Source organism: Ambystoma mexicanum, chromosome 10 (assembly GCF_040938575.1).
Source record: "Ambystoma mexicanum isolate Mex_15411 chromosome 10, UKY_AmexF1_1, whole genome shotgun sequence".
In the NCBI taxonomy this organism is placed as follows: domain Eukaryota; kingdom Metazoa; phylum Chordata; class Amphibia; order Caudata; family Ambystomatidae; genus Ambystoma; species Ambystoma mexicanum.
The window spans coordinates 160,399,188-160,471,276 of record NC_090932.1 but is presented as its reverse complement, the minus strand read 5'-3'; positions in this window follow the sequence as shown (position 1 = coordinate 160,471,276).

Here is a 72,089-nt window from a genome sequence, read left to right as displayed (position 1 = left end):
GCGGTACAGTATGGGCCATGGCAGCCTCTGCTTGGGGAGCAGTACCGGCCCCGTGAACGACCATCTGTCGCAAGTTCACATTCTCTTGGCGTAGAGCGGTCATCTCCAATCTCAAGGCCCTCATTTCGTCTCGCAGTTCCCGAGCGTCGTCCATCTCGGAATCGGAACAAGTGGCTAGGCGTCTCAATCTGTCAAGATGTACGTCCCTGGGACGTTGCGTACCTGTGTTTCCAGGAGTTGTTCGTTGAGGAGAGGCCAGGCTGTCGGTTGGTGGGTAATCCGAAGAGAGGTAACGCCAGAAGTCAGCCCCACTCCCGCCCTAATGGCACAGGGCTGAAGGGGAGCCAACTCCTGACGCCACAAATGAGGCACTTTCCTGGATGTTAATGTGATGCCAGAACAGTGCAAGCACTGACAGGGAAGGCCGTTCCAACGAGGTACAGGGCTGGTAGATGTTCAGGTCCAGATGTTGAAACCAGGAAGGAAGGACGAGGATGCAGGAACCTTGGTAGACAGGACCCCAAGCCAGGGGCAACCAGGCAGTCAGGATCAGGCAGAGGAACAAGGGGTGAGCCCAAGACAGGACCACCAGGAGGTAGGAGTGGACAGGAAAATGGACCCAGGACAAGGAGGGGGCACAGGGAGCAGAACAGGGCCTGGACGGAAGGGATCTGGAGGGGACAGAACCAGGGCAGAACCAGGGCAGGAGCAACTGGAAGGGCAGGGAACAACCTCCCAACAAGGCAGGAGAAAAGGCAAGACAGGGGCCCTACCCAACAGGGCAGGGGAAATGCGAGGAGCTGAGCGGGTCAGGACTCACAAGGGGCGATGCGGCGGGTCGGGAACCAAGCAGCGTTGAGCCGCGACTTGTTCCCGACCCGACCGCATAATAAGGAAGTCTCCGCCAAAACGAGGCCAGGCACGCAACGCCCCCTCGCGCGCGCCCACAGCGCAAAAGTGAGGCTTGCCATGCAAGCTCCGCGCCGCTGACTGGCTGCGCATGCGCAGCGTTCAGGAGTAGGCGAGATGTGCTGACGCGAGGCGGTGCCCCATGCACCTGTGGGCCCCCCCAGCGGTAACGGGGATATAATCTCCAAGATCGCCCGAGACCTGGGGAACCCCTCAAGGACTGCCTGCAGGTAGGTGGTGTCCTAACACAGAGGAGGTGGTTGGCAGGATTTCCGGGAGGATTGCGTGTAGGGTTTTAATAAAGATGTGTAAAATACTGGGTGAATTTTCTTCCAGGAGTCTGGTAGTCTGGTCCGTTATGAAACTGAATTGATAATTTCTTTGATGGGAAATAGACCATAGTACCGAGGAGCCAACTTGTTTGGCCGTAGATGTCGGAGTAGTAATTTCGAGGACAACCAGACGTGATCACCAATTGCATAAGAACGGCCTGGTCTTCTTTTGGAATCCGCATACCTCTTAGTCTGTGTTCTGGCCTTCTCTAAATTTTCTTTGGCCTCCTGGTGTATGTAGAAGAGGGTTTCTATCCAGGAGTTGACAGTAGGTAATGGTGTAGAATGAGGGAGAACAGAGGGTAGAAACGATGGGTGGAAACCTTGGCTACAATAAAAGGGACTTGTTTTAAGTGCTGAATGATCGGAATTGTTGTATGCGAATTCAGCCACGGGTATCAGGAACGACCAGTCATCCTGAACCTTGGTGGCAAAACATTGAAGATACTGCTCCAGGGTCTAATTAGCACGTTCTGTGGCCCCGTTGGTTTGGGGATGATAACTAGATGAAGGGGGCGTTGGATTCCCAAAATGCGACAGAGATGTTTCCCAGAATTAAGAGACGTATTGAGGTCCTCTATCAGATATGATCTTGGAATGAAGTCCATGCAAACGGAATATGTGTTCCAGGAAGATTCCAGAAAGCTCGGACGAGGATGGTAGCTTACACAGGGGTGTAAAATGAGCCATATGAGTGAACAAGTCTATGGTAACCATGATGGTCGTGTATCCTCGGGAAGGTGCTAATTCCACAATGAAGTCTGTAGCAATGAATTCCCATGGCCTTGTTGGCAGTGTAGGTTGCAGTAGAAGGCCCGCCGGTCTCTTGTTATCATGTTTATTTTGACTACAGATAGTACAAGCTTTGATGTACTGCTGTACGTTAGTCTTCATTCCAGGCCACCGAAACTGTCTTTGTATGAGACGGAGGGTGTTGGTTATGCCACGATGTCTGGAGTGAAGGGTATCATGACAGAGGTTTATTATTCTTTGTTGTAGTTTCTGTGTAGGAATGACCAGTGCATTGTCCTTGAATAAATATCCTTCCTTAACTCTAAGGTTCCATTGATTTTTCCTTGAAATATCCTTCCAGAGATCAGAGGATTGGGTTTGCACTCGAATTTGTTCCAGGAGATTGACTGCTTGACCTACAAAGATCGTGTGGGGAAACATCTTAAGATAGGCCCTATCTTCAGTAGCTACATAGTCAGGACGTCGAGATAAGGCGTCAGCAATCAGGTTTTGTGATCCGGGAACATGAGTGATATGGAACTGGTACTGGGCAAAGAAGTAGGCCCAACGTGCCTGACGGCTGTTCCTACACTCCAATGACTGTAGAATTTGAAGATTGCGATGGTCCGTGCGGACCTGAACTGGATATCTAGCACCCGGAAGTAGATGTCGCCATTCAGTGAAGGCTTGGCGGATGGCTAACAGTTCCTTTTCCAGGACGGAGTAATGTGTCTCACTGGGAGTCAGGGTTCGTGAAAGGTAAGCAATGGGGTGTTCCAGTTTATCCTCAAGTTCCTGCTTCAAGACCACTCCTATGGCGTAGTTAGAGGCATCCGTTTCACTAGGAATGGTCGATTTATGTCGGGTTGGGCCAAGATGGGGGCTTGCGTGAACTCTGTCTTTAAACGTTGGAATGCCTTATCTTGCAGTGTAGACCAGATAAAGGGGGTGTCTTTCTTCAAGAAAGCAACGATCGGCTGAACGATCTCGGAAAAGGTAGATATGAACTTCCGGTAAAAGTTGGCAAGCCCCAGGAAGGATTGAACTTGTTTCACGGACGTGGGAGCGGGCCATGACAGTATGGCCTTTACCTTTGAAGGGTCCATACCAATTCCTTCTGGGGTAAGGATGAATCCTAGGTAGTGAACAGAAGTAACGTGAAACATGCATTTTTCGGGTTTGGCTAAAAGTTTGTGTTCACAGAGTTGTTGTAATACTGCTTTTACATGTTCTTCATGCTTTAGAGGATCCTTGGAAAAGATCAATATGTCGTCCAGATAAACAATGACGAAGAGGAATAGCATGTCAGAAAACACCCTATCCATAAAACGTTGAAAAACTGCAGGGGCATTAGCTAGTCAAAAGGGCATGACTAGATATTCATAGTGACCAAAGGGTGTTCTAAAGGCTGTTTTCCATTTATCTCCTTCCCAGACACGGATCAAATGATAGGCACCCCGGAGATCCAACTTCGTGAATATTACGGCGCCTCTCACAGCTTCCAGGAAATCCAAGATCAGGGGCGGTGGGTACCGATCTTTGAGGGTGCATTGATTGAAGCCACAATAGTCGAGGCAAGGTCTGAGTTCCTTGGTATCCTTCTTGGGAACAAAGAACAACAAAGCACCTGCTGGAGATTTTGAGGGTCTTATGGTGCCGTTTTCTCAGGTTCGGAAAGATATGAACATTCTGCCAAAGGGAATCACTGCTGAGGGATCTGTATATATGGCGCAGTCTTCAGGTCTGTGAGGGGGTAAGGCTTGAACTATGGCAGTTGAAAATACATCAGCATATCCCTGATAGACCTCTGGGACTTGTATGATATTGGTGGTTTTTGCTGGTCTCTTGGTGGTTCTTTAGGGGGTGTCGAGGAGGGATCCAGGAATAGACAGTGGGAAAAACTCAGAGCCTAGGAATAGTGATCCTGCTGTCCAATTGATAAACGGATTGTGCTTCTGTAACCAGGGCATACCCAATACCATGGGGTAATGAGCTGACTTAATGATGTCGAATGTAATCCACTCTTGGTGATGGTTTATAGAAAGCTGGATCTCTTTTGTCTGCAGGCTTATGGGTCCTGAAGTGAGGGGTCTTCAGTCGATTGCTTCCACCGGCTGCATGGTGCTTCGTGTCTCGTATGGAATATGATGACTAACAACCCAATCTTGATCAATGAAAATTCCCATAGCTCCGCAGTCTACCAAGGCCAGAATGGGATAGGTCTTATTCTTGGAGGGCGATAGGAAGGCCTGTAGTATCACCAAATTGTTTTGTCCAGGAGAGCTCAAGGATGGAATTGATGTGGAGCAAACATCTCTCTCCCGAAGCTCTACTCCATCTAGGATCGGGAGCTGGTGTTTCCCGAACGCCGAGGAGGGGCTAGAGGACACTCCCTAACCAAGTGTTTGTCTGAGGCACAATACATGCACAACCCCGTATGAATCCTTCTCATCTTTTCTTGCGGGGATATAGGTCCACGGGAAGGCTCCTACCTGCATGGGTTCTGGTTCAGAGACTGAGCCTGGGTTTGTGTCCGTCTTGGTGGTACTCTCAAAGGACACTTTCGGAGGATTACCTCTGGATTTCTTCTTCTCTGCCTTCCTTTCCTGTATACGGATATCTATTTGCATGGCAAGGTCCATTAGTGCCTGGAATGAGTTTGGGCGAGCCACTCTGGCCAACTCATCCTAAATCTCCTCATTCAGTCCTCTCCTGAAAAGGGTAAAACTCGCCTCAGGGGACCAATCAGCTTCCTTGACTAATTGCTTGAATCGGGTTACATAGGTGAGCATATCCTGGGATCCTTGCTGAAAGTCTAACAGGTGTTCCTGGGCACTATAGACCTGCTCTGGACGGTCAAACATGGTCTTAAGGGCTTGTATGAACCCATCATAGTCATCTAGGAGAGTATCGCCGGAATTGACGAGGGGCGTAGCCCAGGTTAAGGCGGTTCCTGAAAGGTGGGAAATTATGAACCCCACCTTAGCCCTGGGAGTCGAAAAGTAGTAGGGCTTAAAAGTAAAGTGGACCAAACATGAATCCAGGAATCCGCGAAGGGTTTTTGCGACCCATCGTATTTGTCCACTATGCCGCCCAGCAACACACTTTCTTTTGTGGCAGAATCACGGGATAGAACTAATTGTTTGAGAGCGGCGTTTTCCGCTTTTAGATTCTGCACCTCGGCTCTTGCATGCCACGCATCAGGTCCTGGACGGCCACTTCCATGTCCATATCGAGTTCGGTCGGGTGGCGTCTCAAACTGTCAAGGAGTTCCCCCCTTCTCACCTGAGTTTGATCCTTGCTGGATTTCTTGGTCGATGCCTTCTTGCGGACGGATCGGGTCTTGAATAAGGTTGCACGAGTCTCTTCCGACTCCAGCGTGCGTTCAAAGTTCCAGGATGCAAAGATCCAGGAATCCAGGAAATTTACAGAGTGCGCTACTCAGCACACGAGTCCAGGAATCAAGAAAGGAAGGAAAGGGACTAGGAATGGGGTTGGCTGGGAAAGAATCAAGGTAAACAATACCGCAAGCTACGGAGCACATGTCTGGTCGCTACTTCGCAATAGCATTGAGATGCGGGCAGCCGCGGGAGGCGTGGTCAATAAATAGAATACGCTACGTCCAACGTGTAGAGTGAGGAAGGTGTTTCACAGTGGACGGCCATGTTGGGAGTACCAGAGAGTGTAAGCCCCGTTGAGACAAGGACCAGGAAGTCCAAAAGGGGCGTGCTCTGTAGGTCATGACAACTTCTCAAACTACCCAACAACCAGTGGGGGTCGTACAGACCCCTGTCACTCATGAATGTGGACACCAAAATCTTTGCAAAGATCATAGCGAAAAATCTGCTACCTTTGATGCCTCATCTGATCCATAGTGACCAGGCAGGCTTCATACCTGGTAGATCAATGGCGCTTAATATCTGCCGCCTGTTCAACATCATGGCACGATTGCCCCCTGAGGCTTCTGCTGCAGCGGTAACACTGGATGCACAGAAAACGTTTGACATGGTTTTGGGGGAGTATTTATCCACAGTGTTGCGGAAGATGGGATTTGGCTCCACCGTGATTAGTTACATCAAACTCCTATATGCCCACCCAGTGGCAAAGGCCCTGGTTAACTCGCAAGTCTCTGAGCAGTTCTCCCTCGGCAGAGGCACCCGGCAGAGCTGCCCTCTGTCGCCAATACTATTTGCACTCACCATCAAACCAATGACAGACTTGATTAGGGAACGTCATGAGAAGCGGGGACTATGGTTGTCGGGACCACCAGAAATAATCTCCCTCTATGCAGATGATGGACTTCTGTATGTCAAAGACCCACAAATGAATCTAGATCTGATAATGCGGGATATTACACACTTTGGAGACTATGGAGACTCAGGCTTTGTGGTGAACTACACCAAATCTGAAATGTTCCCGTTAACAGCCAGCATGGGGAAGCTGAATGGGAACTTCCCTCTGCAGTGGCCACATGACTGTATCAAATACTTGGGGGTCATTGTATCTAGGGAAAAGACTTCAATACTTCATAACTATACCGCCTTGGAAAAGTATGTGGGGGGAAAAATAAGTAGGTGGAAGCCTGCATCCATTTCGCTGGAAGGTAGATTAGCCTTGGTCAAAATGATACTCCTTCCCAAATTACTATACACATTTACTAATGTCCCCCTCTGGCCGGGCAAAGCCTATTTCACCAGGCTTCACAGGTCCCTCTCCCAATTCCTGTGGCATGTGGGCGCGGTCTGGTAAAAAAATGCAAGGAAATGACACTGGCCTTTGATAGGAGAGGATGTGCAGCACCACATCTCGAGATATACTGGTTTGCAATTCACCTCATATTGGTATGGGAGGGACTACATCCCACCACATGTGATACCCGAGCGGATGGTAGCAGACAAGACACATATCAGAACACCGTTGTCAGACATAGACACAGTACACAGGCAAGATAAATGCCCCTACAGCCCGTGCTCTATACAGTTGCAGTATTGCACGTCATTCTTTTGCAAAAACAGCGGTAACGCACCCATACTACAAGTGGCTGCCACTGTGGAGGAACCCCAGCCTCTCCCCCACCTGGGATAGGTCACTCAGCACCCATTGGGAGCAGATAGGATAAAGGGCTCTGGCGGACTTGTTCTCCGATGGGAAATTCCTCACACTACAAACATGGAAACATGAACACAGAGGTGCAACGACAGAAATCGTACAGTTAAATAGGCTGAGGGGCTGCGGTCCCTGCATCATGGTGGGAGGGTTACCCCCTTGAGCCCCTGGAAAATGAACCCCTCAAATACACTCCTAATTCAAGCGGGGGCGCAGACTAGTGGCCACACTGTATAAAATTATTATGTAGATATGCTTAACTTCAAGGTAAGGCTTCAGTGGGATGAAGGTATGGGTGTAGACCTTACAGACAAGCAATGGTATAGGATGTGCTCGCTCGCCAAAACATTATTGTTCAACTCTATGTTCAAACTGATGCAATACAAGATTCTTAATAGATTTTTATTACACGCCCGATATGATCAACAAGATATACCCGCCCGCACACAACAGATGCCAATCCAGAAACACAGATCACTTGCTTATGCTGTGGGGCTGTAGTAAGTTATGTGAATTCTGGACATATACGTGCTGGATACACTGGGCCTCATTACGAGGTATGCGGTAGAGGGATAAAGGGGCCGGTAGAGATGCCGGCCCCGTTATCCCTCTACCGCCCCATTACGAGGTCTTATCGCGGGACCCGCTAAGGACGCCTGGTTTTACCAGGCGTCCTTAGCGGGTCCCGCGAGCAGACCAGGATGCAAACAACGGGCCTGTCATTAACTGGCCCATTGTTTGCATCGTCCTCATTCCCATTGAGCCCTATGGGGGCTCAAATGGGAATGGGGATGTACTAGGTCCGGGTTCCTGGGAAGGGGAATTAGCGGGCCCTCCAAGGTCGGAATGGCCCGGTACTTCCCCATTCCGGGAACCCGGACCCGGTATGGGGGTAGCCATGCCGCTAACAGTGGCATGGCTACCTCCATACTTGTAATGAGGCCCACTGTCTGCAGTGTTGGGTCTGCATGTTCCATTCTCACCCATGTGTGCACTATTTGGGCTGTGGACAGACATGCTGTCGAGATGGGAGAAATCTTTTCTCAATGTTGGTTGTATAGTTGCTAAACGGTGTATACTTCAGAAGTGGAAGGACAGAGCCCCACCCCCATTTACGCAGGGTAGGTACTGGTTGACTGACCTGACGTGGGCCAAAAACTGTGAGGGATCTTATATAGTAAGGTTACCAAGCATCTCGAGGCCCAAAGATATATTGGATTAATTGCCGGGGTACTTGGCCTAATGCCTTCTGGTGTGAGGCCTACTGCGAACATGACACTTGTACTTTGATTATACACTAAGGGACTGGGAGCAAATATATGCTGTTTACTCCTGACAATGTTCATGGCTGATATATATATATATATACTGATCCGTTGTTAATGTATCTATGTTGGAAAGCGGGACATGTTGATCTATCCGTACTACCATGATGTACTATGTGAATGCCAACCATAAATAAAGGTCTTTAAAAAAAAATCAATATAGTTCCTTAATATCTGAGTATACTGATTGTTTCATGATGATGGGGTTGGTACGTGATATTATCAAATGGTGTGATTGTCTAGTTTTCCCACTGAGTAAATCTTAGAACTTTGGGTAGTTCATTTTAAGAGGAATATTGTATACATATGTAGGTTTACAAAATAATTTTATAATTGTTACCTTTTTTTGTGATATATGTTCCAATTGATTAATGAGGCACCCCTTCGGTTTATAGCTGCAATATAATCCTGCAGTGTCTATATCTCCATATGATTTGTGAAATTATTGTACTCCTGATAGATTTTACTGTTTGTATTTCTATGTTTTTTGGGTATTTTACCCAAAATAAATGGCATTATTAGGGCTCCTGTATCAGATAGGCAGCTGTATGAAACCACTTCCCAGGTTTTGCATATGAGTTGAGGAGCAGACAACTCAGTCTATCACATTCCACCACCACTCCCACAATATTGCGGGGAGGAATACGCTCACGCCAAAACTGCCAAGTAGATTATCTGGGAACAGCCGCTAGGGCATTTGGATCTAGAGGTGGTCTGGATGTAGATCAAGGGATGTGTGGCAGATGCCAGGATGACAGGCTGACATATTACTTGGGCAGTGAGGAGAGAATCTGCATTTGTCACAGAGGATTCTGGCACCTACCATCGTCCCTTATTACCACAGTCATGCACCAAGGAAACAAAAGAGGAAGATCTGAGAGGTCTTTTACGTGGATGGCTAGGCTGGCAGGTGGTGCTACTATATAGAATCCTGTGGAATAGAAGGGATCCCATAGAATCAGAATAAACCCAGTTAGTTGTAGAGCTGGGCAGTAAGTTAGCTAGGGATCAGTACAGAGGAAACACAGCAGTCCCAGGACTGTTGTGTTTCCTCTTTGGTTGAGGGTAAGGTCCCATTGGGACAACTTTAGAAGGGAGTGCCAATAGGAAAAGAAGAATGCCACAATCCTCACAACAAGGAAATGCAGCACTGAGATTAGAGTAGGAATGGAGTTGGTGGAGACTAGACGATGATGCTGGGAAGCAATGAAGTGGCTAGATAAAGAGAGGCTTTGGGAGAAGGCAAGAGATCTCTGGAACAGGAGAGCGAGAAAGAAAAAGAGAGGGAAAGAGAGAAAATGAGAGAGAAGAAGCCATTACCTATATCTGGTAATGTGCATTTTGACTGATGTTCTACCCATAGATTCATCATCTTAGATATATTCTCGAGCTTGAGCTGATATCGGGAATCTTTTCGACAGTCAGGTTTGTCAAGGAACGTCGGAGTCCCTCAATACTCGGCTTCCCCAGGGCTGGATGGGACATTGGCATCGATATATATATAACACGCTGTGCCTCATGACTTTAGTTTCTGTCATTTTTCCCCACGCTCTGCAGAGTTGGGGAATGAATCATTATGATAAGAGAGTAAGCTATCAGAGGAGTAGGGTGGGAGGGCTATTAGGAAACTGTGGGAGGAACATCCATCAGAAAGAACATTGCTGGAGTTAAGTAATTTGTCCTTCTAATGGATTGAGTCTTGCCACAAATTAGATTACTCATCTTAAATAGGCTCCATAGCAGATGGTATATTCAAGAGGAGGGAAGCACAAACCCAGAGGCCAAGATCAAATGAAGACATTTTGGAGAACCGCCCTGCCAAATCGGGCTTTCTGGATAGACAGAAAATCAAGGCAGTAGTGTTTTGAAAAGGGTTGCAACGAAAACCATGTTGCAGCCTGACAGATGTATCTCATTGGAACCCCTCAATGGAGAGCTGAAGTGGCAGCCATCCTCTGTTTGAGTGTTCTCTGAGGCCCCCAGGCACTTTCTCTGTGATGGAGTAACATTCAGAGGTGCATAAAACTATCCAATTGGATAATGCCTGCTTTGGCACAGCAGAGGCATAGCCAGGATTGTCTAACAAGTAGGGCCTGAAGCTGATGTAGTTGGACCCACTGCAGTGACATTAGCATCTGTAAATGGCCGCACAGCGATGTTGAGTGGGCATTTACAGATTTTGAGTGGGTCTTGCCCGCTCAGGCCATACCCTTTCTATGCCTCTGTGTCACAGCTTTATCCAGTCTACGGCCAGTGTCTCCTATGAAAAGCTAGTCCTCTAGACTCAAATCTCTTTTTCTAGAGAAGTAAAATCTTAAAGTCCTACTAGGTCCCAGTCTGTGCAAACTCTCCCCATTTTTTGAGGGTGAGAAGATGGGTATAATACTGGAATGTGAATCCTCTGGGAGAGGTGAAATTCAGAGACCACCTTTGGTAGAGAGGTTGACCATACCCTAAGTATCAGGATATGGCTTGTAGTTCACTAACTCTTCATGCAGAAGTGATTGCCACCAAAAGTAATGCTTTCCATGTTGGCAGTCTGAGTGGGTAAGAATGCAAAGGCTCAAAGGTAGCCCCCAATAAGAAAGTCAGTGCGAGATTCAAATCAAAGACTGGCCCAATGAAAGAGACAGGGGAAACCTGTTTGTTAGTCCTTTGAGGACGTGGCCTATCGTAGGTTTAGAAACGTATGATCCATTCTCAGGTGTGTGCTTGATAATTGTCTTTGCAGTCAAATAGCTTTTCCCAGTGGTCACATGAACTACTTGTTAAGTGAAGTGCAAGAGAAAAGACAGCACAGCAGACATGCTACACAGATAAGGCTATATTTGCTTAGCTCTGCATCAGATGAACAAGTTACTCACCAAACTGGTAACGTTCTTTCGATGGGATGTTCCTCCGGCGTATTCCTTATCTTTGATAAATCCACTTCCAGCTTGCTGGCCGTGTCGACGTCCCTTGAGTCGGTGTCCCTCGAAGGCCTCCGTATCGGTGGCGACGGCACCATGGGTATAAATAGTCTTGTGCAGCGTCTGTTGCTCAGTTCCCTTTTCAGGTGCTGTTTTGCTTTGCATGAATTGGTTAATAACCTTGAAGGAGCGTAGGCTGCAAATACAAGGGAAGTTTTACTGCGGGGAAGGATGGGAGGGGCGATAAGGAATACGTCGGAGGAACATCCCATCGAAAGAACGTTGCCAGTTTGGTAAGTAACTTGTTCTTCGAAGGGATTGTGTCCTCCGAGGTATTCCTTATCTTTGATAGACTCTCATAGCAGTAGTATATAGAGGAGGCGGGAGTAAAATGAAATGTTTCCCTTTAAAGATGCACAGAGTGCAACACAGCTTTTCCAAATTTCGTCTCCTGGCTAGAGGAGGAATCAAGACTGTAAAATTTGGTGAAAGTGTGTGCGGACGACCATGTGGCAGCCGCACATATGTCCTTAATTGGAACTCCTCTTTGGAGAACTGAAGAGGCTGCGATACCCCTGGTTGAATGAGCTCTGAGATGTTGAGGGGGCTCCTTTCCTTCCAATGTATAGCATTCTATAATGGTTAAAATAATCCATCTTGAAATGGTATATTTTGTAACGGGCAAACCTAATTTGTGCTCTGCATACCCCACAAACAATTGGTCTGCTTGCCTGATCTTTGCAAGTCTGCTAATGTAAAAGCTTAAGGCATGCCTTGGATCCAGCCTGTGTAATCTCTCTTCCTCTTTCCCTCGATGGGGAGGAGGATAGACCGAGGGTAAGGTTATCTTTTGTGTGATGTGGAATTCTGAGACCACGTTTGGGAGAAAATTTGGCTTCACTTGTAGAACAACCTTATCTTTGTGAAAGATTGTAAGTGGAGGTTTGCAAGATAAGGCTTGTAATTCGCTCACTCTCCTGGCAGAAGTTAAGGCCACTAGAAAGACTGTTTTAAGAGTAAGAAATCTTAATGAACAGGAATGTAGGGGCTCAAATGGAGTACCCATTAGAAATGTCAAGACTATGTTTACGTTCCACATTGGAACTTGAAAAGGAGTTGGGGGAAGAACATTAGTTAACCATTTCAGAAATGGAATCACTAAGGGCAATTTGAAGTATGAAGGCTCCTCTGCAGTGCGCTTGAAGATTGACAGCGCTCGAAGGTAGCCCTTGATTGTGCCAACTTGAAGACCTGAATTTGCTAAATAAAGCAAAAAAGATAACACCATCAGTGTATTACATGGAAAGGATTCAAAATTCTTTTCTCTACACCAGCTGCAAAATGTGTTCCAACGGCAGCGGTATAAAGATTTTGTTGCTGGCCTTCTGGCTGAAATCAACACCTCCATTACGTCATCGGGGAGATCCCAATCCTTGTATGTCAGCCTTTCAGAAACCAGGCGTGAAGGTTGAGGATTTTGATATCCGGATGGAGAACCTGACCTCCCTCCTGTGAGAGAAGATCCTCTCTTTGCAGAAGACGAATCGGAGGACAGATGGACATGTCTAGAAGATCTGGGTACCACGTTCTCCTGGCCCAATTCGGGGCAATTAGGATCATGGGTTTCCGGAATCTTCTCAACCTCCCGATCATTTGAGGAATGACGGGGACTGGAGGAAACGCGTACAGAAGTGGAAACTCCTAGTCCACTACGAACGTGTCCCCTAGAGCTCCTCTCGGGGGAAATTCCGTTGAGCATTACTGATCGCACTTCCAGTTGATACTGGTGGCGAACAGATCCACTTGAGGGGTTCCCCAAAGGGCGAAGATCTGTTGAAGTACTTCCTGAGCTAGTTCCCACTCATGGGAGACTGTGTTCTGCCAGCTCAGAGCGTCTGCCGTCAAGTTCTTCTCCCCGGCTAGGTGAACTGCTGAAAGGGAGATTCCTTCTTGAATTGCCCAAAACCAGAGCTGCATTGTCTCTCTGCACAGTGGCAGTGACCCTACGCCTCCTCTTTTGTTGAGGTAGTGCATGGCCACTGTGTTGTCCGTCATTATCAGGACATTCTTTCCCTGTACTGATGGCAGGAAAGCCTTCAGCGCTAGTCTGATCGCTCCCAGCTCTAATAGGTTGATGTGTAGTCTGGACTCCGATGGAGACCAACGACCACTGATGGTGAAGTTGTTGGCAAGGGTCCCCACCCAGTGAGAGAGGCATCCGTGACTACTGTTATCTCCGGCCATGGTTGCCAAAACTGTTCTCCTTTCAAGATGTTCTCCCGACAGGCCCATCACTGAAGGTCTCGGGCCACTCTGTCCGGGATTAGTAGGAGATCTGACATCCTCCCTGAGAATTGTGACCACTGGGTCCTTAGCACCCACTGGAGAGATCTCATCCTCAGGCGAGCCTCTGGCACTAGGAAGATACAGGATGCCATGAGGCCGAGCAACCTCAAAAAGTCCAAGGCTGGTAGACGTTGGGCATTTTGAAACCTGGTGACCATCTGTAGAATATCTTGAGCCCTCACCTTTGGTGGCGAGGCTTTTCCCAGGATTGTGTCCAGGACTGCTCCAATGAACTGGAGTCTCTGTGATGGTATCATCTGTGACTTCTTTAAGGTGAGGGAGAAGCCCAGCTTGTGGAGGAAGTGGCAAACATAATCTAGATAGATCTGAGCTTGTTCCGGGGATACTGCTCTGATCAACCAGTCGTCCAGGTAGGGGTAGACGTGAATCCCTTCCCTCCTTAGACTTGCAGCCACAACCGCCATTAGCTTGGTAAAGACCCTTGGGCGGAGGTCAGCCCAAATGGCAGAGCTCGAAATTGATAATGAGAGTTGCCACTTGTGAACCTCAGGTATTTCCTGTGTTTGGGATGGATTGGCACATAGAAATAAGCATCCTGAAGGTCTAGAGATACCAACCAATCCTGGAGCTGGAGAGCCTGAAGGATCTGAGAAAGGGTTACCATCTTGAACTTGTCTTTCCTGAGGAATTTGTTAAATTCTCACAAGTCCAAGATGGGTCTCAATCCTCCGTCCTTCTTTGGTACTAGAAAGTAGGGGGAATACCAACCATTGTTCCTCTCCGCTACAGGTACCAGTTCTATGGCACCTTTCTCTAGCAGGTCTAAAATCTCCTGCATAAGCAGCGGGTCTGGAACTTCAAAGAGTTGTTCCCTGATGGATGGCTCTGAGGAGTTTGAAGGAAAGGCAGGCAGTAACCTTGGGCAACTGTCTCCAATGCCCAAGCATCTGACGTAATAGCCTGCCATTCTGACAGATGTTGAGTTAACCTGCCTCCTGCTGGTGTCTTGTGAGGGGAGACCTCAGAGGGGTTTAGAAGCAGCTGACGCAGATGCTGAGGGTAAAGTAGCACCTGCTGGTGTGGATTTCTCGTCCACAACGGGTCTCTGGCCCCTTTGAGCTGGCTGTCCTCTGCCTTTTCCGAATGCGGAGTAAAAACAAAAGGACTTACCCCTCCAGGGTGTACCTGCGGGGCGATTTGGAGTTTGCCAGATTGCAGCCCCAAGTGATTTTGCTGCTTCTTTGGATGTCTGCAATTTCTCTAGGCTGTCATCAGCCTTTTTTCCAAATAGTGAAGTGCCGTCAAAGCGCATATTTAGAAGTCTGGCTTGTACATCAGGAGCAAAACCAGACTTCCGCAACCACGCAAATCTGCGGATTGTGGTACTCGCAGCCATGGCTCTGCTGATGCTGTCAGCAGAGTCACTGCCTGTTTGGAGGGACTCACACATTGCATCCTTACCATCCTTGATGATGTTCAAGAATGCCTCTCGTTCTTCCCCTACTGGAAGACAGTCAGCCGCTGATGAAGCACACTACCAAAGGGTGTGGCTGAATCTTGCTAGCGTGCAAGTGGCGTTGATAGATTTAAGCGCCATACTGCATGCCGAAAAGACTTTTTTTGACATGGCGTCAAATCTTTTATCATCCCTGTCTTGTGGTATAGTCGGGTATGCCGACTTACTGCTTGATGACGTCGCTGCCTGCACAACTAGACTCTCTGGAGTTGGATGCTTGCTTAGATATTCAGGGTCTGAAGCTGACACTCTGTATTTAGCAGAGCATTTCTTATTTACTGCAGGGATAACTTCAGGAGTCTCCCAATTTGCAGATATTTTCCTTTGCAGTGCAGCATGAAAAGGGACAATGGGATCATCTTGGGGTCCTTTATCTAATATATCAGTAAGATCATCTTGCTAGAAAGAGGGTGCAGGTGTCGTCCACCCCATAAATTGCATTATTCTAGCCATAAGGGCCCTGTAAGGTATTTCTGCATGTTCTCCGGGGTCTGGTCTAACAAATTCTGCCTCTGGAGAGGTATCTGTACCACTGGCCTCCTGTAAAGACTCTTGTACATCTTTCAATCGGTTTTCTTCAGAAATGATTTCCTCTGGAATGGGTACTGTTGTTCTTTGTAGTCCAAAAGGTCTCTCATTGTCAGAGTCCTCCCCTTGCTCATATATAGAGGATAAAGCTCTGAAGTAATCAAATCTTGGATAGGGAGTAAAACCCATTTCCAGAGCAGAAGGTGCCAAATATGTCGTTGCTGCTTGTGAAAACGCTGTGATTGTCGACGTAGACATTGTAGGTTTTCGACAAATCCGTAAAAGGCGTCGAAAACCTCGAAAAAGGCCTCGATGAACTCGAGAGGACCGGAATCCTACTCAGCGTCGTCGAAATTGTCGACGCAACCCTCGATGTCTTGGTCGGGGCTTTCGACACCTCTGGTACCCGTGGCGTAGTAGAGGCTTTAGGCGTATCTCTCACCAGAGTCGACGACGGCGTCAAAGATGGCGTCGATGATACAGATTTGTGCATCAAAGGTACCTTCGACAATGGCGTCGATGACGCAGTCTTATCCGATGATGTTTTGCCTTTACTCCAGGGTTCATGACGCTCTCAAGTATTTTTGCTTGCGGGTTCAACGACTCGCAGCGTTTTTGTTTTTCGGGTCTTTCACCTCTAGGCATCTCCGAGGGGGTCGAGGCCGCTTTCTCGAATACCCTAATCATTTTTTTACAAAATTCTTCCCACTTAGCCGCAGAGCTGTGTTATGTGGGGCAACTTGAGGAAGAGGAAGAGGGAGATCTATGGTGCCTCTTCTTAGAGTGTCTCGATCTCGAAGAGTGATGGGAACCACTTCTCGATCTCGATCGGGAATGTTTCTTTTGATGGCGAGGAGACAAATGTCTCGACTCAGCCGAGGATACTTTTGAATGGGTGGAAGTTTTAACAGCCTTACCTCTTTCTAACTTCCCCTTAAGCTCCTTCAAGGCTTTCTCCTTCATGGAAATGCAGTCCTCACACTCTGAACACTAATGCTCTGATCCCATGTACCACAAAAAGATCCTGTGAGGATCTGTTAGAGACATCTTCTTTCCACAATCGCGCCATTTTTTAAAACCGGATCGTGGAGTCGATGGTTCAGATGAAGATGCCATTGTTAGAAACTTAGATTTCTTATGAATTTTGAAGATTTTTTCGAAGAATGTAACCGAGCGTTGCGTCTCCGAGGCTCACGAAGTGCGGAAAAACAGAACTGAGCAACGGGCGCAGCGCAAGACTATTTACCCATGGTGACGTTGGCGCCGATACGGAGGCCTTTGAGGGACACCGACTCGAGGGACATCAACGCGCAGCGCCCTCTACTGTTGACATTTTTTTTCCGAGGCCAGCAAGCTGGAAGTGGATTTATCAAAGATGAGGAATACGTCGGTGGACACAATCCCTTCAAAGTAGAATCTTTTCCAACAGCAGCAGTGCATAGACTTGGATGCTGGTCTTCTAGCCGAAAGCAACACATCTATGACTTCTTCTGGATGGTCCCAATCCCTATATCTCGTCTTCTCTGAAGCCAGGCATGGAGGTTGAGAGGCCAGTCTTTCTGACTGCCAGTGTCCTCTAAAGAAGAGGGCACGGGGAACAGATGGCCATGTCCAAAATATCCAGATAAAACGTCCCCCTGGTCCAATCTTGGGCAATCAGGACAATGATCATGCCGAACCTCCTCAACCTCCTGAGAACATGAGGGATGACAGGGATCAATCGGAATACGAATAGAAGTGGGAAGTTACAGTCCACCACAAACGCATCACCCAGTGCTACTCTCGAGGGAAATTCCCTTGAGAAGAGCAGCTCGCACTTCCAGGTGGAACTGAAAGCTAACAGATCCACTAGAGGGCTACACAAAGGGCGAAAATCTTCAAATGAACTTAATGGAACAGCTCTCACTCGTGGGAGACTGAGCCCTCGCTGCTCAGGGTGACCACCGTTATGTTCTCTGTTCCAGCTAGATGAACTGCCTACAAGGAGATCCAGTTCTGTACAGCCCAAAACCAGGGCTGTATTGCCTCCCAGCACAGGGGTAGTGACCCCACACCTCCTCTGTTTGAGGTAGTGCATGACCACTCTGTTGTTGTCATGATGCCTACCTCCAAGGAGCCAGACCAGGCCCAGCTACCCCAGAGGCAGACATCATGTCCCCGAGGGAAGTCTCAGCAGCCCCAAGTAGGGGCCCTTTGGACTCAGTCCTGCCGCCTTTGGCGCCAGGCTCGTATTGGACAACAGTCCTGGCGCCATAGGCGCCAGGTTCATAAAAGATGACTTTGTGTTTAAAGGTGCTTGGTGTAAACTTACCTGATGCAGACCATGCTGCAACATCCGGGCCATCTAGAGGCCTGAATGGGACTACTTTCTCTTTGGGGACTATTTAACCACACGGGTGTGGCCGGAGGAAGAATACATACCTGAGAGGAAGGATACATACCTGGAACTACTTTGAAGGCTATTTAAGCCACGCCCAAGCAGCAACTCACGCTTCGCGTTGTTCTGAATCTAGCAGCTGGACGCTGACCGTGTCTGCTCCTGCATCCTGACTTCTGCCACGCCCGCCAGCATCCTGGAACACCTGCAAAGGGAGAAGAGAAGAGAATAGGAGAAAGAAGCGTTCTTACCTGCTAAATCCGCATTCTGGAGACATTTCGCCGACGATCCTGAAAAGGAAGACATTCATTTTAAAAGCACATCGCATCGATCGCTGCAGCGCCGCATTCCACTCACCTTTACTAGGCGCCTCCATGTTCATCAGCGACCATCTGGATCCCAACCACATTTCAGCGCCTAGAGAGAAAAAGACAAAAACAAAGGTGAGCTAGGGAAGAGAATAAGAAAACCTTAATTTGCCATCATAAGACTTACCTGTTGGGTCATTCCCACTTCATTTCGGGTCGGTGCCGCATCCTGGCATTTCCGGACCCCGGCCCCTAAGGGGAAAAAGAGACATCAGCGTTAGTGAGCGAATGCTAAGACATTACCTGAACGCTCATTAAAGACTTACCTGATATCTACTGGAACTGCACCTTTCACTTCGGGTCGGTGCCATATCTCCGGCATTTCCGAACCCCGGCCCCTATTGGGAAAAAAGACAGAAGCATTAGTGCATTAATGCAAGGACACTAAAGGAACCTCTCATCAAACAACTCACCTGAGTTTCCTTCGTCGGTTCCATTGCTCATCTCGGAATCTTTGTTCTGCACCTGAAATAGAGACAACGAACAATTATTATTTCGGGTTCATACTTATAAACAGAATTCTCACAGTACTTTACCGGGAAGGTCAAGCAAACTTGAACTCTCTACGATCCATGATCCAGTGAAGTAACTGGATTACAACGCACCCCTGCATCAGAAGCAGGATGGAGAGCTCGTCCTTTCAGACCCTAAGGTGAGACTTCACGGGGAATCGCAGGAGGGTTTCGTGGAGGGTGAGAAGGGAGTGGGAGGCTTACACATTATCCCGCAGATTGTTAATACTCCCTTTTCACACACAGAAGGATATTTCTGCGAGTCAGACAAGCCAGATTTGAGGGTCCGGTCCTGTCCATATTCCGAGTCCTGCGCTTCACCATAGAAGAGGCAACAGCACTCCAAACCTGGCCTGCACCTCCGTGGGAGTCAGGTGAGCGTAACAGTTGTCTGTCATGATTAGGAGTGGTTCCCCTGTATGAAAGGAGAACGGGCACCAGCACCACTTTGATAGCCATCAGGTCCAACAGGTTTATGTAAAGTTTTGTCTCTGCTGGGGACCATACCCTGCTCACCTTCAGTTCATTGAGGTGCAAATCCCAGTCCTTCCGGGAGGCGTCAATAACCACAGTTATCTCTGGCCATGGCTGCCAAAGAGGTTCTACTGCCATCAAGTTCTCTCTACGGGCCCAACACAGGAGGTATAGTGAGAGCCTGTTCGGGACCTGAACAAATTCCATGATGGTGCTTCAGAACTCCTGGAGCAGGCTCTGATTAGCCAAACGTAAAGGTCAGGGAAGGCATGAATCCCCACTCTTCTTAGGCTGGCTCCAACACCAACAACCACTTGGTAAAGACTATCAGGCCGTAGACAAGACCGAAAGGTAGGACACAAAACTGACAATGGGGGTCATTGCGAGCATGTAGGTAAGGTAAAAACCATGCCGGTAATGATTTACCGGCATGGTTTACCGCTCCATGCTATTCTGACCCCTCAGACCGCTAATTACGGCACCGTAAACTACAATGCCGTAATTATCGGTCTTGGGTCTTGCGTGTGCCCGACCATGCCGAAATTAGCGGCATGGAGTAAACGGGAGCTGATCGCAAGTGAGGAGCACACGTAAATAACGGCCTCCCCAATGCTGTAAAGTACCTTACCGGCATGGAGTACATACAGGCATCTCAGAGAAGGAGTAAAAACCCTGAGCAGTGGTTCTCAGAGCCACAGGTGCACACATTCATCACAGATGGAGGCTATGGAATCTGCCACAGCAGAAAAGGAACACACCCACACACCACCCCCCCTCCCACACCAAGATGACACAAATAGAACCAGCAAGGCCACAACCACAAAAACTTCTGCAACAACACCAGCCCACCCCCTCTGAGGAGACACAGGGGTAGAAGGAGGGGGAGAAAGGCCCTGCATGCAGCACCAGTGCAGCCTCCGTCACCACCCCAGCAGCCCCCATGCACACGCAGCATGTCTGGCCACTCAAGGAAAACCCTTAGCAGATAGACACCCCTGACCACCTTGACTGTGACACTGTCACCACCATATTTCGCCAGAGACACAAAGAGATAAGCGAGCAGCATACAAATATACAGTGCTAACCTGGCACAAGTGACGGTGTTGCCTGTGCCCCACACCCATGCCACAGGCACCTACCAGCACACAGTGGCATCCATGCATGGCATGTCACAACCATCCATTAGACGGCCACATAAACAAGTGCTGTTACACCTCCCCTAGCACACAAGGGCCTACCAATCCCCAACATGGACCACCCAGGAGATACACAACAGTAAAGCTGGACCTCATGCAAATGGAGGCATGCCAAATGACAATGGTGCCCCTGACAGCACCCACGGGTCATATGTGGACCAGCATGCCATGCAGGCGGGGCAGATAGCAACTGCAAACAATACCACTCCCGCTACGTGCAGATGGAATGCAACGCAACCAAGAACCGCACACATGGGTGGGCCCGACACCAAAGAACTACACATGACTCAAAGGGCCAGCAGTTCACCACGCTACCGTGCCACATGGTCCAACATGCAGGATGACGTGCCTGGCTGGCTGTTGAGTCGTCTGACTGTGTCATGCAAGTGCATTGGTGCCATGAGGTGGGTGCCTGCATGAACCAACTGGGTCGAAATGATGAAGCCATCGTACAGTGTTCACCCCAACAACAAACCTGCCACAGAACCAGTGCAACGGCACATACAAACAGATTCCCACTTTGATGGAATAAGGCACTCACAATACACTACATCTCCACCATCTGACAAGGGCTGATCACACTACACTTGCATCACTCATTAGCGGCCACCACAACCGTAAGCGCATATCGGAAGACACACTGCATATGCACAATGTGGCAGCCCCCAGCATGGCACCACATCGGAGACCCATCCCTGGGAGTGGATTGAACAGAGGGCAGCAGGGATACCACACCAGGTCACCGGTATGGCACGCCCATAGGAGTGTTGGGATTCACCATAGTATGTATTTGAGCAGGATGATGACCATGAGCCACGGACTACAGCCATCACACCCAAATACGAATCTACACAGTACACAGCACCACATGGATCTAACATCAGGACAGCAGCATGCAACAACAAAACATTTACCACGAGATGTCCATGCCATCGTTCACGGACCACCTTGAAGACGCAACCCCCCACAGAATTCCATTGTATTGGACACATATTGTGTCCATGATCGTGCGGAATGCATCCATGGACATGTGCATATGGCCATCAATGAAACCCTGCCATGACAGCCAAGTACTGTTCTCCACCATGACAGTCCAAACACTCACCTTATTTGGCTAGACATGCAGCTGTTGGTGGCTGTCCCTTGACAACATGGTATATGACCCCTGTCAGTAACCCCCTGAACAGGCCCAGGGAGCACTCAAACAATGGCCATACCCGTGCATGCGTGTAGATGAAGCAGTCACCTGGCTTGCGTAAAGCACATATGAGTTGGCGAAGCAGGACTGGTGGGTGACCCATCCACTGATATCTGGTGTCCAATAAGCCCATGTCATATGTGTAGCTGAACAAAAAGTGCATCCCTAGATTAGCGTCTATCACCCCTGACATGGTACTGCTACGACCACATGACGATGCGGTGAAGGTGGAGGGGGAAGTGGCAAGAAAGCATCATGGAGGCAGTGCACTTGAGGGACATGTAATGCGCCAAACTAACAGTGGACAAGATGTCCAGGACACAAGTCAGCAGAGGGTAGCATGACATGGGCACAAGGGGCACTGGACGTGTGTATACCATGCACTGGCAGACGTCAATAAACACATGCTCAATGATGAATGTCCACAACGGTTGAACTTTGCGACACCAATAGTGTATTGTGAAAAAAAAGATTTAGTGAAAACATCATCAGCAGGCTCCCCCTCCCCCCAAACTCAACAACAAACCATCACCCCCCTAAACCCCAAATCCACAACAAACCCACACCTCCCACCCGCCTCCCCCCCAACTCCACAGCAGTGGTCCCATGTAGGACGTGAAGCCCACATGTGGCAGAAATGCCTATTGTTTCTTGCTCCCCTTGCCCGGGGGAGGCATATCCCTGCGACGCATGGAACGCCGAGTGCGTCTCTCTGGGCTGCCTTGTGTGGCCTCACTGGATGCGGCTGTGTCTGCCTGCTCTGGCTGGGTATTGGAAGGGCCTGCCTCAAGGGCATTCGCTATGCGGCCAAGAATATGACAGAGACGGGTTGTGCTGTCTGTCAGAGTGTCACACAACCGGTTGGTGCAGTCGGTGAGGGACTGCCGCATTTCTCTAACTCCATTATGCCATTGAACCCTGGCCTGGCGGTTGTCCTTCATGAATTCTGCAATGAGGTCTGCCAACTGATTCACTCGGCGCGTGCCAAATGATGAGAAACCATCGGCGAAACCACTTGCCCCAGCATGCTCGGGAGAGGGCTGTACAGGTGGACTCGGGAGATCATCCTCATGCCCCTGCGGGTCGAGTTGAGGACTGTAGACAGGTGTAGGTGCATCCCCACAGTCACTGCATGAGGCCAGGGGTACAATGCAGGGCTCCGGGGTGTGCACTGTGTTTTGGCCCTCCTCCTCGGACGCCCCACAGATGGGTGACGGGCTGTCCACACACTCATCAGGGCCGGTAGCAGCAGCCTCCCAAGAGATGCTCGACTGTGCCGAGTTAGGGGTTGGCATAGTGGCTGGCGCCGATGTTGGGATGGATTGTGGTTCGGCAGCATCCAGTGGCCTTTCCGGAGCCGGGGGGGGCAGTTCTTTTAGGTGCTGGCATTTGCCTGACCCTGCCACTACCCGTGGAGGTGCTTGGCCGGCTTGATTGGGGCTCTGCGCTGTCATGGTCAGTGCCTGTGGGGGTAGAAGAGAGGGACATCATGAGTGAATGTGCGATATCCTATTTGCATACATGGCTGCATACACATTTCGGTCAATTAAGGTTTGTGGCATTTTGGGGGTAGCTATGGCAAATTCAACGACGATAGGAAGTCGCCTTCCTCCAGCTGTCCCAGCACGTGCTGGAGGATGACCATCCGGAACTTCTGTGCCTTGATGTACTTGTTCAGTCGACACAGGTCCAGGATGGGGCGCCATCCGCCCGTCTTCTTTCTGACGAGGAAGTACCTTGAGTAAACTCCGGAGCCCCGAAGCCTCTTTGGGACGAGCTCAATGGCACCTTTTTTGAGCATCGCCTTTACTTCCAACAGTAGTTGAGGGACGTGGTTTTCCTTGCTGGCCACGGGTGGAATGCGGGGACACTTCTTCAGGAATTCGAGTGTGTGCCCCTGGGCCAGGGCATCGAGCACTCAACGGTCGGTGGAGATGGATTTCCACACGCTGACAAACCTGGTCAGCCGGCCTCCCACCGGGGTGCTTCGGTGGGGGCCCGACACCACGGCAGGTTCAGTCTTGGTTGGCCGCCGCCTTGGCCTCCTTGGCGACGATGGCAAGGTCCTCCTGACTTGCCTCGTCCCCTGTAGGCTTCTTGCGACGAGGAGCGGGCCGCTTGACGGTACGTTGAGGAGCCGCCGCCGAATCCCTTGGAGGACCTTGCTTGCCTCCGGAGTTCCGAAAGGGCGGACGTCGTTGTTGTAGAACTCCCAAGACCCGAGCCTTCTCTGTGTCGGTCTTGATGGCCTGAAGGGACTCATCTACTGTCTTCCCAAACAGGTTGTTCCCGTCAAAGGGCATGTCTAAAACCTTGGCCTGTACATCCTTGCGGAAATCCGTCGCCTTGAGCCACCCCCGCCGTAGAAGGCAAACACCGTTGCCCAATTGGCAGAAACCAGTGTCGGCAATGTCCGTGGCCACCGTTATGGCGTGGTCAGAGGCCACCTCACCCTCCGGCAGGATTGCCAGGCCCTCTGCCCTCTTATCGTCCCGGAGGAAGTCCAACAGGGGAGCAATCTTGTACCACAACTCCCTGTTGTAGCGGGCCACGTTCGCTTGTCGCTGCCGACAAGATGACTCGTCGTCCGATGGTATCCAGCTTCTTTCCCTCGCCGTCCGGCGGGGAAGTAGAGGTCGAGGCCGATGCCCCTCAGCTTTCTTCTTGGCCGCTGCTGAAACGACCATATCCGGGGTCGGTTGCGCTCTAAGGCACAAAGGGGTGGCTTCGGGGACCCGTTACTTCTTCTCGTACCGGTCCCTCTTAGCAGGAGTCGTGGACGGGTTCTTGAGGAGGGCAAGTCCCTCGTCCCAGATGTCATCCAACAACGGCACTGCAAGGACGGTTTTCCTTTTGGCCTCACGCCGTTGGTAAAGGAAGCCTTCCTTCTTCTTCTATTCAGGGCAGAGCTGAAAAAGTTCAGATGCCCTGGCGATCATGGCGTGAAACGAGCCAATTTCGTCGGAAGGAGACGCCCAGGGAATCGGCGACGGGAGATCAGTCCCGTCGTCACCACCGTCGTCATCCGTCCCCGTCGTGGTCGTATCCATCCCTGTGTCCTCCCTCGGGGTTGGGGAAGGGGACAAAGGATGAGAGGGCCATGAGGGCTGAGAAGGCGGGGTTGGATGGATCCTTCTCCTCTTGTTAGGGGGCTTCCCGACGGACTCGGCTCTGTCGGGTCATCCGTAGGAGGCAAGGGCAACCTGGTCCTTATCTCCGTGCATAAGGCCTGGATTGCTGTCAAAATGGCCGCCGAGTTGTCTTGTGGCCCGGGCTGCGACGGTTGCTTCTTCTCCACCAGAGCCTCGTCGTTGTCAACCTCGCTCTCGTCGTCCCCCTCGTCGGGATCCCTCCCGTGGGGACGGTCCTCCTCTATGACTTCGACCAGTTCCACCTCGGAGGTCATGTCCATGTCCGTTAAGGCCACCGCCCCCCCCTCTTTTTCCACCGGGGTCTTCACAGGGGTCATCTCGATGGGCTTAAAAGAGGCTTCCCTCCGTGGGGGCAGGGAGACTCTGGTCGCCTCCACTGGGGGAGCCTCCACAGGCTTCCCCAGGGCTGTAGCGATACCCTCAATAGAGGCTTTGGCCGGGTGAATCAAGGCCTTCACCACCTTGGGCGCGCTTGAGGCCTTCATTTTAGGGGGAGGGTCACCACCTTGTACCCCTTCGGCCGGTTCCTTCGAGATCGACCGGGGCCTCTCCAGAAGCTTAGCCAGGTTCTCAGACTTTCTCTTCCCCGAGCCAGAGCGTTGGCTCGCGGTTGATGGTGTCGGTGAAGGTGCGCCCTGCCTGGCGGCCGAGGAGCCCGACCGTTCGGCGCTCCTGGTGCCCGCGGACTCGCAGTGCTTTGCCTTCTGTTGGACCCCCGTCGCCAGGGCGCCCTCACAGGACTTAGAAGACCGCTCGGGTTTCTTCTTCTTCTCACCTGCTGGGCTCTTGCTTTTCAACCAGTTGGCGAGACGGGTCCGACGGTCCCTCATGGTCCGTTCCGACATGTTCATGCAAAACGCACAGTCCTTCTCCACGTGCGATTTGTCTTCATGAAGACAGTAGAGGCCCTTGGAATGCTCGTCCTCCTTGAACAGGTTCTGTAGCTTGCATCCAGGGCAGGTCTTGAACTGCTTGCCCGGCGTCGAGCTTCCTTTCTCCTGGGCCATGTCCACGAGGTAGGCCTCAGAAACTTCTAGAACACTCCAAGAAGCGTAGCTCGATGAAAACATCACGCTTGAGGGGCATAGAAGATTCCGAAACGGGTCCCCGTTGATCGGAAGTAGAAGCGGTGGAGTTTGAGGCTCTATTTAACCGAAAAATGAGATAAATCTCTTTGAAAAAGCGCGAAACACAGAAAAAGCTCGAAAGCTATAGCATGAGGACTCCCAACACTTGAACATGCGGTAAAAATCTGAGGATGGCTGCCAGAGGCGGGGCTTAGGGAGAGGGCAGTCATTGGCTGGGGGCAGTATGACCCAGAGACCAGTGATTGGTTACTACTAAGAAAGACAGATCAGAAACGAAACTGATACTGATTTTTTCTTTACCGAGGATTCCCAGCCTGACGACGGGGAATATTCATGAGCATGTGAATCCATGCCAGACCCCATGCTGGAGAACCAGTGTTACGAACAAAAAACGATACCGCGGATACGGTTGCGATCACTGTTTGACAGTTCGGTCTACTAAATAAACGCATATGCGTTACATGAAATTCTACCGGGGCAACAACACACTTAGCACCTGAGTTACCCAGAGGGAGTTGGAGGCAAACATCACAGGCAATATTTAGGTTAGGCAAACAGTATCGAGAAACACTCAGAAACAGGAGTTCAAAAGTCAAAGGGTCGGAGCCAGGTTTAGGTGACACTGAAGGCCTGTGCCCAAGATCACACCGTTAGACAGTTCACGATTCCGTAGAGCCAAAGAGTACTTGAATATTGTCAATGTTCGGAAGCAAAAGTTATAAGAAGGAGGCAAGACAAGGACGAGCCTTGGAGATGAAGAAAAAGGGATTCACCCAGATTCCTCAAGTACAACACAGTACCTTATTTCCACGATGCAGCTGGTGCCCTGGCAGTTGTTCCTGTTGGTGTCCCGCAGGCCCACGATTACTGGAGCTTTGTTGTGAAGGAGGACGTCTGAAGGTGGTCTGCACCACACAGGGATGAAGCCGGCAGCAGTGCCAACGAAAAGGTGTGCTCTTTAGAAACAGGAGAGGCTCAGCAGGTGGCTATCCAGAGCACTACAGCAGTGTGCAGCAATTTCGACCACGGCAGAGACCTCTGGCTGAAGAAGATGAGCTGGTTATCCCCACCAGACTCAGAGGAAGAAGACTCCAGACTGGATCTGCTCTTAGTCGTCGAAGGATAGATAGCTCAGGACTGCAGCAGGGATTCACCGGGACGCGGGGTAGTTGCAGCAGCCATCGTTCTCTCCGCTTCTCTTCGGTTCCTTGTAGTTCCAGAGGCGACTCTGACTTCTAGCCCAAGAGACCTGCATTTTATGCGCAAAACCCCCATTCACACAGCCTGGCTGTCAATCACGCAGCAGGGGGGGTTGTCCAGCCGGGACAACCACTTCAGCCAATCATGACAAAGTGCGACTTGGGTTTCCTAGGATACCCTGTGCAGGGGGTGACTACACCCCTTCTCCACATTCAGTCTACCTAGACACCCAGGCGCCAAGAGGAGGGCTTCTCTGCAGAAGCCCGCCAAAAGACGGTGAACAAAGAAGGCGAACCTAGTTTGCCGCGCAAAGTAAAACACAAGAAGGACTTTAACAAAAAGAAATGGCGAATAAACCCAACCGGAGCCAAAAGAAAGACGATTTGGTCGAGCGGGTTTATGCTTAAGGCTGCAAAAATAGCCAAAAGTATTACCACGTTTATCTAATAGAATCGCAGTAGAAAAGTAGGGTAGATACCACTGCCACCAGCCAAGTCTAAATGTTAAAAGAGCAAAACAATGCTCAGGGAGGCACAGACAGAAAAGGGGTACAGATTAGCCCTTTCCAGTACTCCATGTAAGATGGTGTGTGCTGGGTCTGTGGTTAAAGTTACTATGTAAAGTAAATGGCAACTTTACCTTTCTCTGGGAGACAGTAGTCAGCCCCAGGGAAATGGAGTCAGAGAGAAGTCTGAAAGACAACCCAGGGTTACTACACTAAAGGTGCTGTGTAACCCATACAAGAACAGGGGCACCTGGAGTGGTGTGCTCCAGTGCCCAAGATCACACAATGAGTAAAAACACATAGGCCAAAACACATGTAAGAGTGAAAAAAAGATGTACACTCTTACCAGGTGGAAAAAATAAACTCCAGAAATCCAGCAAAGCTGCTGGGGGACTCACTAGGTGAGGGAAATTAGCCCTAGAAGGAGAATTCTCCCTAACAGGTGACTGGGAGGTAGGGCTGTTCCAGGACACCCGGAAGTCTGGAAGTGTCTGGGGGTGAGATCTAAAGCAAATCAAGCAAGGGTCTTGTCTCTGATGCCTAGGAGAGATAGTGTTGAGAGAAGGTCAGAATGGTTGATGGTTCAAAGGCAGCAGAGAGGTTGAGAAGAATAAGAATAGATTGTGGGTTAGCAAGACGAGCAGAAGAGATGCAGTTGCTGACATTATGGAGGGCTTACTCAGAAGAGTGCAGAAGCCAGATGCCAGATTTAAGAGGATCCTGGAAGTTGTGTGTGCTAAGGAACCCAGTAAGTCAGTTAAAAACTACACCACTAAGATTTTGGAACAGTGAGGTAGAAGAGAGAGAGGACAAAGGTTAGCAGGATATTTAGGATCTAGACCAGGGTTTTTAGGGATATGGATATTAGCCGATTTGTTGGATGATGGAAAAGTTGCACTGCAAAGAGAAGAGTCAAAGAAGGAAGTCAGATATGGAGCAACACTGTGAGCTATGAGTTTCACTATGTGTGTGGACAGAGGGTCGATGGGGGCACATGAAGCTTTATCACTGAGGATAAGGTCAAGAATCTCACCAGGGTAGTGGGGTAAAGGAAGACATTGTTGCAGGAGAGGATGGTGCAGGTGGTGGAGTAAAGTGAGCAGGTGGGGGATAGAAGGTAATTTGCAAGGGTATTTTGAATGTTGGAATAATGTTTAAGCAAATTAGAGAGCTAGATCATTAGCAGAAAGTGTAGAGGAGATTGGAGGAGGGGTCAGGAGGTGAGAAAATTGAGTTGAGAGATTTTGGAGGTGCTTAGATTTAGAGGATTGAGACAAAATGAGCGATAGTCTCATATAGAAGAATTCAGGGCAGAGGAGTAGTTTTGAAGAACAGTCAGGTAGAGTAGGAGATCCAAGGAGGTTCTAGATCTTTGCCAAGTGCGAAGATTCATCCCCATTGTTGTTTTCAGGGTGCCAATGGTGGGTAAGTGAGAGGAGAAGGAAACATTAAATGCTGTGTTACAATAAATGAAGGCTTTACCATTGAGTGGAACAGTGCATTTTGCATTGGAGGCGCGAGATTGGTGTAGGACCGATAAGTAGATAGGGAATTGAGAGGAGAGAAACTAGAAAGTGAGGTGGAAGTAAGAGTGGAGATTGAGGCAAAGACAATGGAATGATCAGAGGGAGAAGGAGCAGTGGAGATGTTAGAGGCAGAGAGTTGAGAGGAGATGAGAATAAGGCTAAGGGAGATACCATTTGAATGGATGGGCAGTGGTTAAGGAGAAGATAGCTTAAATCAGTGGATAGAGGAGTGGAGAGAGATGGGAGGTTAACCTCACCAGTGACAATGCAGTGATGATGGGGAGGAAGGGAGTCAATTAGTTGGTAGAGGTGGTCCATAAATTGACCAGCGGGACCAGGTGGCCAATAGAGAGGTACAATATGAATGCCATAGGGAACAGTGATTGTGGAGATAGTGTATTCGAAAGAGGGAGAACTAGTAGGTGACAGGGGAGTAGGAGAGATAGGTAGTTTGAAAAATGCAAACAGTCCTACACCGCCACACCTACCAGTGGGTGGGGAGGGTGGGTAAAGGTGTAGGCAGGGTTGCAGAGTCTGTGGAAGGAATCCAGGTTTCTGCAAGGGTAATAAGGTAAAGAGAGGGTGAATGGGTAAGAAGGAAGGTGGAGGTAAATGAAATCTTTTTACAGACAGATTGTGTATTCCAAAGAGCAATATAAAAAGAGAGAGGATAGAAGCATACTGATGGTGAGCCTGCGAAGTAGAGAGGCTGTGGAGGAAGATGTTAGAAGAGAAATTGTGATGAAAGTTAGGGTTGGAGGTATTGTGAATAGAGAGAGTAGGTGAGCAAGAAGATGGGTGGCGTTGAGGAAAAGAGATGAAAGGGATAGGAAGACTGTTGAAATGGTGTCAAGTAAAGAATAATGAAGAGAGAAGTATAAGAGAAAGGAAATCATAGTAAGAGTAGTGCATGGTGAGGGCTGAGCTGAGCAACGAAGTAGTTGGTACTATAAAGCAAGTAGCTGGAGGAAATTCTGGAGGTTGGCCTTTAGCTGTTTGCCCTTTGCTGGGTCGCCCGGGGCTGAGTCATCTCAAGACAAGGAGTCAAGTACTGGAAGTGGTGAGGAGCATCCAATGGCGGGAAGGGGAGGTGGGACCACCAGCCTGCAGCTACAGAGGAGGGCAGGACAGTAGATGAAGCCCTGGCCCTGCCACCCTGTTTGTCCATTGATGGGGTGCATATGGCTGAGGGAAGCGGGCTAGATGGAGGATGCCATGCTTGGGTTAGCAGGATGTTTCTTGTAGGTCCTCTGAACTCTGCAGGCAGCCTCTGGCAGATGGAATGGGTGCCTCTGGTGCTGTTGTTATGAGCTGCATGTTGCTTCCAGGCCAGTTGAAGCCCTTGGAGGTGGAAGGAACTTTCAAAGATGGTGGCTTTGGGGTCAGAGGTCATGCAAGCAGGCTGTAGATCGATCCTGGATGTCGAGAACATCCATTAGGTCATACTCTATGACCGGTCTCATTGGTAGATCCCAACCCAAGGCTTCTCACACCTCTGACATACCCGATCTGTATGAGGCATTAAATTGGGCATGAGGATTTGCCTACATTAAGTTGAGCTCCGGTGATATGTCGAGCATGCTAGCATCCCTTAGATCACTGGCCACGTCTGCTATCTTAGACTCCTCTGATAAAAACTCTTCATGAGAGTCTGAATGGATTCTTTGAAATGGTTTGAATCTGGTCCCCATCCTCATCAAAGACCAACTGGAAGGATTTTATAAAGTCAGACCTCGACTCCAAGCCGTGTCATGACATCAAGGTGTAACTCAATAATATAGTAGACGCTGTCACGTTCTTTCGAGAGATGATGAGAAACCATTGGCCATCGACAGTTTCAAAGCTGCTCACAACTTTTTTCAGGTTCCCTGTTGGCTTTTGAGGGTGTGGTGGAGTCTGGAATTTTCTTAGGTTCCATTGCTGAAGCCACCAGTGCCGGCTTGTTAAAGACATCAATTGTTTTTAATCAGAATTCTTCCCACTGTTCCAGCCAAGCAGACTTAGATGGGAAATATACCTGTTCGCTGCCGGGAAAGAAAGCGGACAGTGAAAAATGTCAGTGAAGCCTCTTCTTCTTAGAGGAATATGTAGATGAAGGACGAGAGTAACTCCTTGAATGCAATCTTTAAGTGTTTACTCACTCTCTTTTTGGGTCCCTCTGGTTATTTCTCAGGTGCTTCAGGGCTTCTGCTTTCTGTGGATTTTCTCTTTGAAGGAGTGGTGCTTGGCGATTTGTAGGTCGGCGTCTCAGGGCCAGCATGGCTGATCATTGAGAGCATTCAGGTTCGTCGACTGACATGAGCCACAGTCTGCAACTTTGTGTTGAGTTACAAGTCACCAAAGACAAACACAGTCTGGATCAGTGAGGGATATGTTGGTTTCGCAGTCTTCACATGTTTTGAAACTCAACATTTTAAATTAAAATCGTTGAAGATTTGGTAATAGGTCAGATGATTCCTGAGGTGTTGTCAAGCATCCCATGAAGTGTGCTGAGCATGCAAAAAAAAAGAAATTGAGGTCAACCAACCGTGGTACGTATGATACATCTCAAAACTGACATCACATCCAGCACCGAGAAAGGAGCATGTCAAGGAACCCCAATGCGGCCATCGCATTGCACTCACATCTGTTGGTAAAGTTTCAGTGATCAGGTAAAGCTGGAGACTATAACTAAGATGAGAAATCTGTGAGAAGACACAATCCTTTAGAAGGAAATGCTGAGACAGTGTCCAGGTCAGCGGAGAGCCATGTGGACTTAAGAGAGAAAAGAGGCAGGCAAGTATGGAGAAGGGATTTGTCAAGCACAGAGGCCACCAGGCATCAACAAGCTCATATTTGCAACTATTCTGTCAATATCCTGGGATAAATGTATTTTGGGGGAAGGTTCACAACATCAAAGACAGGATACACAATAGACCATTAGAGCTGGTTACCAGGTTGGCACTTCTAGGAATAAGGGGGAGGCACCCTGCCAATTACATTGATGAGGAACCCGACTGTTGCAATGTGGAAAGAGGAAATAGATAGTTGCATGTACTTGGAGGTTAGGATTTGTCGATCTGGGAGTTGCATGCAAAAAGTACCTGCCGGGTCATTGCAGGTCAATGTAGGCTGGTGCCAAGATTCCCCCATTAAAGTAAGTAGCCTGGGTAAAGGCTATTTTCAGTTGATCAAGATGATTTTTTTGATTTTTCTTTTGTTTTGCTGTTGTAATTTTCTCTTGTGTATCCTTTTTTTTAAATGTATTTATTTTTATTCTGTTTATTAGTTTCCAAAACAAATTTTACAACAAAAACGTCACTCTCCAATATCATATAACGTATCAAGAATATTTGCGTTCTCCAATAACATGTCATATACCCCACTCCCGTTTCCCTCTCTCCGTTACTCCCCCTCCCTCCCAAATCCTACCCCCCGGTCTGCTTGCATTCCTTACATCTTATAACCCTTCTACATTCTGTCCGGTAGGAGAACCAATCTCTTTCACTTAGGTCTATCCATTACAACTTCTTCAGTGGATGCATTGGTAAACAGAGTGATTCCCCCAGACGCCTCCCCAGAGTTACGGTGCATCGCCCCTCTCCATGCTACAGTCTCCGATCCTCCCATCCTATGCACGTCCATCCATCAGTCCTCCACTGCAGGGCCTTTAACCGATTTCCATGACATTGCAATTCTACGTTTAGCCAGAATACATGCCAAGTCCTTCAGATTGACAACATGTTTCTGGCTTTTGGGGCGTGGGAAGCATCCCAGCAAACATGCACCCGGAGAAAGCACATCTAACTCTACTCCTCCTTTCTTTAGTCTACTTGCTACCGCTCTCCAATAAAGTCCCACTACTGGGCACGCCCAAAACATATGCAACATTCCTGCTTCCGTAGCATTGCAGCTTGGGCCTCTCTGGTCAGCCTCCCACGGTAATCTGTAGATCAGCTGAGGTGTCATGTATGCTCTGGCTGTAACTAACAGTTGTATGGGCTGGAGCCTCACATTTCGTGAAACCTTCTTGTGGTATCCCAGTACCCTCCCCCATTGTGCTTCAGCAAAGGTGTTACCCAAACCCAATTCCCATTTACCCCTTATTGCAAAGGGGAGGCCGGTCCATTAGACAGTAAAAGGTCATATATTCTCGATATGGAATGCCCTCCCTCTGCTACATCATGAAGGATGTCCACTATAGAATGTTTCTCCATTAGCTCACTGTATGCTGGCCACCGGCACAATATATCTCCCTCTTGATTGCATTATGTAGCATGTATTGGCCTATATGTACTCTAGTCTGGCCTGCGAACTCCAAGAATGGTATAAAAACAGTGCCCTGCAATATCGCCTATGGTGGCCACCCCACAGGTTTCCCAATGTTTGTGTATACCTTATCTCACCTGCGACGAAGAGGACATCACTAAAATCAGGGGAGGGGGGGGTTTGCACTGATACCGGGTCTGTCAGCGCCATCACCGCTAAGGCTCTATCCCATACTCTTACCCCCAGAGACACCAGGTGTGACTGTCAGGTCCCCTGGGTTTCTCCATCCACAATATTACTTTCAAGTAATGACGCGGCTCAGTTATTTGCAACATTCGTGTGTCTGGGCTGGGGTCTTCAGCGAGCCAATCCACCACAAATTGCTTTTGCCCTGCTATTTAGTACAATTCAAAATGCGGGACTCTGATGCCCCCTTCTTCGTGCGGTCTACAAAGCAATGTCAATGCTATCCTGCTTCGTCCATTCTGCCACAAGAAGCTTCTAATGATACTTTCTAATTCTTTAAAAAAGGCCTTAGGTATACAGAATGGGACATTCATAAAAAAGTGTAATAGTCTAGGCAACATAACCATCTTTAACATGGCCGCCCCTCCCATCATTGACAGTGACAACCTGGTCCAAAATGTCAGAGTTCTTCATACCCTCCAGCGCCTGCCGCGTATTATGTAAGTGCTCCTCCTCCGGGTCATGATATACCTTCACCCCCAAATACTTGAACGAGCGCTCTTTCCATTGCAGCGCCAGCACTGGCAGATCATCTGCTTTTATTTTACTCAGTCCTGCTAACGGAAATAACGCTGATTTATCCACGCTTATGGTGATCCCAGAAAGTTTACCAAAGAGAGCCATAGCCTTCAGCAATAGTTCCAAATTATCCTCTGGATTCTGTATCTATAATAAAGTATCATCTACATATATAGATATGAAGTGTCTGGCCCCATCTATCTCAATACCAGCATCTTTATATTCTCTCCTAATATATTGTGCAATCGGCTCAATAGCCAGGACATAGAGCAATTGTAATAAAGGGCAGTCCTGCCTTGTTCCCTTTTCCAGTTCCCATGCCCCTGAAATGCATTTATCTGTCTTAACTCTAGCCATCGGTCTAGTGTGCACCAGTTGTACCCTCCTGAAATACACCGGTCCAAATCCAAATCTACGCAACATTGCATAAAGCCTATCCCAGCTCACTGAATCAAAGGCTTTTACTGCATCCAATGTGGCTATTGCGCACAGGGCATCCCAGGTTGCCGTCCTGTCTATCACATGGTGTAACCTCTGCAAGTTCCAAGCCATGCTCCGGCCTGGGACATAGCCCGTCTGATCTGGCTGCACTAACTTATGCAACACTCTTTCCATTTTGGTCGCCAGTATGGACGGCAGGATCTTGTTATCTTGGTTAAGCATTGAAAGAGGCCTATAGGAGCTACATTCCGTCAGTATTTTGTGGAGGCACGATCTCATTCAACACATTTGTCAGATGTGTGCTCGGGACCCAGAGGCCCCTCTTGATACAATTGCTGATAAAATTCCCAAAACACATCTTTGATCACATTCTGGGCATAGCATAGGATCCCTTGACCAAAGTTTATCGAGTGTATAGGGGCCCTACATTCTTCATTCCTATACAACCATGTTAATAGTCGGCCTGGTTTGTCCCTCAATCTATGCTGTCTCTGTATATTTGGCGAAACTGTGCTTGCCCAAACTCTCCCAGCATTCCATGCATTTCGACCGCACTTCCCTAGTCTTTGCATTACAGTCTGGATAATGCTCTGGAGACGGCTCAACCACCTTCAGTCGTTCCTCTACCAAGGTTAGTTCCTTATTTACGGTTGCCTGGACCCATCTAGACCCCACTATAGCAGCCCCTCTGACCACCACCTTCAATGTCTCCCAGAAGGTACCAGCGCCCGGTACATTGCCTAGATTATGCGCTACATAGTCTGTAATGCTATCTCTAAGGCCATCCCGGAATGGGGGTCGCCTAGCGATTCGCTCCTAAGCCTCCATGTGGGTATAGGGGCTCTGGGTGCCGCGTATTGCCATTGCAGTGTAAATGGAGCATGGTCTGACAATACTCTACCTTCGTGTTGGGCGTGCGTGATTTGGTGTACCAATTCCCTTCCTCCAAAAAAATGTTCTTTTCTTGTATACACCACATGTGGCTCAGAAAATGTGAATAGTGTCTATCATCTGAGTGGAGGACTCTCCAGGCGTCTTCCAAGGCATAAGAATCCAGGAGCGCCTGTAGAGTCCTGGCAGGTGGAGTGGGTTTAGTATATTTGGCAACTGACCTATCTAGGTTTGGAAAACAAATTTGTTCCCAGGAGATGCGCTGCCCAAATTATTGAGTATGTGAGACAATGAGAAGATTCCAAAGATTCTTTGCCAAAGATTGGGCCAAATAGTTGAAATTGAGACAAATAAACCATAACTGTGATTCATGTATTAGTTTATATTTGGAATCTTATAACTGTCTCACATACTCAATAATTTGGGCAGTGCATCTCCTGGGAACACATTTGTTTTGTTTCTTCATCAGTAGGTGGGGGTGGTCTACAGTCCCTCAGGATTGTGGCAGTCCGTGTGTTTCATTTAAATATGGTACCTCTTTTTTAATTATTAACCAGAGAGCTCAATTACCTGGTAACCCACTTTTCTGTTCTATCTAGGGTTGGGTCCAGCATACAGTTGAAGTCTCCCCCTATATCACATTGCTTTCTCGATAGCGGCCTAAACGTGGGTACAAGGTTTGGAAAAACTTGGCAGCGCTATCGTTAGGGGCATATGTATTTACTAAACATGTGTCTGTGTCATCCTGTTCCAAGAGGCCTTGCACAGCACCATCCTCTCCTCATCGTCCGTTTTAATATGAATAAAAGGGTACTGAGGGCGCTATCCATATTAGTACTCCGCGAGCATAGGCAGAGTACGTGGAACCAAAAGTTTGTCCTTTCCATTTTCGCATTAACAAAGGCTGTTTTGCAGTGGTGAGATATGTTTCTTGCAGGAAGGCTAAATCACCTTCCTTCTCGCGAGATATTTAAATACTCTAATCCTTTCCACGCAAGCATTCAGACCTCTTACGTTCCACGTAAGTACATTCAATGTTCCTGCCATCTGCTTCTATTCCTGTCTAATCAACCCCCCTTCTTTAACAGACAGGGACGCCATTTGGGGGTTGCCAGTGGTAGCAGTTGCAACCCCTGAGGTCTCCCTTGCTACCCCTGAGGTTGCCTTTCTACCCCTAAATAAAAAATAAAAACTTTTTTTTAAAATGTAAGCACTTGAGCTGTGGCCAGTGCTATGTCGCTTTTTATTTTTGGAGTGGATGGCTTTCTTGTTCAGGCCTCTTAAAAAAGCAGGGGGTTCCACAAGTGTAACACTTTGAGCAGTGATTCTAAATAAGAAAGAATAGGAATAACAAACAATTTGTCTTTCCGAAATTCTATACAATAATTGCTGGACTCATTAAAGGTTTATTTCAGGCACACTACAGGGGGTGAGTAACTGATTTAGTCTGTTCTTAAACACCTCAACTCAGACTGTCATCCATCTGAGGTTGATAAATGAGTACCAACACAGGTTGGGTGATATTGTATGTATATTTGTTCTATATAAAGCGTGTATGCGTAAGTGCTTTATAATAACACATCATTCTCTCTTGGCCTTGGAAGTCTGCTTGCATTCACAGTAATTTGGTAATATGGGCCCATACACTTATATTAACGATACATATGGTGATCCATTCTTGTATGAAATGTATGGGATACATTACTCACCGTAAACTATTTCTGATGCTTGAATCTGCTTAGATTCACATGCTGTGCATAGGCCGACATCTAGTGGAAGCTGCAGAGTATTACAGTTTGTTTTTCGAAATTCGAAAATGGGCGTCGACACAGGGCGTGCCAGTAATACTATCCCTAGTGTGACGCTCACTGTACCCATGATCCCTCACGTGTCTAGGACCCTCAGATTGTATTTTTTCTGACATGAGGTAGCATGAGGAGTAGCGTGAGTACAGATAATCCAAGCAGATAGATAGAAAGATAAGACTACAAGCATGTCATGATGCCCACCCCAGGGCATCAGGACTAAGGCCCTCAGCTCCGGGAGCAGGCATCCAGACATTTGTTTAAACCTCAGCAGCCCCGGCTAGGGGCTGTCTGGGTTCAGTCCTGGCGCCTTAGGCGCCGGGCTCATCATAGAAATCAGTCGTGGCGCCATAGGCTCCAGGCTCATAGACTTTACTTACCTGATGCAGACCATGCTGCAAAAGAGTCCAAGCCTACATGAGGCCTGGATGGGACTATTTTGTTACAGGGACTATTTTTTGCTCGGGCGTGGCTCTAGGGAACTTCTTACCTGGAACTACTTTGGAGGCTATTTAAACCTCACCCGAACAGCAGCACATGCTTCGTGTTATTCTGCATCCAGCAGCGTGACGCTCACTGTGCCTGCAGCCAGCATCCAGTCTTCTGCCACGCCCGCGTGCCTGCAGCCAGCATCCAGTCTTCTGCCACGCCCGCCTCGAATCCAGAGCTCCTAGAATAAAGAAGAGGAAAAGGACAAGGTTAAAAAACAAACTTATTTCAAATTCTTCACCTAATTCCGGAACCATTTCATCTCTGGACCTGGAAAGTACATCAGTCCTGCACGCGTCGCTTTGCCAGCTCCAGCACGGCGCCATACTTACCAGTTCTCACTGCATCTTTCGATCCGGCACTGTCTCCATCATTTCTTCGCCTTAATCCGGCACCTAGGGGACACAAGAAAAAACAAGGTGAGCCAAGGGAATCAACAAATACAACCTCTTACCACCATAGACTTACCTGATTTACCACCGGCAGTATTATTCCATAACGCTCCACATTTTCATATGCCGCATCTGTAAAGAGGGAGAAAAACAACACGTTAACGCATGCAATAGTTACTGGACAGCGGTGGGTAACACAGACTCTTACCTGAACGCCAGCAGCAGCTACGAGACCTTCTTCTCACAAACTCAGTTGCAATTTAAGGAAGGAAGGGGACAAGAGTGAACATCAGGCACATTGAACTCTTTGAACTTGATACTTACCAATCCCGCCAGGGACTTCAGAGTCAATACTTACTGGAACTCTCCCAACACCTTCAAACCAGTGAAGTAACTGGTATCTATGCGCCCCTGCAAGACACGCAGGAAGGAGAGCTCATCTTTTACGAACATAAGGAAAATACTTCTTCGGGTCCAGCAGACAAGACTAGGCGGGCCAGTCCAGACAGTCATCTATGCACTACGCATCACGTTGAAGGAGACCGCAGCTGTCCGGGTCCGATCGACACCCCTGTGGGGTCCAGGTGAGCATAACAAAGCATCCATGCGCCTTCTCTCAGAGAGGAGGAAGGGTGGGTCGCATGTGAATCTAAGCAGATACAAGCATCAGAAATACGATTACGGTGAGTAATGTATCCCATCTGAGGCGTGTGGAATCTGCTTAGATCACATGCTGTGCATAGATTAGCGAGCAGTGTTAGAAGGAGGTGGGATGTGAGAAGGGTCATGAGCAAATAAATGTCTTAGAACCGCTTGTCCCATTTGAGGATCTGTCTTGGAATGGGTGTCAATGCAGTAGTGCTGAGTAAAAGTGTGAATAGAGCTCCAAGTAGCTGCTTTGCAAATAGTGTCAAGGGGTACATTTGCAATGAAAGCCAGAGTGGTGCCAATGCCTCTTGTAGAGTGGGCTCTTGGCGTGAAAGGCAGAGTTTTTGCAGAAAGGGAGTAACACAGCTGGATACAGTTAACAATCCACTTAGAGATGGCATCTTTAGAGACGCGGTCTCCCTCTCTGCCTGTAGCTACGGAGACAAATAGCTGGTCTGTTTTCCTTAGCGGTCTGGTCTTGTTTACATAGTAGAGGACCGCCCTAGGCACATCTAGGGTGTGTAGTTTTACCTCCGCCGAGTTTTGTGGGTCTTGGAAGAAAGCCGGAAGCTCGATGGACTGGTTCACGTGGAATTTAGAAATAAACTTAGGTGAGAACCTAGGGTGTGTACGTAAAACCAGTTTATCTTTATGAACTGTAAAGAATGGATCCTGCACTGACAGAGCCCGAATTTCACTGACCCTTCTTATAGATGTAATTGCTACTAAGAAGACCGTTTTATAAGTCAGGTGTTTGAGACTGCTTTTATGCATGGGCTCGAATGGGGGGCCCATGAGTTTAGATAGCACCACGTTAAGGTCCCATCCTGGTGGTGGGTTTGAAATAGGAGGGTGAAGTCTTTTTACTCCTTCCATGAAAGCTTTAACCACTGGTATTTTCCACCACAACACTTTGTTATGGGAGGTGGTGTATGCTGACAGTGCTGCCAGGTGCACCTTCAGTGAGTTAAATACCAGTCCTGCATCCAGCAGGTGGAGCACGTATGTGACTATTGTGGAAGAAGTGCAATCAACTGGGTTGATTTGCTTATTCTGGCACCAGATAACGAATCTTCTCCATTTGTCAAAGTAGCAGTGCCTCGTGTTTGGCTTCCTAGATTCTTTTAGGATGACCATATATCTCTGTGGTAATTTGAGATGTCCGAACTCTATGACCTCAGGAGCATTGCTGCCAGGTTCATTGAGTTGGGTTGAGGATGCACTGTTTGACCTTGGTGCTGGGACGGTAGGTTGTACCAGCCCGGGAGTTTGATGGGTTTGCACACCGCTAGTCTGCGTAAGTGTGGGAACCACGGTTGTCTCGCCCACATGGGAGCAACTAGGACGAGCGTCATCGATTCTCTGTTCATCTTGTTGACCACCTTCCTGGTGAGAGGTGTTGGTGGAAAAGCATACGCAAACATCCCTGACCATTTCATCCACAGGGCGTTCCCCTGGGAGTCTGGCTGGGGGAACCTGGATGCAAATCCTGGGCACTGTCTGTTTTCGCTTGTGGCGAATAGGTCTATAGTGGGGAAACCCCACTGAGAGAAGCTATTTTCTACGATTTCTCTGTGTAGACACCATTCGTGTTCCTCTGGGAGGGGATTTCTGCTCAAAGCGTCCGCCAGAGAATTGGGATCCCCTGGAACATGTTGAGATGACAGGAAGATGTTCCGTCTGAGTGCCCATTTCCAAATTTTCTGGGCAAGCTTGGACAGATTTGGGGAACAAGTCCATCCTTGCTTGTTCAGGTAAAACATGGCTGTAGTGCTGTCCGTTCGGATCTGCACTGATAGATTCAACAGGTAGGGCTCGAACGGTTGAAGCACTCTGAATACTGCCAGAAGCTCTAGCAGGTTGATATGATTCTTAGCCACTGAGTGAGACCAGAGACCCTGAGCTGTGTGGTGGAGATGGTGAGCTCCCCACCCTGTAAGGCATGCATCGGTTGTGACTACCGCCTGTATCTCGGGATCATAAAAGGGTTTCCCCTTGGACAGATTTTCTCTTGTCCACCAGTTAAGGCTTTGTACAAGTGTTGGCGAAACAACCACTAGATGGTCCCACTGACAACTTGCCTGAGACCACTGTTTCGCCAACCATTCCTGCATGGGACGCATGCGCAGGCGCGCGTGGGGGACCAGGTAAATACATGACGCCATCATGCCCAGCAAACGCATTGCTTTGCGTACCGTTATCTGGCGACTGGTCTGATATTGTGTAATTGCAGCAGTATATTCCGAATTCTTTCCTCTGATGGAAAGGTCAACCCCTCTTGCGTGTCTAGGATAGCTCCTAGGAACTGTTTGGAGGTGCTTGGCACCAGACTTGACTTTTTCTCGTTTATTGAGAAACCTAATTCGAAGAGGAGGTTGATCGTTCTTTGAATGTTTGTTCTGCAAATTACTGGGGTTTCCCCCCTGATGAGCCAGTCGTCCAGGTAAGGGTACACCGGGATTGCCTCCCTGCGTAGGTGTACTGCCGCCTCCGCCAGTACCTTGGTGAATACCCTTGGAGCCGAAGCTATCCCGAAGGGCAGTACCTTGAACTGGTAGTGCCGACTGTTCACCTTGAAGCGCAAGTACTTTTTGTGTGCTGGGAACAGGGAAATATGAAAATAGGCATCTTTCATGTCCAATGTTGCCATGTAATCCCCCTTTTTTAGGAGGGGTATTACCTCTTGGAGAGTAGTAATGCGAAATTTTTGGGGCTTGACATACTTGTTTGCAGGGCTTAAGTCCAATACTGGGCGCATTGTCAAATCTTTTTTTGGCACAAGGAAGTAAGTTGAATTGATACCCTTGTTTACCTGGTGTCCCGGGACGAGTTCTATCTCGTCCTTTGCTAGAAGATTGACGATCTCCTCGAGGAGCATCTTCTGGTGGTCCAAAGAATGTATTTTTTGTCGTGGAGGGTGGTTTCGGGACGCTCTAACAGTTCGATGCAGTATCCTGCGGACACTATGGACAGCACCCATCTGTCTGATGTGATCCCTTCCCAAGCTTCGGTGAAGTTGGAAATGCGTCCCCCTACTGGGGATGCGTGAGAAGGGACCCTGAATGGAGCGTCACTGTTTCGGTGGAGGTGTGCCGCCGCCTCTACTAGGGCTGCCTCTACCTTTACCACGTCCTCTTTTATAACCCCTGCCATAACCCTGGGTAGACTGCTGGTTGTTATTGTTCCATGCTGTACCCTGCCCCTGGGAATAGTTTTCATCCTCTCTGGGAATTTTGTCCGCGTGGGCGACGGAAATTGCCATTCCCTCTTTGGTTTTGGGGTTTATGGTTAGTTGGCCTAGGGATTTGAGTGTCTCATACTCGTCCTTGGCATTTTTCAGCGCGTCCTCGACCGCCTTTCCAAACAATAGATCCGGCTCCACCGGTTTATCTATTAATGATGCTTGGGTTTCGGGTTTTAACCCAGATTGCCGCAACCAAGCATGCCTTTTGATAACAGTACTTTCTACTCTCAATCTGCCGGCGTTATCCGCGGCATCAAAGGTTGCTTTTAAAATGCAACCAGACACGGCTCTTCCCTCCGCCGAAACTCGTGCCAATTGGCTTTTTAAGGGTTCTGTGGCGGGATCTATGAGTGCCGCAACTTCTTCCCACTGGTGGCAGTTGTAACTCGGCAGCAGGGTGGTGGAGTTGGCAATCCTTGCCTGGTAGGCGGAAGTGGAGGCTACCTTCCTGCCCAAGCCATAAATCTTCTTGCTCTCCTTGTCGGGAGGAGCTTCGGACGATGACAAGGGTGTTCCCGCCCTCTTACGGGTGTTTGTAATTACCAGGGAGTCCAGTTTCAGATGCCCCCTTATGTACACTGGGTCTGATTGGGCTGCCCTGAAAAGCTTCTCAATTCTGGAGTTTACTGCCCTAGTGAGATTGGGATTAACAAGGGAAGGGTCTATTCTTCTTTGTATAGACTTAAGGATAGGGATGGCCTAGGCAACAGGTCTCCTTTCTCCCATTAACTCCTCGGCAAAGTCCCTCTCTTCTTTAGCACCTTGGGTGTCAATGTGGAAGTGTTCTGCCGCTCTGGACAGAACTTCATTCAAGAGAGGCTGGTTGTCGACAGGGGAGTCGGTAACCGGGTGTTCTTTATCTACCGGGGAATCTACCCTGTAGGTTTCTGGGTCGTCCTCCTCCTCCTTTTGGTCCTCATCATCCCCATAGTAGCCTGTCCCAGTTTGTTCTTCCAACATGCCCAAATCTGGATCCTCACAAAAGGATGGATCTCCCTGGTATTGAGAATAGGGCTGTATACAGAAGGGGTCTGAAGACTGTGTTGGTGCTTCAACACGGGACTTCTTACTTGGGGGTATTGGATCCTTAGAGCCTGAGGGTGCTGACCCGTCGGGGGTATAAGAGAGGCTGGTTGTGGACTGGGGAGTCGGTAACAGGGTGTTCTTTATCTACCGGGGAATCTACCCTGTAGGTTTCTGGGTCGTCCTCCTCCTCCTCTTGGTCCTCATCATCCCCATAGTAGCGTGTCCCAGTTTGTTCTTCCAACATGCCCAAATCTGGATCCTCACAAAAGGATCGATCTCCCTGGTATTGAGAATAGGGCTGTATACAGAAGGGGTCTGAAGACTGTGTTGGTGCTTCAGCCCGGGACTTCTTACTTGGGGGTATTGGATCCTTAGAGCCTGAGGGTGCTGACCCGTCGGGGGTATAAGAGAGAAAGTGTTCAGGGTTCTTGGCGTAGAAATCTGCCAATGATGACATCCTTCACATGACTCTGCCTATGTCACCACTAGACCATTCTCTTGAACTGGGAACAACTCTTCCTTGGAGGGATTTCCCTGTTTTATCTTGACTAGACCTACTGGTTTGAGCAGGGGTCTTTGGGATAACAGAAGACTGAGACGTGTCCGTGTGTATATGTGGAGTAGAATGTTTTTGAGGTGTGGAAGGAGGCTGAGACTGCTTCCTCTGTTGTTTTTCCCCTTCCCCGTGGGTGGAAGAGTGTTTAGCTGTTTTTTCGCCCCTTCAGAGCCTTCCCACGCCTGGCGTCGAGCTTCGGGGGTAGTGTCCCTATCTCTCGAGCGTGGAGGTTGGAACTCGGGAACAGCTGCTACGTGGCGTGCTGACGCCGACTCCAGGAGTGCGGTCTGGGGATAGAGGTCAGCTTCGTCTTCCGACGATCAAACCTCCATTACCTTGGGGAGCGAGGCACTCTTGGCAACAGTGGATGGTTGCCTGGAGTCATGCGGCGATCTAGATCGAGAACGCCCAGAGGACACCGATTCGGACCGTTCTCTATGTGCCTCTTTCCGAGTACTCGATGTGCGCGTCGAATCTCGGTTGGACTTCATGTGTTTTGTGGAAGTGCTGTGGGTAGCGCTTGTGTCGCTGGGGGTTTTCCCCAAAGCCGCCTTGCCGGACGAGCTTCCGAGGACGGGGACTTGCGCTTGGCTGTCTCTTGACGCCATGTTGCCCTCGCCGTCCGAAAGCACGGCGTCGCTGCCATCACTGAAGGCGCCCTCCACTGCCATGGCCTCTTGACGCCTGGCGTGGTGGGCCCAACGCTTGACTGAACGGTCCTTTAGTGTTTTCGGTTTGAACCTACTACACGCTCTGCAGTTCGCCTCGGGGTGGTCCCTCGGCAAGCAGAGATTGCATGTGGCGTGTCTGTCAACCCAAGGGTACTTGCGGTTGCACTTGGGGCAAAATTGGAAAGGGGTACCTTCCATACGCACCTTGTGGCAGCGGGCTAATAAGTGTAGGAATATATAAGAATGTACCTATATACCAAAGAGTGTAGAGTATGTCCACCCCCCACTCTCTCTACTTGCAGGGCCGAGGCCAGAGGCCTTCCAAGGCCCGGGCCGAGGCCAGAGGCCTTCCGAGGCCCAAATCCGTCGTGCAGCTCTCGACGGTCGATTCTTTCTCCGGGCCAGCGTCGAGTGTTTGGAAGTTCAGTGACTCGACGTTGGGGTGGAGACATGGGGAAATATAACAATATTTTTGCAAAAGTATGGCTAAGGCCAGGGAACTCCGCAGAATGCTTCCGACCAGTATGGCGGAAAAAAACAATCTGAGGGTCCTAGACGCGTGAGGGATCATGGGGTACAGTGGGCGCCACACTAAGGATAGTATTACTGGCACGCCCTGTGTCGACGCCCATTTTCGAGTTTCGAAAAACAAACTGTAATACTCCGCAGCTTCCACTAGATGTCGGCCTATGCACAGCATGTGATCTAAGCAGATTCCACAAGCCTCAGAAATCACATTATAGTGATTTTGTAACCATATTTTTCATAGTGTACTTAGAAACAATGCTATGCGACGCTACTTCCTGTTTTGTCAAGGGGTGAAAGTTTGTGTTCCTTCGCATCCCGTGATGTCACTTCGAGGTGGTGATCAAATGTGATGTCATCAGAGGTCAAAGTATGTGTGCTGTCACTTTCGCTACCCCTAGCATTTTGGTGAAATGACGTCCCTGTTAACAGACCCGACTTCCACCTCTGCTTTCTCAGCACTGTTCCTCTCTACTTGCAAACCACCCATTCCTCCCCTTAATTTCCCAAACATCCCCAACTAGAAACAATTGCCCAGCTTTGTTGCCCTTGCTTAGGCTTGTCCGCTTCTCGAATCCCCCCCTGCCCCCAACGGGCCCGGGACTGGTGCACAACGGATGCCCTCAAAATAACAATAAATAACTTGAAGGGTGCGGCGAGCACAGCTATGGATGCCGGCTCCTCAACGCTGTTGGAAAACTTATCTGCCAATCAATCCCGCTCTATACATAAACCATGCTCAAGAGTTTAGAACCCCTGCTCCGGGTCACCGGCCTTTGATAAGAGCCCACCAGGCTTGCATGCCAGTCTTATACGTTTCCGCTGGCGCTTCCCACTATGCATCGCATACATTCCAAAGTACCTTAGCCCCCTCTCGCCTAAGGGTGAGTGGCACTCTCTTTGCATCTCTCTCTGTCGCCATCTCCATCCTCTCCCCCGGCCTTATCCTCTCACTCTCCATCCATGTTTGTGCGTCCTGAGGGAGATCAAAAAACCACGACTTGCTTTTATGAATAATCTTGAGGCGCGCTGGGTATATCAACACGTATTTCATCCCCGCCTCCCAGAGTCTTGCCTTGACTGATGCAAATTGTGCTCTGCTCTTCTGCACTTGAAACATGTAGTCAGGGTAGATCGCCAGGTCCGCAGAAGCTCTCTTCAGTTCACCCCCTTTTATGGAAAAAGGCAACATTTTTTCCCTATCCTTATAATTCAGGACCTTGGCAATAATCGGCCCCGGGAGCGCTCCTGGGGGACCACCTAGTCAATGCTCTACGCGCTCTCTCGTTGGTGAAGCCCTGTTTGAGGTTCCTGGGTCCAATTTCTTGAAGCAACATATTTTCCACATATGTTGTCAGCTCTGAGCCTTCTTCTCATTCAGGCAGGCCCACTATTTGTATGTTATTCCTTCGGGCCCGTCTTTCTGCCTCCTCCACTCTGTTCTCCAGCAGACTAACTTTTTGCTGCAGTAAGTGGACATCTGTTTGCGTGTCTCAGAGGACATTTATATTCACTGTCACCTGTGTCTCCAGCGTGGTAGTGCGCTCCGCCAGGTTCCGCACATCTTGTTGCAAGAGACCAACGTCCAATTGCACTGCCACAATCTGCGTTCCCAATGTAGCTTTCAAGTCTGCAATCACCAACATCACTTGGTTATGCAACTCCTTTGGGCCCCCTTCTTTCTCCTGTGCAGAGTCCATCTTATCTCCCAAGTCCTGCTGCTTGGGCTTAGTGAAACTGTCCAGGGCTGGCTGGTTCTTCTTGGGTTTAGCTGTTTTGGGAGGCATTAAACTTGTTTCCCTTTTCTCCATCGACCACAGTTGCTTTTCACTAAGGCGACTACCCCTCCAAGGCTTTAAGTGTATTCCTCGTGGGGCACTACTGCCCAGCTCCCCATATTCTCAGGGTCTATGCACCACCGGTCCACTGGGCGGGGGCCCGCCTGCAATACCCTCAAGCAAGAAGGGGTGATCCCTTTAGCCCTCGTGCACCATATCTCCTTTCTCTGCTTCCTTGCTGTTGGAAGTGTTATGTTTTCGCCCTCCTGTTGCCTCCTGCACCACACCACCTGTGTGGTCCTCCTCAGCCACTCTCTGCTAAGCAGCCTCCCATTCACTGCATTGTCCGCTATTGACTGGTTCAATTGTGGATTTCTACTATCTGCACCACCTGGCCCAAGGCCAGGTAAATGCTCCTCTTCTAAGCATACATTGCCTGCTTCAGTCACTTGTCCACATGACCAGCGCCAGCAATGTGTAGCACAAGTCAAGTGTGCTGTTTCACCCCTCGGCCCGGGATATTATTTATGGATTCCCCCAGCAGTGCATGTGTAGGTACTTGACAGTACCTTACACCTTGTCAGTATCCCCTTTATTCCAAGGCCTCTCACTGAGCTTCACTGCTCTGACCCGGGTTCTTTCTTGTCCCACCCGACCTCTCTGTAATTCCTGGAATATCCTCCGCCTTCAGTAGATGGTGGCAGCGTTCCCCTGTGCACCATCCACACCCTTGCACACCAGCAGAGTGGCCGGTTTCCTTCGTGTGCTCTCACCTTCACACCCGGGAGGGCAGGCGCACCTCTGGCCGCGGTTCCGTTATCCTGCCAGGGTTCCGACTCTTCAGCTGGTCTGCATCTTCTTCCCTCTCATGGCTGCTCGTTCGCGTAACTTGTCCCTCCTCCTTTGTCCCTAACCAGGTTGCGTTCTCTGTCGGGCTCCACTCGCTCCTCACGATGCTGCTTCACTTCTCCTCACCAGGCACAGCTACTGGTAGGCTCATCTCTCCTCCATACGCACTGCTCACTTTCCAAGTCAGCTCGGCTCCTCTCCACAACTTTCTTCTTTATTACGCATGTGCCATCTTGAATCGGAGCGTCAGGAGGTTGCCTGCTTCACTCTGGGGGTCATTCCGAGGTTGGAGGTAAGGGAAAAACGATGGCAGTAAAGGATTACCGGCATCGCTTACCCCTACGGGCTATTCTGACCAACCAGACCGCTATTTACGGCACCAGAAAGTACAATGCCGTAAATAGCGGTCAGGGCAAGCGCGCGCGACACACCAAGCCGACATTAGCGGCATGCCGTAACCCGGAGGTGATCCCAAGTAATGCGGACATGCAAATAACGGCCTCTTGAAGGCCGAAAAAGACCTTACCGGCATAGAGAAAATATCGGCATCTCAGAGAAGGTGTTAAGAACCCTGTGAAGTGTTTACAGGTGCCACAGGTGCACACAATCAGCACAGGTGGAGGCAATGGAGTCAGGGTCAGTACAAAAGGAGCACACCCACACACCACACCCCCTCCCACACCAAGATGATACCAATAGTGGTAGCATGACTGGAGCAGGAGGCCCTGCTTGTAAGGCCTCAACAACAACAGCCCCCACCACAGAGGAGACACAGGAGGAGAAGGAGGGTGAGACAGGTCCAGCATGCCCTACCATTGCAGCCACCGTTACCACGCCGGCAGCCCCCAATCCCTCGCATCAGAGCCACCCCCTTCAACCTAACACCTGAGCAGATCCACACCCTGTACCGGCTTGACCATGACCACCGTAGTGGACCTGATACACAACAACATAGTGAGCCTCATAGAAATACGCACTGCCATTCCCCCTCTACTGAAGGTAGTGTCTGTCCTTCACTTCCTTGCCACAGGCACCTACCAGCACACAGTGGAGCACATGCATGGTATATTTCCCGGATACTGACCCAAGTGCTGGATACTCTCCTCAAGCACACAAGGGACTACATATCCCTACCACGGACTCCCCAGGAGATATGCACAGCACCCATGTGGAGTTGGTGGTCCTGCATGCCATGGAGGTGGCGGATCGCAACCGCAAGCAATACCACTCCATCAACGTGCAGATGGCATGTAACGCCTGCAAGACCATCGCACATTGCTGTGCCCGATATCCAGGATCAACTCATGACTCTTCAGTACTGTGGGACTCCACGCTACCACGCTATATGGAGCGACATGCTGGACGACGTGTCTTGCTGCTTGGTGAGTTGCCTGACCGGGCCATGGCAGTGCATCGGGGTTGTGAGGTGGGTGGCTGCATACTCCACCTGGGTGGAAAGGGGGGGAGATGCATACTCCACCTGGGTGGGAAGGGGGGGATGCATACTCCACCTGGGTGGGAAGGGGGGGGTGCATACTCCACCTGGGTGGGAAGGGGGGGAGATGCATACTCCACCTGGGTGGGAAGGGGTGGGTGCATACTCCACCTGGGTGGGAAGGGGGGAGGTGCATACTCCACCTGGGTGGGAAGGGGGGGAGATGCATACTCCACCTGGGTGGAAATGGTGAAGCCAGTGTACGATGTGCAACTCACCGAACACTGTGCCCCAAAGCAAGTGAAACAGCACATGACTACCAAATCCCACAGTGAGGAAGTAAGGCTGACACCTAACACTACATGACTAACAGGTAACCTGGCTGCATTCAGCAACACATGCACCACTCATCGGCGGCCCTCACACATCGTAAGGGCTTCCAGCACTATGCACTGCATATGCACTATGTTGCTGCCTCCAGCATATCACCACATAGGAGAGTCATCCCTGGGAGTGCATTGAGGTGAGCCCAACATGGATACCACAGCGTGTCACTGGTTCCGCACACCCGTAGGAGTGCTGTAAGTCACCATGGTACGGATCAGTGCAGAATGACGAATATGCTACTGACTACAGCCAACACTCCCTACTACCAAATCTCACAGAACACAGCACATCAATGATTTTACCCCAAGACTGCTGCATGCATATACGATGCACGTGCTACAAGAAGTGAGCGCACACCATAAATCATCTTGAAGATGCTACCCCCTCAATTATTCCATTGCACAGGACACATACGGGGCCGGAAATGGGGTCAATGCATCCAGGGACATGTGCGTATGGGCAGAAATCACCTGCTGCCATGTAAGACTAGTTCAGTTGTCCACCATGAATGTACAAGCACTTACCTTCATTCCCCTCTCATGCAGGTGACGGTGGCTATCCCTTGACGCTGTGGCTCATGACCCCTGTCTGAAACCCACAGAACAGGGACGAGGAGGACTACAATCGTTCCCATACCCGTACACGTGTGGTGATTAAGCAGAACTTTGGCCTGTTGAAGGCATGATTTCGTTGGCTCAGCCGGTCAGGTGGGGCACTCATCTACAGCCATGAGAAGGTGTCCAAAATCCCCATGGCATGTGTAATGCTGCACAATATGTGCATCCGTCGGAACGTGCCCCTGCCCCCTGACATGGAACTGCTACCACCTGATGATGATGAAGGGGAGGAGGAGGAAGAAGGGGAAGGACAGCATCATGGTGCTGATGCACAGGAGGGACGTGTCGTGCGGCAAGCATTGATTGGACAATATTTCTGACACACAAGTCAGCAGAGGGTGTTAGGATGTGAGGACATCGGGCACTGGCTGTGGGGATACATGTGCACTATGCACTGTGCAATATTGAATGACACATGCGCAATGATGAATGTCCAAAGGTTCAAACGTGAAAAACAAACCCTCCACCACCCTCCCCCCTCCCCCTCCCACCACAACAACCCCACACTAGTCCCATAAGGACCACATAGGCCACATGTGGATGGCACCATTGTCACTGTGCGCTCCCAGAGCCAGGGGGAGGCATGTCTTGGCGGCGCATCGTACGTTGGGACCGACGGAGCGGGCTGGTCTGGGTGGAGGAGCATAAAGAAGGTGTGTCCTCCTGCTGGGGCTGTCGGGCAGGAGGTGCAGCCTCCAGAGCATCTGCTATCCACCCAAGGACCTCACAGAGCAGGTTTGTGCTGTCTGTAATGACCTCTCCCAGTGCCCTCAGTTCATTCCGCCACTCCTCCCTGGCCTGCCGATTGTCTTTCATGAAGTCATTGATGAGGCCTGTGAGCTGCTGAGCCCGCACTGCATCAATGGCTGATGTTGTTGGGCCACTGGGAATCAAGCTCACATGTCTTTCTGGCACTTCACTAAGGGAACTGGCCACAGGACTGGCATGTCCCTGTGTTAGTCCTTGCCCCATAAGCCCAGGTGTGTCACTCTCACTAGAGTCACTTTATGAGACCTGGGGGTTGGTTTGGCCATCAGGGGTGTGGAAGATCTCATATGTGTCCTCCTCAGTTGCTCCGCATATGGATAAAGGGCTGTTGGCAACATCCAGGGGGGCCGCGCTGCAATCTCCCCAGCCACACTAGACTCCTCAGAGCGCGGCGTAGGGCATGTGTCTGCCGCAAGTGCAGGGTGGGGTAGGGGTGGGGGTTGTGAACCCTCCACGGGCCTTGCTGCAGCCGGTGGTGTGCTTCCAGGTGTTTTCCTGCTCGCAGTTAGACAGCGGGCCCTGACTTGGCCCCTGGAGGTGCTGGGCTGGTTGCTTGCCTGGTCCTCGCTGTCATGCTCGCTGCCTGTGGGGGTGGAAGAGAGGGACGGCATGAGTGATGATTTGAGAGCCAGCATTTGGACATGCCTACAATATCACAATCAGATTCTAGTGGGTTATCGACATTTGGGTGGTGAACGGCACATTAATCTATGCTTGGGTGGTAAATGCATGCATATGTCTGTGTCCCTCATGTTGGCCGGGTACTGTGCTGGCTCACATGCACACTGTTTACATCAACTGCCCTGTGTGCCTCACAGAATGGGCCTCTTTGTGTGGTGTGTGTCATATAGGTTACGGCCTCGCACCTGGCACTAGCCTGGGTGTCACTTGTTTTGGCATGATTTAAAGGGGGGTGTGGCCGACCATGCCGTGACACCTTCCCCAGCCCTTAGCAGGGACTTTCATAACATTTGCGTTGGCAGTATTGACTTTGCACACTCACCTCCATCAATGGATGACGTTGCCCCGCACTCCATATCTCCAACCCCTTCAATGGCTTCGGGGCCTATCATGGCCACACACGTATCCTCCCACGGCATTAATTTCATGGGCGAACCTGGCCCTCCTCCTGTCTCCAGGGCCTGGCTTCTATTAGCCGAGAGGATGCTCTGCAAGCTCAGCTGCAGGTCGTCCCACCTTTTTCTGCAGTCCTTAGTGGTGCGGGGGGTGTTGCCCACGGCGCTCACCTTCTGCGCTACCATAGCCCAGATCTCTTTTTTTTTTTATTACCGCCACCCTCCGCATGTCACTGCTGAAAACAGTGTCAGCATGCTCGTGGAGGGTATCCACCATCACTTGGAGCTCATCAGGGCTGAAGCGCTCCTTCCTGAGGCAGGCTTTTGTGTGCTTTGGGCATTCCTCCTTGATGATGGGATGTTTCCACAATGTTGAAAGTTTGCCAGGGGTCCTGTCTGGTGAGGATGGCAATGGAATGTGTTTTTAAAGATGGCCGCCGTGCTCCTTCCAGTTCCTGTGCGATGACGCTGTTTCCGGTTCCACAATTTAACGGTGACTGTAAATAACAGTGACTGCTATTTACGGTCACCGCTAATGCCGCGTTACTCTAAGGCGGTAGTGTTCACTACGGTGCGATTCATGCCGGTAGAGGGTTTTTTAGCCGTTTTTGCGGCATGGCGCTAGGTTCATTACCGGCATGGCGCAAAGCTCGTGCCCGCAAACTCGTAATAGGGCGCTTTTAATGGTCTATTGCCAGCTCGGACACGCTATTTGCACCATGCCGGTAATGAACGGAACTTACCTCCAAACTCGGAATGAGGCCCTCTGTGTTTCACTCGCTTCGCTCATAAGCACCACGCGTTCGTCTCGCTGGGCACTCTCCGAAGATTCCCACACCTCCTCTGTTGTTTACTGAGCCAATATGCCTAATTCTGCTTGTCTTTACTCAGGATCTCTTCGGAATCAGGCGGGAGCCGCACAGGGAGACGTGCTACTCTATTTGCCTCTAGCCACGCACCTCTCCCGTGTATCCTTATAGATGACAATTCTAAAGATATAATGGTTATGCATTAAGTATGGCTATCCTCTATTTGATTTTGTTACTGTTTGTGTTTTGAAAAACTCTGTAAAATATCTGTATACAAAAGAAATAAACGTAAAAACTTGTGTATGAGCGCGATACAAATAAAATATCATGAAATATCATATCAATGCCTTAGTCATGCATTATATGTCGAAATGTATTTGAACTCTTTGTATCTATTTGCTGTTGAGGAAAATCTACAGCCATTAATTACTGAGATTCACACATGTTATTCTGACATTCTTCTTTGAAATATCTTTTGAAGTTAAAGAGGTATTATTTTCTAATGGTTCTGTATAAAATAAGAAAGCAACAAATTAGGTTTAACGTGCATTTGTAGAATGTGATCCATGTATGCAATAAAGTGTGTCTTGTTTGCGGAAAACCCAAAATTGTACAAACTCCATGTGAAAAAGAAAATATTAAACCAAAAAAAAATATTCAGTTGGAGTTGTTTTCTCAATAGAATGTATGTCATAAAACCACATTAAGAGAAAGAAAGTGTGAAATGCCAGTATATTCTTGATTAGCCAATTATAAAGAATAAAACATGATAACACATCAGTGGAAAAACATTGTCACTTAGTAGTAATCCTGATCTTGTTGCACTGTTTGTAGAGCATGATAACAGTCTTTTAGTAAAAGAAACAAACATATCAGCACATATCCATACCGTGAAAAGGTTTTCCTGAACCATCTGCGTATTACTTTCCTTTTCCATATCGCCACAATGATTATGATAACCAGTGGGATTAAGATGGCGAGTCCTATAAGTGTCCATTTGGTTAAAAGTGAAGACTCTGAAATAGGCATAGGGAAAAAATTAAAGAGTAACATAATTAAAAATGCAATCATAAAATGTTGATATTTTAAAGTTAAAACAGGCCTCATTTGTTGGCAGTTTTCATGCAGTATTTCCATGGAAATATTGCCAAATTTGGTTAGCATTAACACCACTTTGTTACTTAGATTACGAGTGGCTGCAGACTCTAAAAGGGATTTTGGCATATTTACTCTGGGTGGCAAATCCACCCACAGTAAATCGCTTTGGCGTTGAATGGAGTTAAAGTGGAGGACTTATCACCAGCAGTTTACTGGAGGTAAATCTTTGACTTTAAGGTCAAACCTGGAATTTGGCAGTGTGGTAAAACTGGCCGTTACCATAATAAAGTGGCAACAATGGAATTGCTACCATCATTTTACCCCACTGCTGAATCCGTAATGAGGCACATTGGCCCTCATTACGAGTGACCTGGTCAGAAAAAAAGTGCTGGTAACAACAATTACCAGCACCTTTTCCGGACCAGGTCACACCGAGTCTGCCGGTAGGGGCTGTGAACTACCGGCAGGCCTGACCTGCCGGTAGTTCAGGCCCCTACTGGCAGATAATTCACTGAAGCACCAGCACCGTTACTAACGGTGCTTCAGTGTACCCATTCCCATGGTGTCCAATGGGGCTTACCGTTCCTCCCCTGCCCGTGATATCCAGATATTACCGGGATATCGGGGCAACAGAAACAGTAAGATGAGGTTGTTGGTAGGCCGGCGGTAGCACTGGGGGCCTACCTGCAACCTTATAATGAGGGTCAATGTGACTTTTACATGTTGAGATTACATTCACATTCTGCAAACAGTTAACTTCAACCGAGGTTAAAACATTAATTAAAAATACTAAAGACCTTTGGTAATGTTGGTACACATGGATACTGTGGTTTGCCTGCAGATTTTCCTTCTTCTTCTACTTCACCCCCGCCGCCCCCCACCCATGTCTTTCCCTCTTGTCTATCGTCTTGTTCTTTCTGACACTAAAACTTGGCATTATCTTTGACTCTTCTCTCACCTTATCTTCCCATATTTCTTTTTGATTGATAGCATTTTATTTCGCAATACAAACAAATAAAATATAACAATAACCAGTGAAATAGTCAGCATTAAAATATAACAGAAGCATACCATACAACTGGATAATAACAATAATGAATTAACCGATAAAGTCTAACTAATGAAATCAAGGGAAAGAAGAGAAAAACAGAAGGAAAAAGAAAAGCAAGAAAATATTTCATGAAGCTGTCGCAACCAACTTTTTAATATCCATAAAATCAGACCTGTTCTTGTGTCTGCACTGCATTCTCCCGTCTGCTCTACTGGTCCTCCCTTCTTATGGGTCTCCCTGCTTGTCGTTTAGCCCCTCTTCGTTCTATATACAACTCCTCTATTTGTATTGTTCTGTCTCTCCCCATGTCCTCTATTTGTGCTGCTTTCCATTAATTCTCCTGCCTTTCCTTTCCACTTTCTTTGTCTTATCCTCAAATATCTTAACAGTCTTGCTCCACCTTATCTGTCCTCACTCACTCATTTCTTTCTACTCCCAACCTCGGTCCCTTCGTTACCAATCTCCCTTTCTCCTTTCTGTGCCCAGACCACCATGTGCTTAGTCCCATTTCCGTTCATTCTCTCTTCTTGCCCCTAAGTATTGGCACTCTCTTCCACTTTATATTTGCTCTTTACCCTCCTACTCTCTGTAACACAAACTCATCTCATCTCCTCTCCTGCCTAATGCAAGTTGTTGATTTGTACCATTTCACTGTTTATTGTATTGCTTTTTTTTTACTGTACAGAGTTTAGGCATGAGCTCTAAATGAATAAAATAAATATAAATACGGGGGCGCTGTTGCGCGGCAACAAAGATTTCCGCTTAAACGTCGAGCTCCGGATCAGCAGAGCGATCGATCCTGTCTCGTTCTGCCCGACGCTACCTGAGATCCTGCAGGACTTCGCCCGATCCCGCGGGAGCCCCTCCGCTGCAGCTGGGTGCGGCCTGGAGCCGATGCGAGCCCCTTGGACGGGGCTGTGCCTCCCTTTTCCACCAGCGGCTGCGACCTCCCGCTCTCCCCGCCCCGCGGCTCCGGCGGCGCCGGCTCTCCTCCAACTTGAGGCCGCGGCGCTGCGGGCCGCTCTGGGGGAGGGGCGCCCGCCCGGCGAGGCGCGCCGGGTCATCGCGGCCGGCCGGGCCTCTCCTCACTCCTCTGCGCCTCCCGGCCAGGATCGTCGGTGACTGCTGGCCTCTTCTCCATTTCAGCGAGGCTCGCCGGCGCGGACCGGCCTCGGGCCGGGCCCCGTGGGGCCCCATCGACACCGGAGCACCCGAGAGGTAGGGGGCGTGTGGGGGGGGGGCTGTGGCTGCTGCGGCCCCGGATCGATAATTCGCTCCTATTTTACCCTGCGAGTGATCCCCCTGCACTGGGGCCGGCGCCGCTGCTGGGCCCGTGGCGGCGCGGACCCCCCCACCCCTGCCCTGGTCCTGCCTCTCTCCCGACATTGCTGACGCCTACCTGAGGCATACTGGGTCGCCCTGGACACCGTGACCCGTCGGGCTGCGGCGCACTCTCCACGTCCAATCTGCCCTTAGGCTGCCTGTGTCCTGGAGCTGCGGAGCCGGGGAACAAACTACGCTGTTGCCCCCACGGGCTTCTCTGAAGTTCCGCACCTGCCACTGTGTCCTACACCGCCTGGGCGCGCTCGGGCCTGCTGCATCCTCTTCGCCACCGGTCTCGGCGACACCTGCCCACCAGCCTAAGAGGGGTCATAGCCTCTCCTTCTCTTCACCCCCTGGACTCTAGTTGAGCCCACTAGTTGCTCCTCGCCTACATTGTCCTGGTATACGCATCGGTCCCGGCGACCTGGAGGACGTGCCTCGGCACTAGTATCTAGTTCTCATTTCTCCCCCTTCTTTCTCCTCGATCTACGTAACGGCCAGGATGACCAAAGGGGGTGCGAGGAAGCAGAGCTCCATCAATATGTTCGCGAAGGCTGCGGGGAGACCATCTGGGGAGGCTGCTGAGCAGGCCTCTACCGCCCTGCCCGACGCAGTCCCGGAGTCCCAGAATATGATGGATTTTATATGAGAGGGTTTCACCGCTCTTCACTCAAAACTAGATGATATGAACGGCACCATATCTTCTATTAAGGCCCACATTGAGAGGGCTGACAGCCGTGTATTGGAGGTCGAGACGCGGGTCGGTTCCGCTGAGGATGCGCTGGGTGCCCTGCGCACCGAGGTTGTCGCTCTTTCTAACCGGGTCCTTGAGGTGGAAAAGAAAAATGAAGATTTGGAATCCCGCTCGAGGCGCAATAATCTCCGCATTATCGGGGTCCCTGAGGATGACATTCACGAGCCAATGGAGGACTTTGTTCAGCGCACACTTTTGTCGCTCCTCGATGAGCCCGAGCTTTCTCCACACTTCGCAATTGAGCGGGCACACCGCGCCCTGGTGGCTAAACCTAGGCCCGGTGCCCCTCCTCGGCCTATCATAGCTCGTGTATTGAACTACCGTGACCGTGACGCCCTCCTCAGGGCTGCAAGACTCAAAGGTGAGCTATTACTGGGCGGTGCAAGGATTCATCTTTACCCTGACTTCTCAACGGCTGTCCAGCGGGAACGCAAGACCTTCCAGGCAGTGAAACGCAGGCAACGAGACCACTCAATCAAATATGCTATGCTCTATCCCGCCAAGCTCCGCATAGAGCACGCCAATCAGGTGTTGTTCTTCACGATTCCAGAAGAGGCCTCCAAATTCATTGATGAACACTTCCCTGGCTGATCCCTCTCCCCTGACCGCGGTTCAGCAGTTATCCTAGGTCCCCGATGGGGGGTGCATGGGTCCTCCCGCCCTCCTGTACCGGGGCCACGTTGATCCTTCATCCCGTAGCCTGCTTGCTCAGTTCAACTTGCAAGGCCCGCCCGGATCGCTACTTGCGAGAACTTTGTCCTATCTGCATTTCACCTCCATTGTGGGCACCTTATGTTCTACTTGCTCTGCTGCAACCCGGAGCGATACGGCCAGTCAGGCCTTCAGACCCCCAGGCGCTGATGCCTTTGTTTTGGTTTTGTTTGCAAGGGGATGGGCTTGTCATCCCTCTGTTTGGGGGGGGGGGTGTGGGTGGGGGTGGGTCATGTTGGGGTTTTTGTTATTGGAAAATTAGCGTTGGCAGCGAAGGCGGACTGTGCTGAGGCACTCTGGAACTGTTGTCGTAGGACCGTTGACCCGACCCTGGGGTCACTGACATTCTACTTAATCCCAAACACCGCCACACTGTGATGGAGAGTGCCCTGACCTTTATGAGTTGGAACGTACGGCGACTGGGGAATTATAGAAAGATGAGACAACTTCAGTTGCAGGCCGAGCGCCATGGATCCAAGATTCTCTTTCTTCAAGAGACTCATGCCCGTTCTGTACACTGCATGCGTTTTGCCAAGTCCTGGGGTCCCCATAGGTTTTTCACCGATTACTCCTCTCAAAGCCGGGGAGTCATGACCCTCATTCACAAGAGCCTCTATTTTACCCTCATCTCCTTGACAATCGACCCCCAGGGTAGATACGTATTGCTTCACGCCATGCTGCATCACAAGGAAGTGATTCTTCTGAACATCTATGGCCCTAACCTTGATGACCCGGATTTTTATGTGCAGGTCACCTCCCTTCTCGATGGCTTCCCCCTTGTTCCAATCCTCTGGGGTGGGGACTTCAACACGATCTTTGATGTAGCTCTAGATAGATCAGGCTCCAGGCCCCGTCACCTCTCCAGGGCGGCTTACGCTGCACTGTCTTCCCTTCCCCGTCTGGCCATGGTGGATGCATGGAGGTTCTTCTAACCGGATTCTCGCATCTACTCTTTCTACTCCTCTGTTCATGACTCCTACTCTCGCATTGATAGGTGGGTGATCTCTAACGTATTGGTCAAGAGCGTCGCCCAACTAATGATCCTTCCGAGAACCCTATCTGACCACTCTCCTGTCACTATTACCGTAGATTGGGGTCCCGATCCCGCCCGCATCCGACACTGGAAATTGAAACCCCTTTCCCTACTTGACCCGGAGTTCTGCTCCGAGCTTGAGTTGTCGATCGAAGAGTTCTTCGAGACCAACACGGGCTCGGTAACGTCCCAGGCCACCTTATGGGAGTCATTCAGGGTGTATATTAGAGGGATTGCGCTGTCCAAGGAGAATTGGGTCCTTAAGTCGATCCCTAGAGACCTTGCCACCAGCGAATCTAGACTTTCGTCCCTGGAGGCTACATGCTCGCTTCACTCTACCCCGGGTAACCTGGCTGACATCGGGGAGGAACTGGACAAGTTCCGTTCTCTTGCGGACCGTGAGCAGAGGTTCCTCGATAACCCTGGCATGGCGAGGAGGTATGGGGAGGGGGAGCGCCCCGGCCGCTTTCTGGCTCGGTTGATCCGACACGAGACGGGGTCCCCCCACAGCCTCGGGGTTGAGAGAGCTGATGGCTCTATGGCGGTCTCTTCACAGGAGGTCAACAAGGAATTTTTCACCTTCTACGAATCCCTGTACTCCAACGCTGATGAGGTATCGCTGGCGGAGATCGACTCCTTTCTCGACGCCCTCCCTTTGTCAACTCTGTCTCCGGAGACTGCGGGTTCCCTTGATTCCCCTCTCATGCGGGAGGAGCTGTCGGTCGCTATTGATTCCCTGTCTTCGGGCCGCACCCCTGGCTCGGACGGTGTCCCGGTCGAGTTCTATAAACGCTTCAAGTCACAACTGCTCCCTCATTTGCTGGCTCTCTGGGAGGAGTCCGTGGAGGTCGGGGTGCTCCCCCCTTCTCTCCGTGAGGCCACAATCACGGTGCTACTTAAGTCCGGTAGACCCCCTTCGCAGTGCGGTTCGTAGCGCCCACTTTCTCTCATAAACTGCGATGTCAAGATATTTGCCAAGGCTCTGGCTCTCCGGCTGGCCCCCTTCTTGCCATCTATTATCCACCCGGACCAGGCCGGTTTAATCCCGGGTCGCTCTACCTCCCTGAACCTGAGGCGCCTATTCAACATTATTGACAGAATCAGTCCCGTGACACACGCTGTGGCTGCTGCCCTTGACATGCAAAAGGCATTTAACTCGGTTTCATGGAGGTATCTGTGGCGGGTCCTCGAGTGCTGTAAATTCGGCCCCGCTTTTCTTTCCTGGGTCAGACTGCTTTACTCCGAGCCGGTTGCCAGGGTCAGCACTGGCGACCGTTACTCCCCCCTTTTCAAGATCGCCAGGGGGACGAGACAGGGATGCCCCTTCTCTCCCCTGGTCTTTGCGATAGCAATCGAGCCTTTCGCCGACATGCTCCGCCAACTCCATGCTCACAGGGGCCTCCGCTCCGCGGGACAGATGGACATAGTGTCCCTCTATGCGGATGAAGCGTTGTTGTTCGTGCGCTCTCCTTCCACCAACCTAACCCATATACTAGCGGACATTATCCGTTTCGGTCGAGTCTCGGGCCTTAAAGTGAATTGCTCGAAATCCATTCTTTTTCCGCTCACGGAATGTACCTCTCCCCCTCCCGACACCCTTGGTTTCACATGGGCCCAAACCACATTTACCTACCTGGGGACGGTGGTGACTCGCCAGCGCGAGCTGACCTTCCATGAAAACTACCAGGAGTAACTCACACACTTGACAGCTAAGATCCAGGTCTGGGACAAACTCCCGATTTCTCTGGCTGGCAGGATAGGTCTGCTGAATATGGTGGTGTTGCCCCAGCTGCTCTACAGGTTCGCTAACATTCCCTTGTGGCCGGGGGTGGGCTTTTTCCACGACTTGACTCGCACCGTGAACTCCTTTCTTTGGCACTCGTGTGCGGTCCGCCTTAAAATCGGGACCCTTTCCACTCCCATGTCTAATGGGGGCTTTGGTGCCCCTAACTTTCTTAAATACTGGCTGGCGTCACAAATCCAATACACCTCCTATTGGTTTAATACTACGGATCCTGCCCCGCACGTCCGACTTGAGAGGCTTGCGGTTATGGACCGGGATATCCGTTCCCTGGTGTTGCAACCCGCCCCCTTGGCACGGGACTCACAGAATCCGGTGGCCTGCACAGCCGTTGCACTGGCAAAAATGTGGACGCTGACGGGGATTGCCTACGCCTTCCATGGCAATCTCCCTCTTTGGAATTTTCTCCCTGGGGTCCCACGGGTTCCACCGGGTACGGTCCGCCGATGGGCGGTCGCGGGCTTCGAGCTGTTACGTGACGTGTTTGACCAGGGCATATTCGTCGAGTTGCCCGATCTCCCCTTGCCCCTGAGAGGAGACTGGAGTGTATGGCTTCAATACGCATCCCTTCGTAGGACCCTTAAGCGGCATTACCAAACATTCCCTGCATTACCACCTGACTACCCCGCCATTGAGGAGCTCACTTCCCCCGGCCCTACGAGGGGTAGGATCTCTAGGTTATATACCATGCTGCAATCCAGATCGGTCCCAGACTTCGCTAAACTGAAACGTGCTTGGGAGGCGGACCTCGGTGTTGAGATGTCTGATGATCGCTGGACCCACCTATGCGAACGCACCCAACGGGTTTCCTTCAACTCCCGGTTTAAACTTATCCAATTCAAAGTGCTTCACAGGTTTCACCACACCCCGAACAGACTACACCGTATGTCCGCCGACCACCCTGCCAGCTGCCCCAGATGCAGCCAGGATGATGCCGACTACATCCATATGATCTGGTCCTGCCCCCGCCTCGCACAATTCTGGGAGGCCGTTTGCTCGACAGTGTCCGCTGTAACTGACCACCCCATTGTTCTCTCTCCGTTGGTATGCCTCTTTCATCCCAGGCCTCCATCCCAGGCCTCCACCGAGATTCCAAGAAACTAGCCGGTCTCTGCATGCTTCTCGTGGTGCGCTCCATCCTGCTCTGTTGGCTTCGCCCCTTGCCTCCCACACATGCCCAATGGCTGAGAGCGGTCACGTGGGCCTCTGACTCCGAGGAAGCCTGGTCCCACTTACAACCCACTCACTCCAGACCTAGAAACATTTGGCTCAGGTTCCGCTCCTATATGTCTGACCTAGTCGAGACTCAGGACACCTCCTCCTCCCCCGCTTCCCCCCACCAGCTTGGGTCCTCACCCCAGTCATAGTTTCCTGATGTCCTTTTTCACGATGTGACTGTATTTTGTTCTTTGAATGTTTCATCATGTGTAGTAACCTCTGCATACCTACGCTATGTACGCTACTCTTTTACATTGCTACTGCCTGACGCTGTTCGCCTGTGTTTTGCTGCCACGCTTATAATAAAAAGAAGTTTAAAAAAAAAAAAAATAATAAAATAAATATAAATACAAAAGCTACCAAATATCCTACCCAATTAGGTGGAAATGCCAGAAACGAGGTCCATGATGACATTGGACTGGGAAGCACAACTTAAATCCCAAGACATAACACATTTGTATTTATTTTGTATTTTTATTGCATTTATATAGCACCTGATGTCTAAACGTTTTACAAAGAAATCAATGCGGTACAATTCATATTTAAGTACCATATGACTAAATCAGGGAGAGAAAAGGTGATCTTTGAGACAAGATTTAAAGTGAGAAAAAGAGGAGAGAAATTTCAAGGAAATAGGGGGTGCATTCCAAGTGCTTAGGAGCAAGTCAGGAAAAAGAACGAAAACGAAAACAGCCACAAGGAGGGCGATGAACAAGTAGGTGAAAAAGCGATTGAGAGCAGAGAATGCGAGGTGGGGAATAGAATGAAATAACAGAATACAAATAAGTAGATGCATTTAAAAGCAGTTAATAGGCATTTAAAAACAATAAAAAGAAAGTAAAAGAGAAGACAAGCTTCGAATTAGAGCCACCAAAGTAAATGTAAGGTTGAAGGAATGGAGTCACGAGGGGCAAGAGTAAACAGGAAGTGAATTGAAGAATGACAGATAGACCAAAGAGGGGCAAGCTGATAGGCAGGGAGACCAAGAAGAAGACTAGAACAGCTGAACAGACGTGTAAAGACTAAGAAAGGGACGAGGAGCTTGCAAGCATGAAAAGTTAGTCCATTAGTGACAATACCCTAAAGTATAAATAGCCCTTCTGTCATCTCCCTCAGTTACAGTTTCCATCCTGCAAGCACTTGGAATGATATCAGTTAGAGGTGTAATGTTCAACAGTCTTTCCAATGTTAAATTAAGTAATTAATGCCGATATTTCTTTTATAAATTCCTCCAGGAAGAGGAGCAGACGGATTTGGTTGCCAGTGCGACAAGTGTGCAAGGGTAATGACCAAGATGGGCTCCCATGACCGCTGTTTACTAAGTTTTGTCATTAGTCATGACAGCTGTAAATCCAACGCTTGTTAAAGTAGAAACTTAAAGTGTGCTCTACTGAAAGAAAATATTACAGAATAGGTTCAAGGCTAAGGGGTCTAGTGTCTACCCAGACAAGTGAAAGACATCCTCGGGCGAGGTGAGAGTAGGGTTAGCATCCTTCATTCCCTGAAAAGTAACAACGTACAGGGCCATTTGTCAGCACCAGTGCATAGGAAACACAATCTTGCTACAGAAGACACTGAAGTTTTCTAAGCAATATGAATGAAGTGGAAAAGGAAGGATGAAGTCTGATTCTCCTCCTTCAGTGCATGGGCCGGAGCATGTCCTGGAACTCTGATTCTATGTCAAGACCGGAGGCTCACATTATGCTTCTCTTTCTTTTAATTAATGATTTAAGAAAGCTCAGCAGCAAGGTATTTTAGCACTTACATGTAACAAAACTCATGCTGGAAGTGCATCAATAAAATACATAACCAGGAAAAAACCTTAAAGTACATAATATTCACAGTATAAGGAAAAGAAAACTTAAAATCCCATGATGCCCGAAGGTCATCAGTGCCCCAATGTCACGTGATACAGTTCCTCCAATAAGTGAATAGGTGTTCCCATAAACAGTCCTGAATAAGAAACGACTTCCTCTTTCTTTGCTGCTCACAGCAACAGATAAGTCATTTCTTATTCAGAACTGTTGTCATTCATGATATTTTTTGCCTGTTATTCTTGTTTGGTTTTCTCTGACGTAGTTAATATATACAGATATTGCGACATACTTGTTATGCAGCGTTTACCCTCCGTTCAGTCATTCTACACCGACGCCAGCAGCCTATCGCTGCCGTCGGTGTGGATGCACGCGTGATGAACGTTCGTTTGAACAGACACGATTCTCTTTATATAAGAACAGCTGCGGGCGGCAAGCTGCGGCGCCGCGTAACATTTTATCCGCCTCCCTGGCCCGGAATTCTACGTGCGGGCTCCGGGGAGGACCTGTCAGAAGGGCACGACGCGCCAGTGAGGCACCAGGGGGAGCACCCGCTCTCACTGGTCCCTTTCTCGAGCTCCGGCACTCGTATGAGCAATTCCGTCAGAACGTAACGGTTAATACGAGTACGAGCACCGGAGCAAGCTCTTTTCTCGGCCGCACCTCATAAATCATTAAAAAAAAAAAGAGAACGCTAGCAGCACCTACAGCACGGAGCTTGGTCTGCTTAGCTTGCATTGCCAGGTACTGAGGGGAGGTAATACTCCCGAAGTTCATAACCTTTATTGACTATCCACATATATCTGGCATATAGATCTTCTTGGCCATTGAGAAAAGTTAGTCAGCCCAGAAAAAAAAAGAAAAAAGAGAAGGGTAAGGGTAAGGTGATTTATTATGGCAGCACAATACAGTCCTCAATCAAACCAGGAATGGTGTGAGGGAGAGGAGGACAGATGTTATATTGATGAAGTGGCTATGGAAAGGAGCCTACAAAAGGTCCTAGGATCCGCTGTCGAAAACAGCGTACAGAAAGCTGCGTCAGGCATGCTTCTACCCATACAACAGCGCTTGGAAGAAATGGAAGAACGAATGCAAGGTGCTTCTGCAAAGGGAGGTAAAAAGACACTAAAGAGGAAACACCTTACCCAAGGGGGAAGTAGTCCGGCTCGCAAGAGCAAAAGCTCTGTGACCCCCCCAAGCCAGTTCATACCTGCCACTGCTGCATTAACAGACGCCTTCTCCAGGCTGAAACACGCCTTCATGACGAGGGAGGTAACCCCTTCCATCGAAAGACCCTCTAACCCCTAGGAAGGAAACAGGGGTGTTAGACCCTCGAGCCCGGAGGGAGACCAACAGGGCATTGTAGATGATACAAACTCGGCAGTATATGATGAGGAGTCATCACACACTTCTTCAGAAGAGAATACCGAGATTTGGGATTCAAAACCCTCGACCTCGGGGAATGCGACAGCCCCCATCCCCAAGGCAAGCACCAGAGAACAACATCCTACTGAGGGAATGTTCGACCCTGAGGACTTGATTCATCCCAGGTCCACCGACTGGCAGCCATCGGTCAGGAAAACAGAATACATGTTTAGCAGGCTACGTAAACCGCTAGAGAAAGAAACCAGAGCAAGACTCAGAGCTGAATGCCCACGCCCTGACATTCCACATAAGATAGCGATGACACCAGAATTAGATTCCAAGATGATCACCTTCATGGCGAAGCATGTGAAAGACCGTAAAAAGGGCATAGACAGAGCCTGGAAATCATGCCAGGATAAACTATTGGACGTTGCGGGTCCCCTCGCAAAGATTTTAGATCTGGCAGAAGGAGCCTCCACCTCCTCAACCCCCATTGATCCGATCATCCTCTCCGGGTGGGCTCAGAGAGCCATTTGCTTGCTGGGACATGTGAGCTGCGCCATTTCCACCGAACGCAGAAAAGGCATACTGTTCAAGATTGACGGCAAACTGACGGAATTGGCAAACACAGAGTCTGGCGCGGCTGCGCAAGGGCTACTCTTTGGTGATCCTTTCATGAAGGAGATGACCAAATTCGTAGGCACCTGGATAAGGGTCAGGCCTCCATTAAGAGGGTTTTCTCGTCTAAGGTTTTCACCAGGGCCGGTCGAGGCCGCTCTTCCGGCCATTATGCCTTTGACAGAAGACCTCAGTATCAACAGCAAAACACCTGGCAAGACTGAGCCGACACCTTCTTTCCCTCCAGAGGACGTAGCAGAGGCCGCTACTGGAGGAGAGGACCAAGGAACGGAACTCAACAACCTTCAGGTCAGTCTAGCGACTGTTGCGCCAGCGAACGCCCATTGGGGGGAGGCTAGTATTCTTTGCAGATGCCTGGGGCGCTTTGTCAGGAGACGCATGGGTCAGGGATACAACGCGCGGACTGCGGCTAGAGTTTTTTGCACAGCCTTTTCAGTTCAGTCCCCCTGTCTCAATACTTATGTCAGAGCTAGATCAAAGAGCGCTAGACAGCGAAATTCAGAGCCTGGTTCAGAAGAGGGCGATTCAGCCCTGCTCAACCCCAGGCGGTTTTTTCAGTCCAATTTTCCTAGTACGCAGAAAGGAGAAGGTAAGGCCTGTAATAAATCTAAAGGCGCTCAACAAATTCATAGTGTATCGACATTTCAAGATGTAAGGCATCCACATGCTGAGAGACCTTCTCAGACCGAGCGATTGGCTCGTGCGTCTGGATCTCAAAGACGCTTACCTCGTGGTGCCCATCCATCCGGAGCACATAAAGTATCTAAGATTCTCTTGGGATCACAGAGATTGGGAGTTTACGAGTCTACCCTTCGGTCTCTCTTCAGCTCCCTGGACATTTACCAAACTGTTAAGACCCGTAGTGGCGCACTTAATAGAGCAAGGCATCTGCCTGATAATTTATCTGGACGACATTATCCTCATGGCTCAATCTCGAGAGCTACTGCAGGAACAGACCAAACTAACAATAAACTTGCTCCACAGTCTCGGCTTCCTCATCAACTGGGAGAAGTCGGTTCTTTGCCCATCCAAGAATATGGAGTTCCTCGGGTTCATTGTAGACACCCAGAATTCGCAGCTTCGTCTTCCAGCTGCCAAGATACATTCGACCAAAAGAGAGATTCGCAGGCTTCTACAGGAGGATTTCATCTCTCTGCGGGAGCTAGCAAGAGTAATAGGCCTCCTGTCCTCGTCCATACAAGCAATTTTTCTGGGCCCTCTGCACTACCAGGAATTGCAAAGACTAAAAGGCCAACACCTGCGGCGCAGTCTTTCCTACTCTCAAAGACTGACGCTATCGTCTCAAGCAAGGACAGAGCTAAATTGGTGGCTTTCGCACATGGAGGCCTCGAACAGCAGAAAATCATTTTCGGATCTGCTCCGGATATCATCATAGAGTTGGACGCCAGCCGTTCTGGATGGGGAGCAAGATGTGGCACAGCCACCACTGGAAGGACCTGGTCTCCGCAGGAGCTGGATATTCACATCAATTGCCTAGAGCTCCTTGCGGGATCATTCGCGATACGCTCTTTCACCAAAGACAAGGTGAGCTGTTGCATTTTACTAAAGATGGACAACGTATCTGCCGTGAGATACATAAATCATCTGGGTGGTACCAGGTCTCATCCACTAGCAGAACTAGCCAAAGACTTCTGGCATTTCTGCTTGGATCATCAGATCTCAGTGGCTGCAGAATATCTGCCGGGTCTCAAGAAAGTAATAGCGGATTGGCGCTCTCGCCATTACGCCAATTCCAGCGACTGGAGTCTCGACAAGAATGTATTTCTCCGCTTACAGCAACACTGGGGCCCATTATCCATAGACCTTTTCGCGTCTCGGCTCAACGCACTACTACCAGTGTTTTACAGTTGGAGACCCTATCCGGCAGCATCAGCAACGGATGCGTTCCTACAGCCTTGGACGCAAGGGATACTCTATACGTTTCCCCCCTTCTCAATGATAGCGAGGACCCTGGCGAAGGTCCGTCAGGACAGAGCAGAATTAGTCCTCATAGCCCCAGTATGGCCTTCTCAGATCTGGTATCCACTTATTCAGGAACTTTCCATCGATTCTCCAATCCTTCTACCCCAGTATCAGGATCTCTTGTTAGATCCATGGGGACAAGCTCACCCTCTGCTGATTTCCGGGTCTCCAACTTTGGCAGCTTGGAGGATTTCAGGGCAAGATGGAGAACTCCAGGCATGTCCAGCAAGGCAATTCATCTCATTGAAGAGAGTTGGGCCCATGCCACATGCAAGCAGTATTCCAACTCCTGGAATACATGGAAGCTGTGGTGTCAGGACCGAGGCGTTCATCCAGTTTCAGCGCCGTTAGAAGAAATCCTAAATTTCTTAGCCTCCTTAGTAGAGAAAGGTCTAGATTACAGGACAGAGAATGCATACCGATCAGCGATTTCTGCAGGGCACAATTTCATACAAGGAGCTCCAGTAGGAGAACACCACTTAGTGTGTAGATTACTGAAGGGTATCTGCCTTACAGTGCCACCTTCGTCCCGTTACAATAAACTTTGGGACGTTAATAAAGTGCTCAATCTCTTTCTCTCTTGGCCAGCTAACGAAGAGCTATCGCATACGGCACTCTCCGGCAAGCTTAGTACGCTGCTTTGTCTGATCTCTTGCAGGAGAGTATCGGATGTGAGGGCTCTAGATCTAGAGGGTAGGTCCTTTTCTCCGGACGGTATTGTCTTTCACATACGAAGGAGGACTAAATGTGATTCTAGGGTGATCTCTTACCCGGCATTTAGGGAACAGCCCAAACTTTGTGTGGTTCAGTGTTTAAAGGCTTATGAGGAAGTAACGGCTCCGCTTAGACTTTCTCCAAATGGGCAACTCCTCATAGCTATTCGCAAGCCTCATAAAGCGGGTTCGGCCCCTACCATGGCTTGCTGGGTGCGTTGGACGCTTACCCAAGCGGGAATAGATACACTGCAGTTTGGAGCCCATTCAGTCAGAGGAGCTATGGCTTCAAAAGCTTTTCAAGTTGGCGTCCATCTCGAGGACATTATGAGAATGGCTGATTGGGCAGGCAAATCCATATTTAAAGAATTCTACTTGAAACCAGTAGAACAACGTGCTTCGATAGTGGTAAGTAAGCTTTGAACAAGCATAATGTGAGCCTCCGGTCTTGACATAGAATAAAGATTTTCCATAATAACTTACTAGAAATTCTTGATTCTATTAAAGACACGGAGCCGAGCATTATCCCACCCTTCAAAGAAAAGCATGTTGTGTACTGCTTGGAAATGATGCTATTATCGTTACAAACTGCCAGTTTGATCTCTTATATTGTGTAACAATATTAAGATGCTTTTCTCTCCCACCCCTGCAAGGGAACTAGGGTTGCTATACGCAAAAGCTAACATATTTAATTTTTTTCTTGACAGCTCCTGCAGACAAGTCCACCTGACTTACACAGTAACGGACCCTTACCTGGTTGAGCGTGCTTTAAAGTTTATCATCAAAGACAGCAAGTTCGCAGCCTCGAAAGAGGAAGTCATTTCTTATTCAGGACTGTTTATGGGAACACTTATTCACTTATTGGAGGAACTGTATCACGTGACATTGGGGCACTGATGACCTTCGGGGCATCATGGGATTTGAAGTTTTCTTTTCCTCGTACTGTGAATATTATGGACTTTAAGGTTTTTTCCTGGTTATGTATTTTATTGATGCACTTCCAACATGAGTTTTGTTACATGTAAGTGCTAAAATACCTTGCTGTTGAGCTTTCTTAAATAATTAATTAAAAGAAAGAGAAGCATAATGCTCACCTCTGTGTCTTTAATAGAATCAAGAATTTCTAGTAAGTTATTATGGAAAATCTTTATTCATCAGTTCTGGGCTTAGCAGAGAAAGCAGAAGCAGAGCTGGCAGTATTGCTGATGTCTGGGGATCCATTCATATATCTTGTAGCTGAGTAAGGCAAGATTGCGTGATACAACTTGTTTAGTTAGGTAGCACTACAAGTACATTTACTCAATTCAGTCCAAAGTTCACTTTAAAATGATAATGGATGTTTTCCAAACACCAGTCACCTTTCAATATGTATTTAAATAACCAAATCGAAAATAGGTTCAGTCAGGGCTTGTGGCAAAAGGCCGTGTTAGATAGCCGCAACTAAGATCAGGCTAAAGCACCATATAAACCCAGCGAAATTGCACCGTAGAGGATCATGCAACAATCTAGATGCAATTAAAATAAGATGTGGCAGACCTGATGTAGGCAGGATCGAGGCTCGCCTGAAACTGGCGCCTTCTGAAATATCAATGTTCACTGTTGACTTTGATGTACAACTTTTTTCCTGCGCATTTTATAAAGACATGCTTAGGAATTTTGAAGGTCTTAAAGAAAAATAGTAATATAGTAGTGCTGCGGAATATTCCTTAGGGGAGACTTACAGGTGGGCCACAGCAGAACGGAGAAGTAGTGGAGCAGCTATTTGTAGGTTGAGGGAGGAACGCTTGCCATTGCAGGTGAAAGGAGAAATGGAAACTAGAGAACACTGACTCCAGCACTGATTACCTTAATGATGCACCAATACTGCCCATCAGCAATAGAAAAAAGACTGTTCACACATGACAGGCATGTTGGTGTTGGCTGACTGATGTACAATGATATCCCACGGATGGCAGCCATAGGGGATTCCAAACGGTCATCTATTTCACTCACTGAACCCTAATAAACATGCTTTTCAATTACTTTTGCCCACGACAGTTGTCTTATTGCTGCTCACCAATGTCAATGCATTAATCTTTCTAGCATCCTGCAAATGCCTCAACATACTTCTCGGTGATCAGGGTTCAACTGACAGAAACATGCCTCTATGTGTCACTAATTGTTTATTAGATTAAGTAATCCAACATGCTGTGACCCATGCTTATGTACTGCATTGTTTACCCCATGTCATGGCAATTACAGGATTTCTATATAACATTTACTGTCGAGGTTACACATATTCGTTTTAGAACCATTTTGACTCCAATACAATTTCTACAAGCAGACTCCTGCCTGTGACAATTCATCACCTGCTGCTATAAATCATACTGCAGGCAATGCTACAGTGAGCTCTCAGATGATATCACACTTGTCAATTTAATCCCCCACTGAATTTCTTTTTTCTTTTTTTTTCAGTTTAAGACATTTTATTAGTTTATATAAGAACAACATGCTATATAATAAATCGGTAAAACTGGGAAAGATACATCAAATAGTCAAAGAGCATGCAAAACCGAGTAAAATAAATATCAATAAACGTAATTTAAGCCAAAGCCAATAATCATATAAAAATTGAATAATGGGTAAAACAAAACAGGGGAGAAACTAAAAACATAAGCACAAGACAGGACACAAGAGGGAAGGAAAGGATTACAGATAAATATCAACATGTAATAGGGTACTAATTGTGAGAGTTGAGGTACTGATGAAATACATTCAATTTTTTGTTAAACTTCTGCATAACATCAAAAGAAGAGGCATATCATGTTTCTATCCAAAGGATAGAGCAAATGGAATTCCACCAAAAAAATAGGATAGACTGATTCTATTTTTCCAATTAAGAGAAATATTCTGAAAAGCAATACTAATTAACAAATTAAACAGAGAGGGAGAATCAATGTGACTGTTGTCTGTGTTAACAATAGATCCAAACATTAGATTGGCAAGTATTAGGGGTTCTGATAAATGAAACATTGATTGTAATTGAGAACAAATCGAAGTCCAGAACGCATGTACATATTTACAATAAAAATGTGTGAAATTCGCTTTGGGTTGAGCACAAGACCAGCAATTATTAGTTACATTGTCATTGACTTTAGCAATGCAGATTTGAGTGAGGAAAGCACAATGAAAGATGAAAAACGTGTTTGAGTAACATTAGCAACTATAGAAACTGAGTGCCATAACTTCCAAACTTTATTGCAATGGTCTGGTGTAAGTCCCAGTCAATTTCCCATTGCCTTATAATGTTAGTATTGAGGGGTAAGGGGAAGGAAAATCTCTCAAGGAAGCATAGATTCTGGAGGCATTGATTACAGGATTGCCAATCAAAAAATTGAGATGGGGGAGGGGAGTTTTTGAGAAAAAGTAGACTTGAGTTTAGTAATAGAATTGACAAGGGAAGTGTGAAAAGGAAAATCTGACAAAGGTAAATGAAATTGAGAACTTAATTGTGAGAAAGGAATTAGATGGGGGTTAAAGTATAATTGTTTGACAAATTTAATACCAGCTGAATACCATCTATGAATGATGGTGAGGTTAGATTTGGTGGGATTTAGCTGGTTGAACCAAAGAAGAAGATCATTATTATTAACTTTAATGAAAGAACTTGGTGGGAGTTTATTCCAGATGATTTTGAAAAAATGTAATGAAGGGAAAGAAGTAATGTTAGGCCATGAAGTGCTTATTAAAAAGTCAGATAGAGAGAATGGAGCCATTATACTGGCTTTAATACAGACCCAAGGAGGTGTACTTTCCAGGAGGGATTCAAATTGTTTGAAGAAAATCAGTTGTTTTAAAGTAAAGGCTTTATGATATAGTTGAAAATTATGAAAATTGACTGCATCTGAATTCTTGGGGAGTTTCAAT